Source organism: Cryptomeria japonica, chromosome 3 (genome assembly GCF_030272615.1).
Source record: "Cryptomeria japonica chromosome 3, Sugi_1.0, whole genome shotgun sequence".
NCBI classification, from domain to species: Eukaryota; Viridiplantae; Streptophyta; class Pinopsida; order Cupressales; family Cupressaceae; genus Cryptomeria; species Cryptomeria japonica.
In genome coordinates, this window is record NC_081407.1 from 394,935,096 (window position 1) to 395,007,184 (window position 72,089).

General features: G+C 37.3%; 2 protein-coding genes across 4 annotated transcripts; both read right to left on the minus strand.

The window, feature by feature from the left end:
* Positions 1-13,679: 13,679 nt before the first annotated feature.
* On the minus strand, positions 13,680-54,700 carry LOC131047936 (trans-Golgi network-localized SYP41-interacting protein 1). 3 transcript variants are annotated; one of them, XM_057981749.2, is made up of 10 exons: positions 54,487-54,700; positions 54,023-54,156; positions 52,810-53,457; positions 45,989-52,639; positions 38,559-39,492; positions 37,765-38,447; positions 25,439-25,583; positions 25,235-25,316; positions 25,007-25,126; positions 13,680-13,979 (listed from the first exon to the last, which is right to left on the minus strand). In XM_057981749.2, the coding sequence occupies exons 2-9, from the start codon at positions 54,071-54,073 to the stop codon at positions 25,024-25,026; spliced, it is 9,297 nt and encodes a 3,098-aa protein (XP_057837732.2). In that variant the 5' UTR covers positions 54,074-54,156; positions 54,487-54,700; the 3' UTR covers positions 13,680-13,979; positions 25,007-25,023. The 3 variants fall into 3 exon arrangements, with proteins under 3 accessions (XP_057837732.2, XP_057837733.2, XP_057837734.2); XM_057981750.2 differs by lacking the exon at positions 54,487-54,700 and having other exon boundaries at positions 52,810-53,467; positions 54,023-54,227; XM_057981751.2 differs by lacking the exons at positions 54,023-54,156; positions 54,487-54,700 and having other exon boundaries at positions 45,989-52,650; positions 52,810-52,948.
* LOC131874636 (uncharacterized) lies at positions 28,021-31,220 on the minus strand. Its single transcript, XM_059218356.1, has 2 exons — positions 30,716-31,220; positions 28,021-30,429 (listed from the first exon to the last, which is right to left on the minus strand). Exon 2 carries the CDS (start codon positions 30,406-30,408, stop codon positions 28,090-28,092), a length of 2,319 nt encoding a protein of 772 aa, XP_059074339.1. The 5' UTR covers positions 30,409-30,429; positions 30,716-31,220; the 3' UTR covers positions 28,021-28,089.
* Positions 54,701-72,089: the final 17,389 nt, after the last annotated feature.

Genomic DNA, 72,089 nt, shown 5'->3' on the forward strand with positions numbered 1-72,089 from the left:
AAACAAGACCAACAAATTAGAAATGGGGTAAGGCAGCTCCAGTATGGGGCTCACTTAGCGGTGTCAATAGCCGACATCAAAGTTGGAGTAAAGAGGACCAAAACGGACCTATGGGGAATAGAGATAAGACACATTAAATTAAGAGCACAATCATGAGGTGTGAATTGTAAGCTTTATTATTTGTAGGTTTCTTGCCTACATCCCATGGTTCTCAACCATCAAAGAAGCCTTGTTTTTGCAAGTATAAGATCAAAAATTGATGTTTTGTTGGTGGAATCAATTATATAGCATCAAAACTTTGATGTTTAGTATTGTCAGGAATGACTCGTCTATGATTGAATTGCTCGCAATTGTTTCTAGGTATTGAAAGGACATCTTGTTTATAGAGTGTTTTCATATTTTGCCAATGCATGGCATGCATTCCCCAACATACTTTTTACAAAACTTGATTTCTTTGAGGCAACTATAATGAGCTTGTAGAAATCTAAAGTACTTTTATAAGTTTCTTTGAGTAGTGTCATTGTCAAATTTGGCCTACAATGTAAAACCTTTTTGTATTGCAAATGCATCTAAACATACACTCAACATTGAACCTAGCTCCAATATCATCAATTGTTGATACAAATGTTGCATAAACAATATGTAATCCATGTCTCCTATGCATTCAATTTTTCATCATTTGACATGGACTTAACTGTACCTATCAATTCAAAGTCTTTCCAATTATCGTTGGTATATATTTCAGTTATAAATTTCATTCTCTTAAAGCCTTTCCATGATTTTAGTGATAAAGTTTAGGAATTATTTTTAAAAGGTATCATCCAAGGTTGCATCTTAGATAATATCCTTATGTAAAGATGAACTCCTAGATTATAGAATACAAGTTGAATGATGTATAACATTGATTCATGATGGTTCCTCTATAATTAGAAATCTAACTCTGATTTATGCGATCATTTTTAGTTATCCTATGAAGAGTATGAAAAATGAATACATGAAACAAAACAAAACAAAACAAAACAAACAAAAACAAAAACAAAAAATCTCTATAGTCTATGATTCTCTTTCAAATTTTAAGCAGTAATACTCTCATAAATTCGCAAGCACAACTTACTTTAGATAAAAAGTTAGCTCATATGTTGTGCTTCAAATAGATATGGGTGAAGAGATTCAAATATAGATTGAGAGAAGGGAAGACCAATGTTTGAGTTTGAATTTTATCATAAGGGATAAACGACTCAGATCGTGTAGGAGGAAGCGATGGTCAAAGATGGAAAAGAGAGAGAGAAGTGGAGAAGAGGCTGAAAGGAATCAATGGACAAGTGGTTGGGTGGAGGAAAATGAAATTAAATAATTAAAATTATTTAATTTCATGAGAAAAGTGAAAAAAAAATTGAATTTTATTTATTTATTTGAGAGGGTAGGAAAATGAATAATCGAAAATAATTTATTCAACCATAGAGAAATGTTAGATAATTAAATAATTACTAAAATTATTAAATTATGAAAGAAGAGAAGAATATAGAAGGAAAGATTAATTAAGTACTTATAAAATATTTAATTAATAGAGGAAAATTATAAATTAATTAAATAATAAAAATTATTTAATTAATGTTAGAAGAAGGAGATAGTAGAATAATTAAATAATTAAAATTATTTAATTAATCGTGAAAAAATGATGATGCAAAAAATGAAGAACAAAAGAAGGTTAATTTTTTTATGTCTACATCATGTCCCTCTTTGAGACAGTGCATATTTCAGTATTGTTTCAAAGAAAAAGAGAAAAACTATGGAAGATCATGCCCCACCATGTCCTAGAGGAATGAGAGATAGAGGTGTGATGCCCCCTCAAGAAATTGAGTGAAAACTTTTAGATGAGGTTAATTTCTCAAAGGAATGAAGAGATTGGATAGAAGAAAAGTTAGTAAGAAAAGAAAAAGATTAGTTTGGTTATGGGCTAGGATAGACCAAGGGGATGAGAAGAATTAATAGATAGAAGAGATGGAATGGATAGATAAGATAGATAGGATAGATTTACATTTAAGCTTGCTTATCAAAAATGTTTTATTATCATCATAGAGTGTTTTGATTTTTCAAATAGATAGATTTAAACCAAGGTATACTAAGACCAAGGTAAGATCAATATACATTTTTTCTATTAAAGATAATGGATATACACCATAGAGATAGATTGTTCAAAGCCCGATTAGTAGCAAAACAAGGAGTTACAAAGATTTGTATCTAAGAAGTGACTAAATAAGACAGAGAAGGGGTAAATTAGAAACAACAAAAAGTGGTACTAAGTCTATAAAAGCATTAGGGTACTATTTGTTCCTCAGCCCATGCAGTCCACCCTAGTTACCCGTCCATCCAGATCAGCTTCCTGGGCACTTGATCAGCAAGGGGGATGGCTTTAGGAATCTCAGAAGAGGAACTTGGTAAAACAATTGCCAATGGAAGAGTTGCAGTGGGATTAGACTGCACATTTCTATCCTTTTCCAACTCCACCATGAAGTTGTTGAGAGCAGTCTCAAACTTGGTCCAAGCTTCTGACGATCTCTTCCATGTAAATCCATGGGACATCTCCCATGTGAACATTGATGCAGGACCATCACTAAGAAGCCTTTCAAACTTCTTCTTTGAAATCCTCATCACCACTGTTACCTGCATGGAAACATTCAGGGTTATGAGTCTCCTGAGAGACTCAGTAAGCAGTCTTTAAATGCCATTAAATACATCATTATTTCTAATTTTTCAAATCAACCACAGAATCTCTAAGGAGAGTACAGACCAAAAGAGATTGACATATTTTGGTAGAGGCGACACATAACCAGTTGCACACTCCCAACCGAAGACATTACCATTGATATAAACACCAAAAAGTTTCCACATCTCCCTAGCAAAAAAACAATCAAAGAAAATATGCATCACTGTCTCACGAACCCTGCAACATTTACACAGCATGGGAGAACCATCATAGCATGGAATAGGGAGTCTATGCAATAGAAGGCACCATACAAAGCACTTAATTTTGGGCTCAGCAGGACTGTTCCAAAGCAGACTTAATAGTTTGATCCAAGTGGACTCACTGTGGGAAATATTCCAGCGAGTGTTCAAGTGGTCAAAGATTTCATTGTTGTCCACCAGTTGAGAATATATGTCTTTTGCTTTAATTTTGGTAGTATGTGCCCCATTGGGCCATTTATATTGAATACATCTATGTTCATTGCAATCATGTTCTTTGGGGAGGTCGAGGGCGGAGTATGCATGGGTAAGTATAGTGTATGTCCTCCATTGAGACTAAGGAATCTTGAATTTCTCACAAATCACTGACCAAGAGATCAGATACGCATCCCTGGTGATATCACTTAAGCATTTGATGTCTCTTGTTGCCCATTTTTTTCCGAGCATCCCTAGATAAGAGCTAAGGGTTTACCCTTACGCCGAAGATTCCACCAGATTAACCGTTCCCCACAGATCTTGTCATCTTTGCTTATAATATTATTATCAGAGATCAGGTGTCTGACCTCCTCCCATGCCTTCCACAGGGTTTTGAAGACCGTTGATCCCCTAGATTTGACCGCAAAACTCTCGGCTACTAGATCATTGAATGGCAGATGTTTCCAAGCTAAGCCTTGTTTAGGTACTGATTGAGAAATGTTATGCTTGATGAGGACTTTCCAAGGCTCCTCCCCTTCTAGAGCCCTAAAGATTCATTTGGCCGCCAAAGACAACCCTTGCACTCTGAGGTCTTTAAGACCCGGCCCTCCTTTGGACTTACTCATAGTGCACCATTTCCATTTAACCACATGCACTTCTTATTCCCTTTGCCATCAAACCACAAGAAGTTCCTGACCTGTTTCTGAATATGATTCCATTGATAGTTGCTAAATAACCAGGCTGAGGCATAATAGATATTGTATGATGATAAAATCTTATGACATACTTGTATTCTGCCTGCCAACGAAAGGTAGTGCTTATCCCATTTTATGATCTTCTTGTCAATTTTTTCTTTATTCCATAGCCACATCTCCTAAGGGTTAGGACAGACAAAGAAGGGAACCCCCAAGTACTTGGTCTCGAACTCAGGGCCTCCCCATATTAGAGAATATTTACTAAACCAAGGAGGAGGATTGCTATCCCAGCTAAGCATAATTGATTTGGATAGAGAGATCTTGCTCCCGGAGGCAACGCAGAAGATATCCAATTTGTTCATTAGGGTTGATAGGTTGTTTTACTCCATTTTCAATATTATAACAGTATCATCAACAAATTGAATATTAGAGAGTTCCTCTTGATTGGGCAAGATTACCCCTAGCGCCCTACTGGAAAGTGAGTCATCCCTCAGTAGATAGTGGAGAGCATTTGCAGCTATAAAAAATAAGGCATGGGCCAAAGGACACCCCTGTCTGATGGATCTGGAGAGAGAAATCTTATCCGATCTGAAACCATTAACTTCAATATAGGCTTTGGCATTGGTCAATAGGGTCTCTATCAATCTACAAAAGTCCCCAGGAAACCCCAGCCCTTCTAGCATCATAAAAACAAAGGTCCACTCTATCCTGTCATAAGCCTTTTCGAAATCAAGGAGTAACATGGCAGGTTATTGATTGGATTCTTTGGCCCAAAACATAACTTCCCAATAGGTAAGAAGATTTTCTAGGATGTACCTCCCCTTAACGAAGCATGTTTGAGAATGTGTTACAATTTTAGGCAAGATGTCCTCCAATCTTCTGGCCAGGAGTTTAGCTAGAATCTTATACAAGACATTGAGGAGGGTGATTGGCCTCCAATTTTTTACCAAGGATTTGTCCCCCTCTTTGGGGAGGAGTTTGATAAGCCCATCGTTAATATCTTCCCCTCAAGTTCTAGCACCAAAAGCTTATTTGTATACTTTCCAAAGAACCTCACTAATCTATTCCTGATTTTTCTTGAAAAACTCAACTGTGAGAACATCTGGGCCTGGGGCCCTATCATTATTTAGAGCGGCAATAACCTTCTTAACCTCCTGCACTAAGATTTCCTTACTGAGATTATCCGCATCCTCTTTACGCACTTTATTTGTTATAATGGACTTGATTTTGTCTCTTAGTTGGGCCTTATTGGGTTCTCCATCCTCTGACTTGAATAGGGCAAAATAGAATTTCACAAAAGATTTGAGGATACCTTCAGAGTCTTCAATGAAAACACCTTCATCCCAGATGCCACCAATCCTCTCCTTAGCCTCCTTGTGCTTCAATATATTAAACAAGAATTTGGTGCCCTTGTCACCATGATCTAACCAGTTCAACCTAGCCCTGGTTTTTAGACCTTGGATTTTGTAGTTTTGCACGCTCCTAAGAGCATCTTTAGCCTGCCATAAGGCTTCTCAAGCTTTGTCACTACCCGGGTTTCCTTGGATCTCAATTTCAGCTGCAGCCAGCCTATCATGGAGAGCAGATTCTAACCTCCTAGAATCCTTGGCCTTCTTTCTTCCTACCGTCTAGAAGAGTGTTCTCCAACTTGCCACATTTTGATTCCATCTAGTCCTCTCAGATGTTAAGGACTTATTTCACTCGTTGAAAAGTTTGATGATAAAGACTTCTTGATTGACTTCCTCATCTAGCAATAGTTTAGAATTTAAGCAAAAATTAGAGCTCTTAGGGGTGGCGTCAATAGAGGGGTTGCCCAGTGAAATAGTAGCTTGCACAGAGTGGTGATCAAAGAGAGTATACATAATTACCATCACACTACTCCCAACTTTGTTCCTCTTAAATTGTATTGCCTCTATGTTGGCATAAAACCCATCCAATCTACTATAAATCCTCTTGTGGCCTTGCTAATAATTACACCATGAGTACCAGATGTCCTTGTTCTCATCTTTCTTCCCAGCGAGGGGGTCTAAAAGCTTGAGTTTGTTCATCATCCTGCACCAGTAGAAACTCTCATCCCCTTTCCATTCAAACCTACCCCCTCCAATACTATCTGAATATCTCTCAACCATATTGAAATCTCCACCAAGAACCCAGGGAATCTCCTCTAACTCTGAAATCCACTTCCAAAGCTCTGTTCTCTCTCTATAGTCATTGGAGGCATAAATGGAACCTATCCCGAACTCTATTTCCTACACCTTACGCACCACCCAAACCATCCTGTTGCAGGGAGAGGAGCCCCATCTCTATACAGCCCCACTCCATCTGTTGCTCATCAGTATGGCCACTCCTCCTCTACCCCTCAGGTGATTGGTAGTAAAAGAAATGCCATCTCTCCATATGCACTTAAGATTGATTTCGAGGGTGAACTAAACCGCCTTGATTTCCTGCAGCATTAAGACATCCACATCCTTATACAGCCTAAGGAATCTTTTAACCACATACTTTCTATCAAGGGACTCTAGTCCCCTGACATTCCATGAAACACAGTTTAGCTCCATCCAATCTAAGAGGACATGTCCATTGGTACCCTAAATGAATTTTAGCATGTAGGGTATCTCTTGTTTTTGTCAAATGGGTCAGATGTAATCCCACCTGACCCCTTAGGTCTGCCTCTTGGTCTTTTAAACTCAAAGATTTTCTCAGCGCCTAGGGAAGGTGGGGCTACCTTCTTTTTGCTAGCCTTTTTCTTTACGTGTGGTTTAGATTTGGCTACGTTTTCTCCGTAGGATTTCATAGCTTCCTCTAGAATGATCTTCTCCAAGGTTCCTAACTAAGGGACAATGGCCCAAGTTAAACTCTTGTCTTCTTCTCTCCCAAGGCTAACGGGCTCAAAGATCCCCATCTTAGCACAATTTGAAAGAATACCTGCCCCTCCCAAGTCTACCTCAACATTGTGGCTAACCCCTACCTCATCCCTAACCAATGCTTGGGAACGGGTGCTAAGAGATGAAGAGGAGGGGACATTATTCACATATGGATTCATGCCTGGGGGTGGAGAGGAGGGCAATCAGACCCTCTCTAAGGTAGCAATCCCTAAAACCCCTTTCTCAGTATCCTTTGCCTACACCATATTAGGGTTGGGAGGAGCATTAGTCAGAGTGTCATACCCTGGCTTGGCAGGAATAACTATGACTTCATAATCATTGATCTGGACCTCAATTCATTTTTTGAGTGTCCCTAAGATTCCAGAGTTTTTCTAGGACAATCTGTTGAGCATTCATAGTTTTGGGCTTGGACTGAGGATCCTTTGGATCCTTCCCTTTGGTCTCTAAGCAAGGCAGGGGGGATTTGTCTCATGAGATGTAGCTTTAACCGCGGCATGAAGGGAATCAAGCTTGGAGATAATGCTCTTCTGCGGGGAACCATCAGGAGCCCCTTTCAAATTGTCGCACTTCTTCTCTCCATTTGGGGAAGCAACTACTGTCGGAGGTGGAATTAGGGGAGTGAAATCTAGGGTTTTGGAGGGTTGAGCAAACTCATGGGAAGCATGGTTCGAATCCGAGTGAATAGTGGGCTTGGAGTAAGATAGGGCCTTGGCAGAACCTTCATTATTAGTATTGAGAGACTTTCTTTTTAGCAGATGGCAGTTTCTGCGAATATGCCCTTCCTTTTTATAGAGAAAACATACATTGATTTCGCCCAGAAGTTCTATAGGGCACACAAATACTTCTTCTTCCAATTCGAATTTAATTTCATTAGAAATATCAATGTCTGGTTTAATGGAAATCGGAAGTTTGGCAGCCATATGTGGGAGCAGAGTGGAGGAATTACCCATTCTAACAGTGTTGCCAATTGATTCGAGGGCTTTGGGAAACCATTTCCACATGATGGGGGAATATTTCTGACCGAGACCCATCTAGGGCATGAAAGGGCGAGGATTTCCTTGTGAATAGCTTTGGGTTCCCACCCAATAGCCTTGAAACACCCTTTGCCTATAGTCTAGAATTCTTTTTTGAGAACTTCCTTTTGGCTTTTAGAATCTCTGAAGAAAATAATGAATAGACCTCTTTGAACCATGCGACAGAATTGAAACTGAAACCCTAATTTATTAACCCAAACAGATTGTAACCAATTATTCATGAAGCTTCTAGAGGGGAGTTTGGAAGGATTGACTACAACCAAGAATATGGCAACATCCCTAAGCATGTTACACTCCTCAGACAATACTGTGTTCATTTTTTTATTAGGCATAATGATAAGAGAGGCATTGGAAGATGTCTTACCTCCTCTGGTTCCTCCTGGGTCCTCTCCATTTGCGGAAGACAACACGGCTTCAAAACAGGCTCCTTTAGGGACAATTTTATCTCCCACAACCGCTTGCAAGAACGAACCGCCTCTCTTCTCGTCCACCGCTGATGAGGAAATGTGGGTGGCCGAATGATTCCCATCACCCATAAACTTGAAACAAAAAACCACATGTGATAGAATTCACAATAACTGCGAACACAAGACAACCTTTGAAGGTCGTCTCCGCCCAGGTTGAGGCTCGTGCAAAGTTCAGCCTTCAAACATACTTTCTCAAGTTGCAGACGACTCTCTCCAATTTCCAATCCTACTAAACTCTTGTGATCAATATATATTTGCACAAACATTACTCCATATATATGGCACAAGATATACCCTAGGAAAACCCTCAAGAGGGGAAAGCCCAGCCTCCAAAACTATCCATACTCCATGTATTATGAAGCAATGCAACATTACAATACATCTTCAAAGTCCTCGATGAGCACTTCTAAAACATAATCTCTCTACAAGTACCCCGTATGGACAAGCATGTAACCTCACATCTCATTCCATGCTTCAAACCCTCACAATTGTTAAAAATGAGATGATCTCAACCCCTTAGCCAAAATGGCCAACTAATGAACCTTAGACATCTACCCTTATGTTTGCTTTTAAAAACAAGCTCACACAAAACCACCAAGTGGTATTACATAAAACCATGTGATTAATACCATGAGATTGCAAAACTATTGACTCCACTTTTAATAGTGGTTACTAAGTTTTCACATTATTAATAGTTACCTAATATTAAATTAAATATGGTATCTCGTTGTCAACCCCACATTAAATATATTTCCCAATGTTGCATACAACATAGCGGCCCCAAGAATGATAATTCCTAGTGATGCATGTCCATATAAGTCCCCCCAGGTGTCCCACACATATAGTAATAAATAAAATATTATTTATTATGCAAGTTGTAGAACACCTAACTCAACATATTTCAGGGAAAAATATATATAGTATGATCACTATCACAATTCAAATTATTGTGATTATGGGCTTCATTTTGTAAATATGATTATGAACATGTTAGGGTATGAGAGGAAAAAATTATTTGATACATGCACTAAGATGTTGAGATGAAGGCATTTGGATCTTTAGGTGTTTTAAGCACAACTAGCATGATTGGTTTTGTCATAAAGACCACACGATCATCAAAATATATGGTTCTAAGGTAAAACCCCATGTTCTCATGTTCTAAGTGTCCAATGGGGTGGATTTATTTGAAACTATGTGGTAACAAAAAGACATAGACAAGATCTATCTAAGGTAGCATAAATGGGATCAATTTTCTCACAAATATTGGAATTTTAATATTGTAGTCTCTAGAGAAGTTATAAAAATGTTGGATTCAAAGTTACTAGTGTACATGACATGATTGGAGAAGCAAATAATATATGATCCTAAGCACTTCATTGGCAAACCAAAATGGAGGTAGGTAAGTTAGGTTATGAACATCAATATGATGAACCTTAGGATTTAATTAATATTTTCTTAATCGAGGAAGAAATTGAGTTTAAAATAAATAAATGGGGGTGTGTCCTCATTGTTATAAAATAAAGTATGCCCACTGACAACAATTACAAAAGTGCATGTATTGATGTCAATGACATAATAACAATGATAAGGATGATGCTATAATTGTTTATATTTTTAAAGTAGTGCCTCCTATGGCTGCATAAGAACTTATCCCAATGGAAGGTGTCATCAAAATACAAGAGTATCGTTGTGCTTCACAACTCACACCCTACCTACCCAATTGAAAAGGTGTGGACCCCCCTCTTTTTGCTCTTGCCTTGGTTTGTTTTGTCCCCCTCTATTGTTTTACATTTTTTTAATTCTTCTCCCTTGTCTTCATTTCTTGTCAGTTTTGGGCTTTGAGCTTCAAAAATGATTTAGGGGTTGTTCTTCCCTGATCCCCAAAACTCATCATTTTCCTTGTCTTTGTTTTGTCCTTTGAGCTTCATAACCTGAGGTTCCAAGTTGGAACCACAATTCTCTGTTCCCTGGTGCCAGGCCTGGAATTTGACGGCCACCCCTACCTGTCATATGATTTTTTTATGACGGTTTGACCATTTCAATGCCTTTCATTTAACGTTTTAAGGAAAATATTAATTGTCAAAAAAAATTAATTTATGAAGATATTTTGAAAAATGCATGCACTTAATTTTTTATATAAACAATTTTTTTGATAAATATATATAAAAAAAAAAGTACATAATTGTATGAGCTACAAAGTCTATACCTTGCTACATTGAAGCTACATAAAATGTAGATGCACTTAAATGAAAATCCTTGTGTAAAATCAAGATGCCCGTGTTTCTTGGAAAGAAATTAAGATCCTTGTGTAAAAACTTTAAAAAAATGGAAAGCCTTGTGTAAAATGGAGATGCACATGTTTTTTTGGAAAATGTGAAAATCTTTGTCCTTTTATTTTATTCATTTCAAATATGGATATCTTATATAGATTAAAAAAAAAATGAAAAATGAAAAAACAATGATAAATTAGTGAGTTTCTAAATTCATACAAAAAAATCTTGTTTACAATTATATTATATTTTGAAAAGATTCTAAACTAATATATATTTATTATAAACATTATACAGTTATTTATATTACATTTCAACATTAAATGATAATCCTTTAATAATTACTAAATTACTTATAATAAATATCAAAAACAAGTTTCTAAATTCATATAAGAAAATAGAAACTATTTTAAAATTCATATTAAAATATTATAAAATTAGAAACAACTATATAAATTCATATCTAAATATTTTGAATAAATTTGTATTTTTATAGTAAAAATTCTAAAATAATATATATCAGATAAATTATAATATTATATATATATATATATATATATATATATATATAATTGTTTACGGTTTATTAATAATTTGAAGTGTCATCTACACGGTTTTAGAAAAAAATAGTATGTCAATGCATACAGTCTAATAATTTTTTAAGTTGTCATATACGATACAAAAGTGAAAAAAACGGCCATTTAGACCATCAAATTCCAGGCCTGCCTGGTGCTTTGTTCCCTTTAGGGATCATGGATTGAGGATGAGGGGATCAGAGAACACATAGTGAAATGCGATCCCTAAAACCCCAACCCCCAACCCCTGAGAGGATCTATTGTCTTTGTACCTATGCCCAAGCAACATTTATTACAATTGACACCCAATCACATCACATACTTTTACCTAAAAAAAGGAAAATTTGAGAGCTCATTTTCTCACTTCCCATCTGACATTCCTTGATCCCTTTGAGAACCTGAGCACAAGAGATCTCCATAGAAAGATTCAACCAATTTGTGGCCACTTTCACTCATCGAACTTTGGGGTTTTAAAGCATTTGGGTTAAGGCATGTTGTTCTTGCTTTTTTATTTTCCTTTTTGTTTTGGTCTTATGTTCAAGATGAACTTGAGGGCTTCTATGACATGTGCATATCTTTTATGTTGCTCTCTATTGTATCCCCTAGGGGTTCTATATTCATCCTTCCATAGGGTGCTAACTTAGGGTTTTACGATTATTGGTTTTTATTTCACCCAAAACAAAAGTTAGGTTTTTCATTTTAGCCCCCTAATTTGTTTTATGATTTGTTGAAAATAGTCAAAAAAAATGGATAACAAACTCAAAATGGAACCCAATGAATGTTGATAGGATCAAGGGTCAACCTCTCAAATTGGGACCACTTGCATCTAGGCAATCTCTATCGAGATGTGAACCACCAAAAAAAATCTCTTCAATGAATTTTGACATGCCTTAACTGCCTTTGTCTAATGGAATCAATGTGGCAAGGCTTTGAAAACTGACAATCACCAAGTCCTTCAAAGAAGAGGTAATTGAGGAAATAGGTTTTACAATTGAAAGTCACCCCAAAACCTCGATCCCCAATCCCTAATAGCCATGGCTTATTGCACATCAAGGCATTGGGGGTACAAGGTGTCATAAAGGAATTGGGGATGTCTCATCCCCAATCCCTAATACCCCAACCCTCTCACTTAGGATAGTTCTTCGCATGTCAAGTGTCAATGTTGATGCCCACATCCAAGCAATGTTCGGGGATCGTCTATTATCAATCCCCAACACATTACTTGGTATTCATTTCCAAAAGGGAATCAAGGACACACTTCCAATCATAACCACCAACTTTCACAATTGCAGACAAACACATCCAATCACAGATACGAACTCTTGAATTATTTACAAAATGTATTCTTCCTTGTTATACTTGTGTGGAGGATCTTCAGTGGCTACTTCGAAAAGACATTCTTCATTATTGTCCACTATCAATGCCCTATACTAAGCTTGCCATCTAGGAGATCCTTGGCACATTGAATACCCATATACATAAACCCCTAATTAACTCTTAGATGTTGTTTTGTTTCTTATGAACTAGGGATGCCAAAGCTATGGGCTTGTCAACAATTTGATTTGTAGGACAACCATATCCATGTCTTGGAAAGAAATTAGGCAATGCTTTGTAAAGAGCGCTCAAATCATCAATGCCTTTATATTGACCACCATATTTCATGAAACAATATTGATATCCAAAGATGAATTAGATATAGTAAATTCATCTAGTGTAATACTCTAGTAATTGTGCACAACTAATGGATTAGCTTAATGAAGACTTGTAATTAAAATTTGATAATGAGGATAGTGAACACAACAAATAATCGCATATCTGCAACACAAGCAAAACAGCCAATCAAATATCTAATTCTCTAAAGCAATAAACAATGCCTTTATAGGTCGTTTGTGATGTAAGCGTATCGTAAGGCATGGTTTACTCCCAAACTTAGTCATGACACAAAATTTACGGAGGAAACAAATTAAACTGATATATAAAGTAAATGGAAAAAGAAATCCTCGTGCAATTTCATATGGAAGATCTCATGAGCCAAATTAATATTCTAACCTTAAAATTTCCTATTTACATCCACCACAACCCTCCCTAGTGAAAACTGTGATAACTACAAATGCAATGAAGGGTCATTAGAAGAACATGTTTTTGGTATATATTGAATGTAATCTTTAATGGTGTGGTCTTAGTCTTGGTTGGTTAGCATGCTCTTTGAGACATCAAAAAATGTATTTCATTACTTCAACCACAACATATAAAGCAGCTTATTACTCAGATGCTTGCGTATATGTGAATCAGGGGAAACAGAAAAATATGATAGCATTTAGCTTCCCCCATCCCTAGGATCAAACCTTCACTTCCTATTTTTTGCGTGCCTATAAGTAATCCATAAACATTGCTTTGTTGTCTCCGTACCAGTATTTTGCTTTACGTACAAACCTCTTTATACAAGTGTCCATTGCCATATTTAATATTTACTTAACTGTTTGAACAGAAAATAGGTTCAAGTTGCAACTTGAAAAGAAGGGATTCGTTGTGCATTATAATTAGATTAGCCATTTTTAAACTATGCTAAATTAAAAGTGCCGCGAAAACAGAAGTTAGAATAATTGGAATCATTGATTGAAGTTTTACAAGCCATTACAAAGAATTTCAGATGGTCTTTGCAACATAATTCCTTATTAGATACAACCAAGGCCGACTGGGATTAATGGACCAAAAATAACATATATAGCTGCCTTGGAGGCCAAATAATTTCATGCTTTACTGTTATACGAGCTTTAAAGAATCACCAGTGTACAAAAGAATGCCCACACCTAATTGACAATAAGATGCCAAGCCAAAAATGAAAAGAGATTTGTGATGCCTTATAGTGATTGAATCAAATACCTGTCAAAATCCTGCAGATTAAGAACATTTATAATTTTTAGCATGAGAAAATTAGGTTTCATGTCACACAAAACCCAAATGAGAAAAAAATTCCATAAGGCATTTCCATTAAACGTAATGATCAGTCTTACCATGCATAAACAAAATTATGTAGTCCATAACTATCCCTCTACTAAATCTTACAAATAAAAAATACTGCTGTTAGTGAAGTTACAGCTAGGATCCCACTATATATTTATGATGTCTCTTTCAAATTGCTTTCCCTAGTTACCAAGTCTGAAAATACAAAACTTATCTGCCAGATGTTTCCACAAAAAATTTTAAAACAAGATATCAGCATTATCAGCCTTTCATTTAAAAAAACATAACCTGTATCTACTGTCTTAAAATAATAAGCCTTGTCTACCAACTCCAAGCCATTTAGATGTAGTCATTTGTTATCTTATCATTCAGCAATCCCTTACATACATTTAATCTCCCTCTGTGCCGCATTATTGTTGATCAATTGAATTAAGAAAATGAGCTCTTGTAATTTTTGAGTAATTCTTTTATTACATCCTTGCCACACCATAATCACAAGGATCTAAAAATATTGCTTCTATATATTATTTTCACCATCAGCAGATCCAATGCCTGGTTACACCTTACATCCTCCACTTAGTAACGAAACATTCATTTTGATTGTAAACAGCAGAATTATTTCTATGAATGATCTAATTCTCTCTTAAGTTAATTGATTTCCTACTACCAGCTAGTTCCAATTTGTGGGCATAAGAAACAAAAATAAAGACTTGCCCTGTGCCTCTTCATAGCAATCAAATGTCAACATGTATATACCATATTTAGATACTTGAATAGTCTCGTGTAAATTTGATTAGCAAAAATAAATAAACGAAGTATGGATGTAGCAGTTACTCCACCTGCCACCACATTAAGGCACTAACAACCTTTTATAACATGGAAGTTCTAAACAAAGATGAAAAAATCGCCATTAAATTGTCTGACTCACAATTTATCACGTGTCAAAAATGGCAATGATTAAATCGCCAAAAAACTCGTCGCTGATTTTTGAGAAAAAATCACGAGGCAATGGCTGAAAATCATGGTTAAAAAAAGCTATTTCATTCTTAAAGTGAAACCCTAAAAATTTATTGCGATACAAATTTCTTTTGACCTCCGAAAGAAAGTGGTTTTACACGCATGGGAGAAAAGGAACGAGAACATCGACAAGAGGGAGTAAGGGCACACGAACGCTAGAGAAAGGAAAAGTAAAACTTTTGCTATGCCTAAAATATCTGTGAATATAGATGAGTATACAAAATAGAAATGAGTAAACAAATATAAATGAATAAAAACCTGTGAAGATATAATGTTAAAAGTTTTGGCAAACCTCTGTTCAAAAAATATTGAAGCCTCCATGCACGGCTGTAGACAATCTTTTATTGTGGAATCCACTAGTTTAATAAAGCACCGGTATTAACTTTGCAAATAGGCTAAGAAGTTCGACAGGACGATACTACACATTCCCTCAGAAGTTATTATAGTACCTTTATTCAATGCGTACCTCCGGGTCTTCTGCTTTTCCACTAATATTTACTTTTTACTTTTACTTTTTACTTTTTCCACTTGTTTTTTGGTATATGATATGTATTTAACTCAAACTATGATTTATATATGATGGAAACCAGTAATATTTGTTGAAATGGTTAGCTAGTTCGGATCATATTTTAATGTTGCCTTGTAACAATTAAAATATTATCTTATTGTAATAAGGTTAAGCGATTTATGTCTATAGGGCTGGGCCCAAATGTAACGTGTGGTTAAGCAATTCATGTCTAATATGGCTGGGCCCAAAAGGAAACGTGTCACAACTTGCAAGTTATAAAGGCCCCAATTTGGGCGCCAAAAGTGCAAATTGAAATATGTAAAATAATGGGAATTGGTTAAAGCCAACTTGCAAGACTTGAACGTGAATCTTGTATATAAACAAGATTCATTCTACACAATGTATCATCTTCATTTTTAAGCACTGCTAGCCTTATGTGAATCATCCTTCCAAGACCAGCGAACTATATTCTTGAGGCAGCGATTCATTCCTAGGAACCAGTGAACTATCTCAGTGGCAGCGAATCACATTCAAAGATCAGCGAATTCACTCCTATGCTCTGCCAATGATCTGCATGACAGCAAATAGCAAATCTTGATATTGCAGATAAGTCTATCAAGCCTATTCCTTGTGCCCTAGTTTGGAATCTTCATTTTGTTGTTCTTATTTATATGTTGCTTCAAGTGTTGAAGCAAAGTTGTATACTGATATTGTCTAATATAAACTGAGATCTTGTTGCTGGGTTTTTCACCTCCAAGAGGGAGGTTTTCCCAGGGTACTTGTGTCTTGTGTTGTGTGCTTTTATTACTATTTCTGCTTATTCTCAGTCTGTTTATAGTTTAAGTAACTAGATTAACACCTGAATGACTAAAACAACAATATTTTATTATGTTCTATAGGTTTAGTGTATATGTGTGTGTTTTAAGAATATTTTAAGAAGTTCTATATTTTCAAATGTTCAATAAATTTTGCAGAGTCCAGAGAGTTATTGTCTGGTAAGAGTTTTTCATCTTTGGTTCTAAGTATTTTGTAACCACCAATACCAATGCTAGACCAAAAGAATCAAGAAAGTGCAGATCAGGTGGAGCAGCCAAAAGAATCAAGCACTTAAGGTTTAGAAATAAATTAAGATTAATGGCTTCAAAAACTAAAATTAAACTAATTTCTCAATCCCACTTCTTTTATGTTTCAGTTTCCAATGTGCGTTCATTTCAAAATCATGAATAGGTCACAGAATCATTGATGGGTTTATGTTTAGTCCTGCAAGAACATTGACGGAAATCAAATACATGAGTGGTAACAGATTTAAATAAGTCCAATAGTATTTATAGTGTTGTTTATAACTAGGTAAGAGGGTTCGGATTGCCTTAAGGCAACATCCGAACCCACATAGGACTAGGTCCTATCCTAAAAGGTAAAGCGTCCCCCCACATAGGAATGGGTCCTATCCTAAAAGGTAACGTGCCCCCCCAAGACAAGACCGGCCCCATATCTCCACGACACACCAAAATATGTACCACGCAACAAATCAAATTGGCGCCAAAATGATTAAGGCCGACTTGGAGTATATGGGTTAAAAGCTCATATAAATAAAGTTAAAATGCAAACTCAATTCATTCACTTTCACTCTCATGCAATCAGCAAAATAGCTCTGCAATTGAAGGTGCGAAATATAGGAGAGGATTGGGCGAACTTGTTCAAGAAGATAGAAGGCATTTGGTATTCCTTGGTGAAGCCTTGATGTATTTAGAAGGGCAAATCTGATATGATAAAAGGGTTCAGATCTGAAGAGTCAAGCTAAGTATTGTATTGATGCAATTAAGATTGAATACATAATCTGACCTGTGGGTCTTTAGTGTTGGGTTTTTCCTCCTTGGAGGTTTTCCCAGGGTATTTGTGTTGTTCTCTTGCTCTCTTGTTTTCATTCTTGCATCTACTTAATTATGGTTTACTTAATGTTAGCAAACAATTAAATTTTAGAAATCTGATTACTGAACTAGGTCACAAATTTAACATGGTATCAGAGCCAAGTTGTAATCAGATCTAGCATCCTGTAGCCTAGATCTTGCACCTTCTTGCTGTCACATAATGATGACAGGTTCCAGGATTGAAGATTGAAAAAGTTTTGCGATCAAAGGTTTAGCATGGTCACATCTTGGTCCAGCATGCTTGAAGATCCGACTCTTTAGCGTCATTCAAAGCTAAGTACTTTTGAGTCATTGCATTCTTGATTGCAAGATATATTCAACTTACCCAAAGGATTGAAGTATTATCATTTGGCTGACCTAGTTCTAGGTCGTATTGATTTTATGATTGCCTTAGTTGGTAGACTTATCTAATATAGAACATTATTTAGATATCATCATGATTTGCATATTATTATTATGTTGGACTGGTTCTATTATTGACTTTTGATCTAAAAGTTCTAAGTATCCTTGTGATGAATACTTATATGCATTCTAAGTGAGTAGCTATGCTTGGTTGAGTTATATTTTTTAAATGATCTTCATTCATGACATTTCTTATTGACTTGAATTCTACTTGACATGAACAACTTATGGAGATGTGTACAATCATGAGGAGCTAATGATTGTTTGCCTTGGCATCATTGATAAGTATACCGTCTGAGGTGTAGGAATTTTATGGAGATGAACTCTTAATGAACAGATCGAGATCACTTTGACTCGATATTTTGGCCTGTGTAATTTTACTAATAGGTGTTCCTGATAGAAAAGTTTAGTTGAAAGATGATCTGCAATCATGCTCGTAGTATGCAAGGGTTAATGCTAGACGAAGAAACTTATGTCTCTTGTCTATTACACAGCCTTGTAGTTCTTATAATATAGATCTTCTTCATATGCCTTTTGACGTAAGGGATCCTTCTAATAGAGATCTGTTTGGTTTTGATCAAGTATAAAATTGTGCTTGATGGTTAACAAAGAGTATAACTAATGAGTATTTTATTAATATCATTTTGCAGAATGATGTTGTTGTTAGATCAATTTTATCAATGCTCACTTGTTTTGATTTACTTCTGATTACTTCCTCTGGACTGAACTGCAAATAGATGAACTAATGGACATTATGGCTGCATTCAGCCTTTGGTCTCTTCTATGTTCTTCCTTCTGAGTTGAGTGAACTATTACTTTCGTTTATTGTTACACCAAAATAATGACATTAAATATAATATAATAATTTAGTAATGGCTGTTGCAACGTTTTAAGGAATCCTTGTGACCTGCATTTGTTTTGAGCGTTGTTTTTTTTTTCTATTTGTACTACATTTTGATTATTTTGTTGCCTGTGTTTTGTTTGTTTTTTTAAATTTTAGGGTTTCCTTTTTTTTGTTTGGCTTGGAGACAGTGGGAGACGGATGGGATACGTTAGTGGGAAGTCTCCTCTCTATGGAGACGTTTCCAACCAAGTTTCTGGTGCAAGATACGTGTCCGAGTCTCCGGTACAAGTACCCAGGGGCTGGGTACAAGTACCCATGCAACTATGTAATTATCTAAAAAGCTAAATGACCATTAAACAAAGAACTAAATATAGGTAACTAAAATATAATTAAATGTTCTAATACCCTCCCTTAATGGTCATTCTATCTACTAACTACCCTACAGAAGACATTGCAGGTCTTTTGATCACAAACGAAAAGAACACTCTGTTGCGGTGGAGACCCTCCCTGGATCTGAAAAGTGTTAATGACCAAGTGTTAATGACCAAGAATACCAGAAACCATCCAACCTGATGTTGGGTAACCAAACTGAAACCTGAAACCATGATTTTGAGGAAAAATCGGCAAACCCTCCAAAACTAAAGATACAAATCATCATTTTTGTGGGAAAAAATATGGTAAAAAACCCTGAAAGGTCGCGCGGTAAAACCCCAAAACATCACACAATAAAACACTAATCATGCGGCAAGACACCAGACATCACATGGCATAACATCAGACATCACATGGCAAAACAGCAAACATCATGTAGTAAAACAGCAAACCTCACGTGGCAAAATAGCAAACATCACGTGGTAAAACAACACTGCCTGATTTTTGAGGAAAAAATCAAACAAAACCCACCCATGATTTTTTGTGGAGAAAAATAAGAAAACCCAAAATCAAAAAGCATAAAAGGATGACTCCTTCTCTTCAGAACGCTCTGCAACATGAGCCTGTACCTACTCCTGAGACCCTCCCAAGTTGGACTTCCGATCAATCAACCTCTTTCTGCAGAACTTTTGGATATGCCCAAGTCCACCACAATAGTGACATGTGAATCTCTACGTGAACCCCTCCTTAGAGTTGCGCTGCCCTTTCTGCTGTGTGTACTCACCTTTGCCCTTGTCCTTGGCAATAAAAGCTTGTTGCGCACTAACGTTGTTACTACCAAACTGTTGCTTCCATTTGTCTTGTTGTAGAAGCTTGGTGCAAAGATTAGGAAACTTCAGATCAACACTAGTAGATGAGATATTGAGCGTGTCAATGAAATGCTTGTAGAAGTGAGGAAGGCTTTTCAGCGTGATCACTACCATATCCTCTTCTACCATGGTTCGACCAATAGCTTCCAACTGGTCACGGATCTCCTTGATCTTCGTAAGATGTGCCTGGTTAGATGTCTTTTCATCCATCATGATAGAAAACAGCATATTCTTCAGAAAGAAAACTCGGCTCTTCCCAGACGTTTCATAAAGATCCTTCAATAGATCCCAAATCTCTTTAGCTGTTTTACCTAAAGGCACCTGAGGGAGTTGATCATTTATGACAGATAACTTGATAAGCATGACAACCTCTCGATTCTTCACATCATGTTTGTCTTGATCATCATCGCTGAACAATCAGATCAAGGCAACGATGTTCAAAAATTGAGAGCATCCTCTGCTTCCAGTATTAAAGTTTTGTCCGTGGAACTTCTGACTGCTTTCCAACATGACATTCGTCAATGAGGCCATCCCTCTTATTTTCTTATGCACAAAAAACGAGGTCAAACTGTAAATTAAAAAAATCAGATTTTTCTGTTAAAAAATGTAGCAGATGCTGGTACATTCCGAATAATCTGGAAATTAGATGTTAACTCCTAGAACGGAACCCAAGGCACTGCATCTGGAAGACCCACAAAATAAACGCTGAAAACCAGACGATTTTTACAGAAAAAAAAAAAGAACTTAGGCGCAAATCTGAAGCTGCAAGTTTGTTGCTATGAAAACCTAGAAAAATAAAAGTCGCGCGTTTTTACCATGCAGACCCGAAAAAAAACCCATGTCGCGCCAAAAAACCGAAGCCCCAGCTGTAAAAATCGCGACGCTTTCCAAACGTGCTGCTGCGAAAATAAAAACCCCCAAAAAAACCAACTGTCGCGACAAAACCACGTGTGAAAATCGCGACCAAAAATATCAGCCGCCGGAAAAATAGCGTCATGCAGGAAAGCGCGAAAAACGCATGGGCAGAAATCGCGCCAAAACGTGAAAAAAAGGGCACCAAAAAATCGCGCGACTAACAATCGCAACGTGCAGAAAAATGGGCCGCAAAAAAATAATCGCTGATGTAGAAAAACCCACGATCGATGCCCAATCCACGAAACTCGCAAGCCGTCAGAAAAAACCACTGAAAATCACGGGTAATCGTCGCGCAGGATGTAGAGATGGCGGAAAAAAACATGCGTGAAAATCGCACAAAATCTGTAGTCCCTTGAAAACCCTAGGCGGGCCAAAAAACAAACTCGACCCTGCAAAATCGCGTGCCCTAAAATATTTTGTGCACCAAAAGTTCCAGACCTGCGAAAAACAGCAACAAGAAACCCTCGGCCTGCCAAAAAGAATTTCAACCAAAATCAAAAAATTGAAAAATCCTCTGCTCACCAATCAGATTTCAGATTTTTTTCGTTAAAAAAAAATCATTTAATAAATTTCTGGAATAAATTCCAAGTAGAAGGGCACACAAAATTTCTTGAGGTTCGTTACCCGCCCTGATACCATGAAAAATTTATTGCTCAAATAAACAGATAATCTTAACAACAATATACAAGTCATTTAAAGTGAACTACTAAAAAGCTAAACGCTAAATAAAGCTTAAAAGCTAATTAGCTAAAAAGCTAAATAAAGCTTTAAAAGCTAATTAACTAAAAAGCTAAATGGCCATTAAACAAGGAACTAAATATAGGTGACTATAATATAATTAAATATTCTAATTAGATAACCAGAAGGTGCTTCTGCACAGAGTGCAAATCGATATAAAATGACTATAGATCTAGCAAATAAAGATAGATGTCCAGCACATTGTTCAGCACATGAATGTCCTCCATCGTAGCATGCTCTTGCAACCCAGCCTGGGCCAAAAAAGAGCACACTACCACTAGAACAGAAAAGAGAGGCTCAGTAACACCTAACACATCTTTATTGCTCAAATTCCACCCAAAAAGAAGATTTGTTGCACACCCTAGCCAAATCCCAACAACATCGAGTACTAGGATACATTTGAATAAATTAAGGGATCCAAGCACCAAACAATCAAAGACCACCTTCAAATGCTGGTCTGAAACAGCCCACTGATGAAGGGATCCCAAGGTTTTCAAAGGGGCAATAAAGCACAGAACATCAAGCATTACTTTCAGACATGCAACCACAAGGTAGGAAGATGACAGCTGGCTATAAAAGAAAATCCCATGCAACTCACCTTTCATCAAATCCACTACCATGCAAAAAATGTTGCATAAGCCAAACCTTCACCACTTAAAATTCATTATAATAATCAGACATGGGAAGCAAGCCGATAATGAATGATGAAAGTGTAAAGTCAAATATTATATACTTTGCGATCTTCACATTACATTTCTACACTCATTTTGGTGTTGATTTCTTAGATTTGTTTACATCACATTTAACTCGTTTCCTCAACCCAATAACCATGTCTAGTAAGATGAATAGGTGACTAGCCATCATCTTTTGTCACAAACCCACTCCTAAAAGCTGGAATCCTCATTCCTCGAGCACAGAAACGCCCCCAAGTACTTGTGTCCAAACACTAGCACCCTCTAGGTGCTGCTGTCTGTTGTGACCGTTTCACAACATCACCCCATCAAAATGGGGACCCCCTCTTCGCTTCCAGCTTTAATGTCCTATAGCATTTAATCTCTTGCAATTTGAGTAACAAGGGTTAATGTGTGGCTATCGCTCCAATTGATCAAAACCTAAGGTGGTGAAAGGTTGAATGGAAGGTGTCAAGTGGTATTGATTTGAGCAGGATAGGTAAGGAGGTTTGAGAGGTAAGTCTCTTGGATTAAAATTTCACTGAGTATAGAAAAACTTCTTTGTCATCCATGAGGTCTGATTGCACTTCCTTTGAGAGGCAAGACACATGGGTGAAAATTTGACTAAGAATAAGAAAATTTCCTTTGCCCCTCAAGAAGTCCAAACTGACTTCCTTTGCCCTCCAAGAAGTCCAAACTGACTTCCCTTGCCCCTCAAGAAGTTCGAACCTACTTCCTTTGTCATTCAAGAAGTCTGAAATCGCCTTTGCTCTTAATGGATCACGACTTACTGCCTTTGCTAAGCAATGACTTTGATATTTTTTTCAATCACCGATCTGGCCTAGAAGACAGTTTTCTGACATCTTAAGAGGTTTGATTTGGATACAAGTTCTTTTGACGGTTTGATTTGGATACAAGTTCTTTTGAAGATGAATTGATCAGCTTGAGCAAATGGAGTAAGAACCTTGAGCATTTCTTGTGCTTTACCACAAATACAACTTTTCCTTTGCTCATTTGACGTGGATGATTAAAACCAAAGATCAAATTTGATGGGAACAAGTTGGAGATAGCGATTCAAATTGACTTCTATTGCACATGGAAAAGTCCGAACCTTCTTCCTTTGCAACTGGAAAAGTCCGAAATTCCTTTGGATGATCATAGGTAAGGGTGATTGTTAGCGCTAAGGGTCTATTTTTAAATTTGCAAGGGAAATGTTCAGTTACACAACCATGTTGGCTTCTTAGAGAGGCAATCAAATTCTACCAAGAGTGCAATCAAGTCAGCCTACATGAAAAGATGCACCCTTTCCTCTAGACACCTATAAAGAGGCATTCAAGTCATGTCACTTGATCATCATAAGCAAAGCGAATTACATCATAAGTAGCAGAGCAGCAAATTGGATCAGAAATAAAGCAAATTCATCCATATACTTTCAGCACATAGCAAATTTTCTGAGTTTTCTGAGTCAATCATCTTTGTTAGTTGCATCTATATAGGGTCAAAATTGACAAAATCAGAGGTATGTTTGATGTGCTGATTGGTAAAAATTTGGGCAGGTCTGATTCATGTTAAATTTTTTATCATTTACTGAAATTAGACCTTCCTTAGCATCGTAAATTTAGGATGACTTGCAGATAGCATTCTGAAAGTGTAGAGTTAATGACATTTAAATAATTCTTTTCAGATTTGCTTGAGTTTGGGAGATGTCTTATTCATTGATATAGTCATTCGTTGGTGTTCCTGATGCCTCATAAGCATTGAATCAATAAACTAGGTGCTCTTCATAATCCTAACTTAAATAATTCTTTTAGGTGAAGAATGGCAGCACCAAAGGCTAGTGGAGCAGGCACACGTCAAGCCCTACTACAGTTTACCGCCCAGTGTCATTGTTGGTGCATACAACCAATTAAAACAAACCTTATCTCGTAATCCTTAAACACAGGTTGTCAGCAAATAATGTTAGTTCCTACTAGGATGATAGTATTTTGCATGGAGAAGCCAAGATATTTCAAAATTCAAACATTCAAGCATGACAAAATAAATGGCTTCAAAAACCTAGAACTATTACCAATTTCCCTCTAATTTGTATTTTTTTTTATGTTTCAGTTTCGAAATTTGTTAAAAAATCTTGTGTGGGCCATAGAAACCATCATGGGATTTATGCTGGATACTGCAAGAACATTGATGGAAACCATATCCATTTTAGCAATGGATTTGAGAAGTCCAATAGCATCATTTTTTCGGACAATTTTCCAACAATCACAGCCACAATTCCCCAGGTATATACCATGTTGCATCCTTCTTTATACCAGATTTCCATAGGTAAGGATTTTACTTTATAGTACATCTATCTGTAACATTTTGTATCCTTTTTTATTTCCTTCCAGAGCATTACAAGTTGACAAATCTGTTTCTAGCTTGCCTCATTAATGGGAACCAAGCAGCAACCTAAATCTAAAAAGAATACATTGAACTAAGACATATCATAATACCAGGTATCTTTCGTGCCCAACACAGGAATTCCTGCATAGGAAGGCTAACACAAAATATGCCAAGATGAAAAGCATGAGAATACATGAAAAATTAAATAATTGAGAGGACTGAACCAAGAAGGCTAGTAGTAATATGTGTCAATATCACACATCTCAAAAGCATATAGACAATTCCATTAATGTGAAAGGGCAAAAGCTCACCAAAACAAAGTTTGTTGTTACAGCACTGCTGCCATCATCCAAAGATGTAAGACAATCCAGTAAACTATGAGGCCTAATCTTGCTGAAGGCTGCCTCATAAGTACTCGCCCACCTGACACCCTGATCCAAATGTAATTTTTATAATTTCAGATTAGATGTACATCTTGAATATCAAAAAGCAATCATATTGCTGAAAGATGCAAGGAAGACATGTTGCAGAATATGTACCAAATCCCATCTATCCGATCTGCTATGGGTCTTGTAACCTTTGGAATAAGCCTCGATGATACAAGTGACTTGAAAACATGGCCTTCAGTATGGTCAAAAACAAATATGTCAGCTTGTTAGTCACTGCCTTATGGAACTTATCCTTCACCTGTCAACTGCATAAAAACATACCAACCAAGAAATACTAATTCAACCGCAACTCACCCTTTTCATCATCTTCAAATTCTGAAATTGACTGGCCAGATTCAACATCTATATTAAGTGCAAGTTGATCATTAGAAGACTTCCGTAAATTCCGAACATGAGGCACAATCGTGGCCAAAGGAATAGAGCGCTTGCTTATCTGTGCCTGAAATGACAATGATATCAGTTCTACAATTATTTTGGAAGAACAGAAATAAGTAATCCCAAACGAATACAGATAAATTTATCTGGTCAAGAAAATGGTGATTTAAAGAAAGGATATTCAATTAAATTTTCAAAAACAAAAATTCTAGAAGAGAAAGGAAACTCAATGTGCAATGGGACTGGAGCTATAAGAACTTGCACTTCCCACAGCAATCCATTATAGAAAGTCAGAAAAATTGCACCAACAGGTAGTAGTCAATCACAAAGGAGTTCCAAAAGCATACTGTTGTCCATCGCAGCTTTTATCATTTATAATGCCCTATGAGCCATTGAATAACAGTATATACTATCTCAAAACTATGACCAGTATGATTTGGAAAAGACCAGACTCAACAAAATATTTTGAAAATAAACTTAGATTAGGAACGTGGTCACTCTGAATATGTAGGTACATGACACAGAAAAACAGAAGAGGTGCACTGAAGTGGTCAGCCATTTCTTAGAATGCTAACAACCATTATATACTCCTCATGAGCGAAATCCAATCAGACAAAATATCTATTAAAGTAGTAAATGAGATTAACCTCCCCATGTCTAAGAGCATAGAACATTGCCAAGCCAATATTTTCTAGAATGTATCTAATATGGAAGATAAAAAGGAACATACAATTTGCAACCAAAATATTGTCCATAAATATTAAACATGAAAAAAGCCATATTCATTTCCAGAAGTGGCTTCTATAGATACCCAGGTAAGATCTACATCTTCACCTAGCCTAACAGCATCTCATGTAAGTAAATGATTATTTATAGGATAATCATGATCAATGGGTGCCAATAGACGAACTAGCAGAGGATGAAAGGATACGGGTGTGAGTAAACATCAAAAGTTTCCCAATGAGATGACCATGTTAATGTGATATCCTTTGGGTGGTAATGTCAATGTTAAATATTTCTCACATCTGCCACATTGATGAAAACCAGTAAGGTTTGTGTAAATTGAATTAGTGTCCCTTGAAATGTTGACCTGTGTCATCCTTGAAAACAGAAAAAGTCAAGCATGAAATCCCTATGTTGGCTAGGTTGGTAAAAGCCACTCAATTTAATTGTTTACAAGCAATTTTGGGGATACCCAAATATCCCATATATATCATTGATGCTGTGACACAATGTGCAGATGGAAATCAATATGGGTGTAAATTTTATCAAGGGATTTTTCACCTGGATGACTACTGCAACTCTGTTCTTTAGAAAGACAATGTAAACCAGTTCTTCAAGAAAACCACTCCTTGAGAGATGCGAGAACTTGAAGCTTTTAGGAAAGATTTAGGCTTATAGCTAAACATCAATGTTCTCTTTCTACAGATGCAAAAGCACAGATGCTTTGCTTTCGCTTCATTTGCACTAAGTGGAACTCCAAAGGTGCCATCTACATAACTCTCAAATGTGCTTTATGTCATAATGTGATTTATGTCATATAAGATCTGTAGTTTCCAATTAAGAGACAGAAATAAAGTTAAAAGAGAAAAGGTCACAAGTACTTACATTCTAATTAAGCCTGCAAAAATCTCTGCTTCTATGAAGTGGTGGGGTTGAAAAACTCTATGAAAGAAAAAAGTTTAAGAAGCAAGATCTTAATACGTCACACCTGGTGCTATGCAACTTTAGAGCTGAGACCATTTAGTAAGTCATTCCCCTCAAAGGGTACAAACTTTCCAGGAGGCAAAATTGAGTGCCCCATCAAGTCTATCCTCTATCTTCAACCCTGCCATTATCTTAATCTGAAAAACGAACAGCAACCAAAAGTAAAAGCTTTACTGAAATCTGAATGTTAGTATAACCTTAGCTCTGATACCATGTAATTTTGTGCCCTAGATTAGTAATCAGATTTATGTCTTTTAATTATGCCCTAGTTTGTTAATCAGATTTGTGACATTTTAGTAAATCACAGTGTTCCACGGGCGTTCGGGACGGGGGGACGGGGGGACGAGGGGGACGCGTCTCGGGGACGGGGGGACCAAGGGCCTAAATTTGGGGACGGCGGGGGGGACGGCGGGGGGACGGCGGCGGGGGGGGTGGCGGGGTGGTGGTGCTCATATATATACATATAGTACTTGAAAAACTAGTTTTGAAAAGATGTATAACAGTATAACAGTATAAGAATTAGATTTCAAATGAAACTATAGGAAATACCAAGATTACTTAGATTAGTGATACGTAACTAATTGCTAATTGCTAAAACTAAAAGTAAATAAAATTTGACAAATGAAATTGTCAAATTGGAGATTTCTCATTTCTATCATATGAATATCGAAAAAGGAAAACGAAAAATATGAATATCTGATGCCATTGCAAAGTCTATAATAATAAAGATGATTACATGATTCATCATTACAATGAGTAGCCAAATACAAATACGTGTAGCAACAGCATTACAAAAGAGACGAGTCAAATACAAAATGACAAAACTGAAAAGTGAAAACTCAAACTATAGCTAATGGAGGCCTCTAATCATCTGCAAACTCCTCCTCACTGGAACTGCTGGACTCCTGAGGATCAAGGTCCCTCAAGCTCACACCAACTAGCCCTGCATCTGAAGTGGTAGGATCATCCTCATCAATCTGTGAAGGCTCCTCTGGCTCTACATCCCATCGTGCCGCTGGACTCTCCTTGTACATAAGTGTCTTGCGGTCAATGAGACGCAAAGCACTATGTACAGCCACAAGCTTCTCTGCTCTCTTAGAGGTAAGTCTGTTCCTCTTAAGAGAGTGGATGAAGCTATATGTAGACCAGTTCCTCTCAGCAGCTGAAGAACTGGAAACCTGGGATAGCAGACGGATGGCTAGAGTGGTGGTCAAAGATTTCGGGCCATGACATTTCCACCACAAAAGTGGGTCCTCCTGTGCCATAATGTCTATATCCATCTTTGCTGCATCTGAATAACCTCTAAGAGTGGCAAATCTTCCCCACTCAGTGCGTATTGTGCCGGCATCTCTGGAATCAAACATCTTCTCTATGCACCTAAAGAAACCTGCCTTCACCTCATCATCCTCAATCGGTGTCGTTCTACCCGGTCTAGCCTTGTACCACTTAGGATTCAAGGCAAAGGCAGCCATATGCAAAGGAGTGTTCAACTTGTCCCATCTACTCTGAATGATAGGCCGGATTTGCTCATTGTAGAATGCTAGAGAGGGGTCCTTCACTCGCACAGCAGCCCTCATCTGGCCAAGCATAGAGTCAATGCACTCATACACCTCTCCAAGGTTAGGTGCATCCCCATCCCCATATCTGATCACCTGGAATACTGGAGAAATGATGGAGACAATGTATTTCGTATCAGTCCAAAACACATCACTCTTCACTATCTCCTTCACCCTTCTCCCCTGCTCTGTCTTGGCCTCAGCCCACCTATTCCACTCATTAGTCATAACCATGAGTTGCAATGCCTCTTGCAACTCAATCATTCTCTCCAAGAGAATGAAATAGGATGCATATCTAGTCTCAACTGGTTTCAAGAACTCCTTCTTCGCGAAGGTCCTGAATAGTGCATGTGAAATGTGGTGGTTGCAGATAAACATCTGCACATCTCTCGCATCGGTGACCACTCCTCTAATCCAGTCAATCTTCCCCATGTCCTTGAGTGCATTGTTCATGGCATGCACACAACATGGGGTCCACCAAATGTGTCTATAGGCTGCCTCAACGAGTCTCCCTGCTGCTCTACACACATATGCTGCATCTGTCACTACTTGGACCACATTTTGTGGCCCAACCTCCTCAATAGCCTCCCTGAGGACCTGAAACTGGAAATCAGCATCTTTACGATGCCCTGTACAATCAACTGCTCTAAGGAAGTATGGGCCCTCTGCACATGTGACCATGATGTTGATGAGTGGACGATGGCTAATGTTCGTCCACCCATCCATAACTATGCTGCACCCCAATGCCACCCAACATGCCTTCATCTTCTCCATCAAAATATTGATCTTGGAATAGCTTTTATCCAAGATCGAGGTCCTCATTTTCGTCTCCCCTGGTGGCACATAAGATGGTCCTCCCTTGGCCACCATATCTATCATCTTCCTATAATAAGGAGACCGTGAAACATGAAATGGAATGCCATTGGCAAAGAAGAAATTGCCAATGGATTCATCTATCTCATCTCTCAGCTGCACATTATACATATCAGCAATGGGGTTGCTCTGTGGTGTATGCAACTTACGTTTCCCAATCCTGGCAACAGTAGAAGTGGAAGTAGATGGAGATCCAAACATCATTCCTCCCGCCTGCGAAGCATGATAAGTATGTGGCACTGGCACATTCCGGCTGTCGTGAAGTGATGCCCTAGCAGACAAAGTAGTAGGCATTGAAATATTTGTGTCATCTGGAACCCCCCAAAGCCTGTTAAACTCAATTTTGTACTGTATATTTTTGGGTTCCTCCAAAAACTTACAATGTTTCACGCCTTTTCCTCTCCAAAATAGAAAGTGTGCATTCACCCTGCTAATGCTACCGAACCATTCTCTGTCACAAATATTGCACTTCCACTTCCTTGTTCCCCCACTTGAATGTGATGCAGTGCCTTGTACTGATATTTGTGAAGCAAACTGTTTTAGAGGAGACTTAGGATCAAAATGACCCCTAGCATATGGTGCCAACAACTCTGAAGGGCAACCTGTACTAGCTGCTGCACTTGCCATAGAACTAGATTGGGCTCCAGGATCAGCCCCATGGTCACCCCCCTCATTTTCAGGTTCATATTCTGAATCATTCTCACTATGAGAATGGATTTCCATGTTATCTTGACTCGTGCCTTGGGAGCTCATTGTGAAATTTTCAAATTGACACTGCATTTCACAAAATAAAAATAAAAATAAAAATAAAATCAGCCTTGTTTAACAATATATTTTTAAATTTTTAAATTTTTTTTCCTATTCATCTCAAAATGAGATTTGATGTTGAATCTTGAGGGCAAAATGATGAATCATTTTGCCCTCAAGATTCAACATCAAACCTCATTTTGAGTCTTAAGATGAATAGGGAAAAAAAATTAAAAAAACCAAAAATGACATAGAACAATGAAAATCAGAAAGTAAAACAAAAAAAAAACAAGAAGAAGTTGAAAAACCCTACCTTGTGCTTGAAAAATCTCTCCAAAATGTAGAAGAATCTTCTTCTTCCTCTTCTTCTTGCTTCTTCTAGCTCCTATCACACTTGTAGTCACTTTTCTCACCCCTTCAATCAATCTTCTTCAAGCTGTTCCTCCTCTTCAAGCTGCTGGAAAAAAAATCAGTTTTGCATAATGAGAGTGAAATCCAAACTAAACATGTTTTTGTGTTGTTTTGGGGGGTGGGGTGGGGCCCACGTCCAATTAGGGTTACCCCTTAACCCCCCCCAAAAAGCACATGTCATAAAAATTAAAAAAAAAAATGAAAACTGCGCTTTTTATCCCGTGCGAACGCGGGAGACGCCTGGGCGTCCCCCAGGAGACGCCCAGACGTCTCCGCGTCGGGGACGTCTCCCCGTCCCGGCGGAGTTTGGGTGGCGGTGGCGGGACGGCGGGGGACGTCGCGTCCCCGTCCCCGCGTCCCCGAGACGTCTCTGACGGGGGGACGCGCCCAAAAATGGGGGGGACGCGTCCCCGTGGTTCACTGGGTCACTAAATCATAATTCAGTAAACTCACAAATGAAGTAAACAAGAGACAAACACAAATACCCTGGGAAAACCTCCAAGGAGGAAAAACCCAGCATTAAAGACCCACAGGTCAGATTATATATTCTCCTCTAAAATCACAAGTACAATACTTAGCTTCTCTGTCAGATCTGATCCTTTTGTATAGCAGATCTGCTCTTTCTAAGTTCTCCAAGTTTGTACAACACCACCTATGTCCTCTTGAACAAATTCGCACAAGTCTGGATGAATTCGCTTTCTCCCTTATGAATTCGCACCTAGTTAGCAGAGCTGTTTTCGCATTTGCTTGCAGAATGAATTGGTGTTTATTGACTTGCAAATGTCTCTTATTTATACACATCTTTACTCCTTAATTGCAAGTCGGCCTCCTTGAGTTTTGGCGCCAATATATTAGGTGGCGTGTATTTAGCATAGCGTGGTTATTGGGCTGGGCATATATTAGGGTCACATTACCCTAGGATAGGGCCCGGACCTAAAGGGGTTCGGATGTTGCCTTAAGGCAATCCGAACCCATACATAACTCTAGTTACAAACAACACACTGAACTAAGTCGGTATAATTTTTTTAAGCATTCAATTTATGTTTTCTTTCCTATACTGCTAATCTGAGGACTAAAATCAACATATTTGTGTGGTGGAGAGACGTTATTTTATTATTTGAACTGTCACCTGATATTTTCCACTTCTAGGACTGACAGTTCAATAGTTTATTAATTATTTTTTATTACTAAAGATGCTATTGTACAGGAGGCTGCATTAACAGCAAGCCCAGAAATATGTTGCAATAACTAAATTGCCCCAATCTGCTATAATTGTAGAGGGCAACATTTGGATATATTAAACTTTCACTTAAACGTCTCACAGCCAGCTTAGGATGACAATTATAATATCAAGTTAAAGAAGAATTACAGTTAGCAAATATTTTTTATCCTGAGAATAATAAATACATGAAATTTTACAGTCTAAAGACATTCGTATCTAAAATTTAGTTTTAATTTGACTAAATTTTAGATATTAATGTCCACTAGCTAACAGAACTATAATTTATTCTGGCATTAATGTGCTTTATTATTGTTATGATCGGAGAAACAAAAATCGCCCAAAATCGTCTGGACTCGACGAGTCCCGAGCCGAGTGAGTCTCGGCGAGTCCAGGGGGCTCGAACTCGAACTTTGGCGAGTCTGGGATCCAGACTCGCCTGGACTCGGACTTGCCCAAACTCAACCAAACTTGGCCGAGTCTGGGGTCCAAACTCGCCTGGACTCGAACTGATTTTTTTTATTTTTCTCATTTCAGATAATTGGTGGAACTTTTTTGGCCCAAAAACACCAAATATTCAAAAGTTGGCCATTCGCATTTTGAGCCAACCATGCAGCGCATCTGGTTGTGAGTGCAATTGGAGCATATTTGAGCACATACACTCCAAGAGGCGCAATAGATTATCTGTGGAGAAGTTGAACGATCTTGTCTTTGTTCACTACAACCTCTGCCTCAAACAGAAACGGAGTGCACAGAATGACATCTCCCCTATCATTCTAGAGGAGGTTGATCCTGAAGCCGAGTGGACCACTGAGGCTACAAAACCTATCTTTAGTGATGATGACATTGATTAGGTCGACCAGGCAGATAGAGAGGTTGAGGCTGTAGCCATGGCAGAGGAGGAGCATAAAGCACGAGCAAAGACAGCAGAGCCAGAGGCAAACACAAATATTCATATACCTGATGTTGGTGAGGGTGGCATGGTGTCACAGGCAAAGGCTATGGTTGCCGAATCATTCAAGACCTACCTTAGACGCCTTCGTAGGAGGGATGCAAGCTCCTCTGAGCTATAGGCTTGTAGTTGTTTTTACTTTTGATATTTGTATGGAACATTTGATCATATGATGACATGGATTTTTTATTCCATGAGTTTTGTAATATTGTATACATTTTACAATATTTATATATCTATGTTTGTAATTTCCTTCAGCTACAATTTGCGTTTATGCTTATGTGATTGATGTATACTTGTGTAAGTAATCGAATTAGCTTCTATTTGATGATGTTATTGTGTCTTTAAGGTGTATTTAATAAAGGGTGCATGAAACAAGTTTTAAATCTTTAAAAATCTCTAAATTTCTTGAGTTTTTCACTTTGCTAAGTCCAGTCGAGTCTGAGCCGAGTTTTTTTTGCCTAGTCCAATCGAGTCTGAGCCGAGTTTTTTTTGCCAAGTCCGAGCCCCGAGTCGAGTTGGCCTCAACGAGTCTGAGTCTCGTTTCTATGGTTAAGATATGCAAATTTTAAATTTCTCTATATTTAAAAAAATTCCCCCTATTTTTTTAAAAGTCGTCCCCTGCCATCCCCTAAAAAATGGCCCAAAAGTACCGCCAAACTAGAAACATGTTCCGCCATTCCCTGCTGCACCCATCCGCGAAACTCAATGGAACATAGGACTCAAGCAAACATCTTTGTACTTTCTTTAGATATCCTATCCAACAGTATTTGGCCCTTTATCCTCAAGAGGCCATCATCCTTTGATGCAACTCATCCAGGAGACTGACAACTCTAAATAGCCTTTTGATGTTACTACTTTTATAGATGCAAAGAAACCTATGACATAGTGTCTCTCATAGCTTCTACCTCAATATGTTCCTCCTCGACATTGTAGTCTACAAGGACTCAAGCAACCATCTCTCTACTTTCTTTAGATATCCTAACCAACAACATTGGCCCTTTATCTTCAAGAGCCCATCACCTTTTGATGCAAATCCTTACATGAGATCTCTCAGGATTCTCAAGCCCCAAGGTTGATGACCTCCTGCCAACACATCTAGGAGATTGAAAGCTCTAAATAGCCTTCAGATACTACTAATTCTTTTTAAATGCAAATAAACCTGTAAGATTGTGTCTCTCATAGCTTCTTCCTCGATATGTTCCTCCTCAGCATTGTGGTCATGTTTCTTCCCAACAATGCCATTTAGCTTCTCATAAACATAGATTTACTCCTCTCCTACCACCCTATAACCACAACGGCAGATGCAGATTACAAGCTTTTTCACTAATACAAGGGTTACTTCAACATTGGATGTTAGGTGTGATCCTAGGGGGAGTACCCTACTTGATCCTCCCAGCCCTTAGCACTCCCCAATGAGCATTATCATATTTTGTATCTATCCCTTCACAATGAAGGATAATGCCACCAATAACTTCACCATTTATAGTCCAAAGTCCAAACAATGATACTTGATGACCTCCAGTTTTCCTCAACATTTGATCTTTAGGATTCTTGTTCCCCTTCTAGGCTACATGTATTCCTGACCACTTTTGTGGGTGGTTCCTTGTTTAGTATTTCTTTGCTTTTATTATTCCCCTTTGTGGGCCTTTCTAAGTTTGTCTTCCTAGAACTTTCTACTATAAATATCTATACTCTTGAGCCCATTAACCTATGTTTGGTCATCTATGGACATTAATATAATTTCTTTCTTTGTAATCTCCAACGCATTTGTTTAAGTTTCAAGCCAATGCTTAGCCTTCATACTCAATCCAACTCCAAAAAAAAAATTCAACGAGGTCATTTTCTAGCCACTACTAACTCTATATCATTGTTTAGAAGTCCTTGACTACATCTACAAGCATTTGTTGAAATAGTAGCTAGCTCGGATACCTATCTATTGTATTTTAATGTTGCCAATGGCAATTAAAATACACATGTATTATCTATTATGTAAATCGAACTTAGGGCTAGGCCCAAATACATGTAACTTGTAATTATATCTTGCTTGGGCAAGACCTATATATAATGTAACTTGTGGATAGGACAGGCCCTATAAATGTAACTTGTAATTTGGTCTGACCCTAATTGGGCGATGTAACTTGTGGTCCTATATTGAATGTAACTTGTAGATAGGGTAGGCCCAATATGTATTTTGAGTGATTATGTAATTGAGCTGGGCCCAAACTCATGTAGCATGTGGTAAAGGAAATCAAGCAATAACGTGTTAATAGGTCAAGACCTATTTGGACGATATACATAATATTATTATTAAATTAACAAGGCAGGCCGACTTGAGACTTGACACCACAAGTCAAGTATATAAGCAAGTCATTTGCATAGCATAATGAATCAATTCACATACAAGGCGAATCATTCTTAAGGCTGTCAACACATGTAATCTGCTCTCGAACATTTGGCGATCTCTCTCTCTCTCTCTCTCTCTCTCTCTCTCAAACATGCTCCTCATCCATTGTGCGAAGCTAATGAAGACTTGCCGTGAGCGAATTTGATGCTGATGATAAGGGCTCCAATATCCATTATCATATAAAGAGGAATTCAGATCTGTTATCTTGCTGGTTGAACAGCAATCTGAGATAAGCACACTTGCCTTGTAATTGCCTACATTTGAGATAATACACATTGTACTTTGTGGCTGGGTTTTTCACCTCCAAGAGGGAGGTTTTCCCAGGGTATTGGTGTGTCTAGTTTTATGTTTTTTTTATTGTTGTTATTGTTCTGTTATAACCTGATTATTTAAGATTAACATCTGATTGCTTAATTAACAGCATTGGCATTACAAGTGTAATCGAAATACTTATTGTTACTTCACTTGTAACAATATCCAAGATGTGAGAACGTGGGGGAAACGTCCCCCACTGCACAGCCAACGCCATTGTGATGCCGCTGAGATTATGGGACATCCCAAGGACTCCCATGAGTCCCTTGACCGTCCAAAGGATGCCTAGGAGTCTCTCATGGCCTCCAATTAGAAACTCCAACTTAAAACAAAAAAGGTGATAAAATTGTGAAAACAACATTTGTAATGAAGGTTTGTAAGGTTTTGGACCCCATGAAGGGTGTTGCACCTCCACCCCGCTAGTTGCTCTACTCGAAGACCTCTGCAAGGGGTGCTACCCCTTGACTTTGTTGGGGGATTCACTTCAAAACCCACGTAAGGGACACTAGCCCTTGACCCCAATGGGAGCTCTGCACATAGACACCGCAAGGGCCAACTAACCCTTGACCCCAATGAGGGCTCTACCCCCACAAGGGCTGCTGCCCCTTGACCCTGTCGGGCCTGTCGGGGGCTCTACACCAAATCCCCAAAACTAAAGTTTCATTTGCATTCTTATACTTATTCTTGGTTTGCTCCCAAAGTTCCAAAAATCTACCCACCATTGTTAATGTTCAAATTTGAATGCAATCATTTTCATGTTTTTAATGTTTAATAGTTTAAACTTTATATAGACAGCATTTCTGTTTTAAGCATAATTAAGTCCTTGTTAACAGAGTTTCTTCAGGACTTATTATTATTAATTGGTGATGTTGCCCATAAATAGAACCACAAAGTAATATGTCTTGTCCAATCTCCAGCACTATGTGGTCTAGTAAATATTCTATTGCACTCATATGTTAAACATCAATTTCTTATATAAAATGTTAAGAGGGTGATGCAATAACCAAGACCACTGAGAAGTAAATTGAGGGTGGGTCCATCAAGCATGACGGTGAAAAGGTTGACCACATGTTCCATACCATTCCAACCAAAAACATTGCAATCCACTACATTGGCCCAATCTTCAATGGTTACTTTCCTGGTATCAATGTTACATAAGTCTACTAAGAAATGTGTGTTGACTTCAACATCTTTTATCATACTGTTGTTAACATCAAAGTTAAACTATTAAAATTACAAATACTGGTGCCCCCTATTATTTCATGGCAAAACTTCACAAGCAAGACAAGATGGAATGTACACCTCGGAAATTGAATTCAATATCAAACAGCAAAGATCTCTGTTTCCTTCGACATGTGATACCCTTGTGGAAAGCAACACTTTTATTTGTTCAAAACTGAAGTATTGTCTTCAACCAGCCATATTCAGTTGTATCTTTCATATGCTCAGAGTAACTTAGAACAGATTATGATCCTTTGTTCAATTAATGGTCAAGTTTCAGAACCATGGCAAAATGATGCAAACACACAGCAAGGTGAAGAATCACAAGTTGACTTAGCACTCTACAAAAACCATCAAAGACAATATGGGGCCCTTCACTTAGTAAATGACCCACACCTTATCTTTTTAGGCTGAATCAAAGTGGCATGAATTGAATCAGCAAAGACACAGCAAGATGAAGAATCAAGATCTACCATGGCATCTACAAAAATTTAGCAAACTGAAAACGAAACATATAGTATATTTTTAATTTGACAAAACACAAATTAGATGGGTATTTTCAAACACTCGCCAGGTTTAAGGAAATGTTTTTACCACATCCTGGATTTTTCCCACGTTCTTTAACTAGTCTGGATTTGGCCCACAGAGAGTTTGATTGGCATGTAATTGCCAGTCTAAAACTAGTCATGTTTTGATCAAGAGCATATTCCCACTCAAAAAGCTTTGTCTTGTGGATCAGTAAAAGCTAAAAGGCTATTAAGACCAGACCCTGGCTGCTGAGAAAAGAAGAGAAAGAATGGATAACAATACCAAAAAACAAGGGCAAATTTAGAATATTACCATTTCTTCGATTTCTGACACTTCTGGACCAGCAATAGCTCCCAACCCAGAATTTCTTTCTCTTTCTATCCTTTCAACTTCAATTTGCTTATTATGAATGTCAGTCTCAAGTAGATCTACTTTACTTGATAACTCATTCATTCTATTGTGTGCATCCTGTAGCAAAGCATCTTTGTTTTTTGACTCTCTGGACAAACGATCTAAGTCAGTCATAATAGCAGCAATCCAATTTTCTAATGCAACCATTAGTGCATGTGTTCTGCTTGCTTGTCTCTCTTCAATGAGCCCATCATACAATCTACATTTTGCCCCCAACCTTTCCAACCATGGTTCAAGCTCTTGTAACTTGGCCTCTTTTCTTTTCATATTTTCCTGTGAAGATAATACATCATCTGTGCATCTTGTAACTTCTTGCCTTAATCGTGAAATCTCAGCATCGCGGCTTTCTAACTGTAACTGCAAACTTTCAACCTCTGCAAGCAGCCCTTCTGAAATCTTACGCAAGTCTTCTAGTCTGTTGACTGTAGCAGAAAGCTTGGCAACAGCCTTGCCACGGGAAGACTCCAGACTCTCCAACGAAGCTTGTTTTTTCTGGATGGCGTTCTCCAGTTCCTTTACTTTACTTGATAAACTCTCCATTTGCACATCTGCTTCATCAAGTGCTTGCATAAGGACTTCTACTTCTGCATTTTGGACACCAGAAAGCATATCAGCAGTGCATTCCAAATACAAATACTTACAAGATTGATAAAAAACCCTCTTAAACAGACAAAAGCAAATAAAGAAAGATTCACCTTGGCTCTTTGTCAGTGCATCATTATGCAGGGATCTAATTTCCTCTTGCATTTTCTCAATACAAGTCTCCTGTACCCTATATTCCTCTACACTAAGCTCCAAAGCATGGCAATTATTCTGTAAAGTTTCAACATTTTTCTCCAACTGACGAATTCTTTCTTTGTTCATATCCCTTTCACATGCAAGACTATTTGCAACAGATTCTATATTCTTTAATTGAATTTGTAGCTCCCCACAAGCCCTTGACTTCTCAGCTTCCCTTTCTTCTGCTTCTTGCTGCAACTGCTGTATATAAGCGCTTAATTCATTCAACTGGCATTTGAATTTCTCAGTTTGAATATTCACACAGTTCTTGGCAGCCAACATCAATTTTTCAGCTATCTCCACACTATCTGTATCTGTAAAACCAACTTGATTTATGGCTTGTGTAGTCTTAGAAAATCCCGATTCCGATCTGTTGTTGCTAAAGGGTGCACTTGACCACCCTTCAGAATTTGTACTATCTTCTACATCCTTGATCTCAACTATCACATTTTGGAATTCTGCCATCACATTATTCAAAGCATCAATAAGGATGCCAATATTCTTGTTCAATGTAACGATCTCATGATCCTTTTCTTTAGTAAGATCCTCAAGACTGTTAACATTCATATTCAAGGTTTTAACTGATTCTGCAAGAGTTACAACTTCCTGCACTGCAAACTGCATCATTTGTAACATGCCTGTAGCTTTCTCATTAAAAGTGGCTGACTGCCCTTCAAATCTCTTTTTGAAAATCTCAACACAATCAATACACCCTTCCAGTTCATGCCCCAGAAAACTTAACTGATCATTAGTCGTCTGTTTCTCACTTGTGCCAAGATGTTCTCTCACCTGGCGTGCATGCTCATCAGGATACAAACCTAAAGTAGACCCACTTGACAAAAACTTCCCCTGTATCCACAACAATTTAAAAACAACATAAATACCAATACTGGAAGATCAATAAACCGGTGTTTGAATATAATTTACTGCTACAGCTTCATATTTTCTTACAAACCCTTGTTTGATCTATTTTTAACAAGGCAGTTATGAAAAAATACATCCACATATAGAGGAAGTGCTTAGACATAGAAATTTAATCTTGGTTTATGATATTTGATACACACACAGATTATTTGACTAAGTGAATCGAATCACCTGCTTGCCTATTTAGATAAATATTCATATATAAATTTAATCTATCAAATCATATTTCCATATGCCTATATTATTTAGACAAGTCATTACATTAAATGCATGATATCGTGTATTAAGCTTGCATGCATAAATTAGCCAAACAGCACTCATCATTAAGAACATCAATTTTTCCAGTCCATGAAATTCTGATTATTATTTTTCTGGATTCAATTGTGTAGATTTTTGTATGCCAGAAATATCCACACAAAAATCTACACAGTTGAATCCAGAAAAATAATAATCAGCACTCATTATGATAAACATTTAAAATCGTGAAAGTTCAGTCTATTAAAATTTACAATAACTGTCCCTGTTTTCCTCATAAGACACATACATGTTCCATTATTATTTATAAACCAAATGTTACCATTTTAGGCTTTTACATTTAAATGGATTAATGTCTAATAGTCCATCATTTCTGTTTAAGGGCAGGATGTTGAGTATCAAATATTGGCAGATATATTCATATTCCCATACACAACAATCTTACAAATAAGAAAAGCAATGTTGCCAACTAAAACTACATATGGAGGGTGAAATTAAGTAGATAACCAGCAAATCATTGGATATTTGATTTCAAATATGACACAAAGAACACCATACTGCAAGAAAAACAATTTCACAGAATTTCAATCATAAAAGTGGAATATAGGAAATATCAATTAGTGTAGAAAGATATTAAATTGGAAAGGATTTTGATAATACAAAAAAACTATTGGATGAAGAAACCTCGTAAATTGAGTGCTGCCACTGCAATAACTTTCTATAAATTAACCCAAATTAATTGGAAAATCAATTATGGAAAATTGAGAATGTTAGCCTCAAGGAGAAATCCATCATAAGGCTTTATGAAGCTCAATTTTGATGAAACTTCTAGGGGAAATCTAGGGCAACCGGGTGCCAGTGCCTAGTTCAAGATCCGAGTTTCCAATCCTGGTACTGGTTGGGTTCAGGTTTGCCAATTTGGTTCACAGATTCAGCCCTAAATAAATTTAGGGGTTAGGTTCATTTGGGTTCGTCAGTATGAAAACATAGAAAGTAATAAATATATACAAATTTAAAACATAAAATCAAGAAGATTAGACAAATATACATATTTTTAATATATAATACTATTTATAAGCCTTATACAATACTGATAGAATTCATATATATTATAACAATATAATAATATAATAACAACGGAAGTTAATATTAATATATATTATTAATTTTAATAATCAATTAACATACATAACTATTAAATGTTTATTATTAACAATAATTACTGCTAGTATTAGTAACTTGTTTAGCTTATTCACAATACCTAATCTTTAACCATATACATTCCTATCAAATACCCATAGTTTTTCTAGCTAGGCACCTAGGGTATTCCGTGGCTATATGTTCAACTATGATATACCTATTTTTTATAAACACTTCAATATTTCTAGACCTGCAAAATAGAAAGACAAAAAAGGTGAGAGACGAACAAACACAAACAAGAAAAAGAGATTTTTCAAATATTTTAAAAGCGATTCACAAAGGAAAAGTGGCAGATTCATTGCAGCAGCAGCATAAAACATCAAGAAATTTGTGATAGGTTCAACTAGGCTCATCCCTGACAAAACAATTGTGCTCTTCCAAATACCCTACACGGACCTTGCTACAAACTGAACCCAGATCCATATCCAAGCTAGATTAGACCCAAACCTACAGAGCGGTAACATAGTCTAGTCAAAGGAGCTACCAACAACTAGGTAATAAATAATAGCTTATCAAAGGCATGCAAATTGAGTGAAATATTTGAGGAAAGGAATTTATCCACTATTTCAAGAAATGCAACAAGGCAGTGTAAATACCTCAATTAAATGCACAAATAATAAATCTAAAAATACTCCTGCAAAAAATATTTTCATATTTGTTTTTGTAAGATTTGGCTATGAAGGTAGCCACCCAAGATCTAGAGGCCAAATGGAAAGCACAATAACAAGAGAGAAACAATGAGATAAGAATAAACTGTATTCCTATCAATGACGCAAAAGAATCAATCAGCTGGATTGAATTGGAATGAATGAATAGAATTGTACATAGGAGACCCCTTGGTTAAATAGGCGAAGGCGAGAACATAGGAGTGCATAAGATTATGACGAGTCTCATAATCTCATGATATGAGACAAAAGTGATAACCTAATAACCTATCATCCCACCTAAGGTGGAAAAGTGATAGTGTGATAACACCACTAAAGGTCGATACACCAACCTAAGGTGGAAAAGTGAAAGCACAAAAGATGGATGTGATAATGTGATAAAAGCACTAAAAGTGGAGACACCACATAAAGTGGAATGTGATAACATGGTAACACCACCTAAAGTGGAGATGCTCCCAAAAGCTCCTGTGTGGTCCCTAAGTAAGCTTAAGTGATGTGTAATTAGGACCTAGGTGAAGAATAACCAAGGTAAAATACCTTAATTACACCAACAGTTTTATATTGTTTAAAATATTTGTTTTATATTGTTTTCCAAGAGGACAATACCATAGCCCCAAAACCTCTATCCCCAATGGCATTTTGAGTAAGACAACACAAGGGATATCCCCTAGCCACCCCTAGAAATTGGCAAATGTTCAAAACAATTCAGAAACATGTCTCTTGAACATCACAATGATAGCCAAACTTTCTTGACAGCTCATCAACATTTATAATGTTTTTTTAATCCTTCCTAACTTAGAACTAGCAATTGCACCTTGGTGTGCAATGGGTACACCGAAGAGGTGTGCAAGGTCAATTAGGGAAATTTTGGCATTTTTTTGCATACATTTATGTAGTATTATAGGTTAGTTGGTAGCCCAAGAACCAAGAACAACTATAGGGGGCAAGAGTGAAAGAGAGAGGGGTAAGGAGATAGAGATAGAGAGGAAGATAGGGACAGAGATGGAGATGGAAGATATATTTATATATGGAGAGGGAGAGAGAGGGAAATAATGACAGAGGGAGAGAAAGAAAGATAAAGTTAGAGATAGGAAGTGATATTTACAGAGAGGGAGTGATTAGGAGTAGAGAGAGATAAGGAGATAATAAGATGGAGATAGAGGAAGATATAGAGAGATAGAGATAGAGAGTCAAAAAGTTATAATGTAGAGGTATAGGGAGAGAGAGAGAGAGAGAGAGAGAGAGAGAGAGATGTGTAGGGATAGAGATGGAGAGAAGATAATATAGGTAGAGGTGAAGATAGAATGAGAGAGAAAGATGATAGAGATGGAGAGAAGAATATATAGGTAGAGATGAAGATAGAATGAGAGAGAGATGAAAAAAATAGAAAGAGAGATAGAGATAGAAAGATAGATAAGGATATATGGAGGAAGGGAGGGAGGAAAATTTGGGGGGGGGGGAGAGAGAGAGGGAGAGAGAGGTATACATCTATATAGTAGGAGAGAGAGTGAATAAGAGAGAGAAACATAGAGATAATGAGATAAACATAATGAGGGGGAGGGGGCAGAGAGAGGGAGCTAGAGAGGGAGGGGGTAAGAGTGAGGGAAAGAATGTGATAGAGACAAGTAATAGAGAGAGAGGTGTTATGAGAGAGGGAGATAATTAGAGAAGGGGAATGATAGAGCAATAGAAACAGAGATAAAGATAGGGAGGAGAAACAAGGAGTGTGTATGTGTGTGTGTGTGTGTGTGTGTGTGTGTGTGAGAGAGAGAGAGAGAGAGAGAGAGAGAGAGGAAGCGATATAATGAGGGAGCAAGAGTGAGATAAATGAGGTGATAGAGACAAGTAATAGAGAGAGGGGAAGAGGGAGAGGGTGTGAGATAGAGATAGAGATAGGAAGTGTGTGTGGGAGTGAGAGAGAGGAGAGAAAGAGAGGAGAGAAATAAAGAGATATAGATAGAAGGAGAGATTGAGAGAGAGAGAGAGAGAGAGAGAGATGAAACATCATTTGATAAATGGAATATTGATTGACCCAATGTACTACACAAATTTATGTAAAAGATAGACCAAGATTTTCTCTAATTAATATATTATAGTTATTTATTTATGTAATATACTTATATAATACAGTTATTGACAATATATTATTATGATATATAATATATATCATTTATAACTTTTTTTTATAATTATTAACATATTAATTTTATAATAAGTATATTATAGATAATATTAGTTTATAATATAATCGTTAATAATATAGAACTATAATTATATTATTGATCATATATAATATACATATTATTAAATTATATATATTAATATTATAGTTAGTAATTATAAAACCATAATAGATTGTATATTACTATATAATAAGATATAATAATATTTATACATTAATATTGTACAGGGAGAGGGAGGGGGATAGGTAGATGTGGAGAGAGGGAGAGAAGTAGGTAGAGGGGGAGAGAGGGTGAGATAGAGAAAAGGGTGAGAGAAAAGTTGATGAGATACAAACAGAGTAAATAAGAGAGATAGAGTTAATGAGATATTGATGGAGAGGGAGAGGGAGAGATGCAAAGCTAGAGATAGAGAGGGCAAGAGTGAGAGATAAAGATGGTGATAGAGATAAGTAATAGAGAGAAAGATAAAGATAGAGATAGAGAGGGGGGAGAGATAAAAAGATTAAAATGGTGATACATGCTTTAAATGATGCTTTAAAAGACTTTAAAAAAATAGATTGGGTGAAGAAAGCAACGGATAAATCAAGAGACATACACTTGTTTGTATGTAACCATCACACTTCACTTGCATTATTCCAAATTTATTCAAAAAAAGAATCCCTCAAACCTGTTGAGACTAGTTATGCTAACTATTTTATTTTACTAGAGAGGATGCTGGAGGTACAAGATGCTCCAAGTTTACTACATATTGAGGGCAGGAAAGGAATGCACCCTGATTTCCAGTGGGCGATCTATGAAAAACTAGTGTCTACACCACTCAGCCATGCTTAACAGAAGCTGCTAGCAGTCCGAAGACGGTGGACAGGTCTGAACTACTCTCAACCAGTCAATACTACAATCAGCACATGCATACAGCTACGATCTATCTCACCAGCAGATACATATTGTTTGCAGACCGATAGGGACAGTATGGAAATCTTTATGAGATTCACTAAATGACTGCTAATGCTATAAATTCCAATCTGCAACTTCGTCTTGTGCACTTTTTTGGTTTCAATCCAAATCTACAGATCAATTGAAGGATCTTTAGTATAAAACACATTCATTAACAGCGGTTCATATGTTGGGAATCCCCTGTCACTAAATGACTGCTAATGCTTTAAATTCCAATCTGCAACTTCGTCTTGTGCACTTTTTTGGTTTCAATCCAAATCTACAGATCAATTGAAGGATCTTTAGTATAAAACACATTCATTAACAGCGGTTCATATGTTGGGAATCCCCTGTCACTAAATGACTGCTAATGCTATAAATTCCAATCTGCAACTTCGTCTTGTGCACTTTTTTGGTTTCAATCCAAATCTACAGATCAATTGAAGGATCTTTAGTATAAAACACATTCATTAACAGCGGTTCATATGTTGGGAATCCCCTGTGCTTTCATCACATTTGATTGAGCAAATCAAAAACTTTAGATCCAAGGAGAGAAGACATAACAATTATATTTCCACTCACATTTCCAAAATTTATATTTGGGAATATTATTGACAAATTTCTTTTCCAGTATTTACAAATGCAGTTTGGCTTTATCTACACATATGACATAGAGCCATGCTAATTTGGCAATTCTCAAAGATCATAAACTAGAATGGGAAAATGTTGGCACAAAACAGGTTACATTTATAATCCAAATCTAAAGATTGAATAAAATTAATAACAAACAATGCATGCATTAAACACAAGAAAAAATATCAATCAATTAAATCATTAAGTAAACAGATGTACAGCAAGCTTCAGCTCAGCAGGCAGAAAGGCACAAACAGATAAACTATTACCTGCATCAAACATCCCAGCCTCTTAAAATACCTCTGGAGGCAAGATTGAGACCAAAACATGGTGCAAAGTCAAGCACTCATGGAAAAAAAATAAAATAAAACATAAGAAGCACAAGTAAAAATAGAATTAAGGCACATGTAATTCTTAATAAGGCCAAGAAGAAAACAATCCAAACTCAAACTCTCAAAGACCACAAAGAATTTCTCAATGGCTATACAGCTACATGAAGCATTCAATTAGATCAATCATTACAGACAAATGAAGCAAGTAATAAGACATTACCTCCTCATGCAGTTTTATTAACCGGCTAGTCATCTTTGAACCTTTTGAACTTGCAAGCTGACTCAAGATCTTTTGCAAGGTATCCTCCAAATTTTTCAAAAGTTCCAGCTTCTTGAAAAAATCATTAGCCATAAGCTGCAGTAAATAATCATGTTCTTTCCTCAAATGTTCAAGTTCGGTACCTAAATTTAATAGGGCCGAATTCTGATTATTAGCTCTGCCTAATTCCTCATTCATGTCTTCTGCATGAACAGCTAGAGCATGCTCAAGATGGAGTACGGCATCATTCTTTGCAGATTCAGCAGCATTCTTTTCTATCTTCAACATGGAGACTTCACTTTGTGCTTTTGTTAATTCATCCTCTAGACTCTCCATTCTTTCGTTGACTTCATCCAACTCTGCAGCCAGTAATTCTGCTGCTTTTCTCAACCTCTGAACTTCTTGTTCAGAAGACTCTGTCTTAAGTTCTAATTCTTGAGATTTCTTAATGAGCGATTCGATCTCCTTCACTGGGTCACTAAATTCAGTTTCATGACTGGCATCTAACACAGTCATTATTCTTTGCAGCATTACTTTGCTTTCATGCAAAGATTCTTCTAATTCCGTGCTATAGTTCCTCAAAGAAATTGCTTCGGATTCCAGTATCTTGAAATTGTCAAGTTTACTTGAGAGATCTCTAATTTGGAATTCACGCACCTGAAGCTCGCTTTTTAAGTGTTCAAGTTCTGCTAATTTTTCATCCATGGTCTGCTTCAAGCTGTCACGTTGTTGAACTACACCCTTGCCCTTTTTCACTGCAATACTCAGTTTATCCTTGGTAGATGTCAGTTTCTGTTCTGACTGCTCAAGCTGTATTTGCAGTGCATCTCTTTGGTTCTTCAAAGCCTCTGTTTCTCCTGAAAATACTCTGCATTTTTCTAGGAGATTATCTCGCTCGCTCTTATATGATGCCACTGTTGATGTAGCTTCTTCTAGCTTCCTACCCATTTGCAATACTTCTTGTTCTTTTTCATCTAATGCCTCCTGAAGACTCAAGACCTCTGCTGCATTGGATGCCAGAACATCTGTGTGTGAAGGCTCCTCCTGATTAGTTTCCTTATGCGTCTCTGCTAATTCAGAGAAAGTCTTGAACTTGTGTATGAGATTCATCAGACATCCTTCCAAGTGTCCACTGCTGGAACTGCGAGGAAGATTAATAATATCTTCATGCTGCAATGCTTCTTCAATCATATCTATTAATCTGTTCAGCATAGCTTCTGTGTCAGCTTTGGCAGCTTTCAAATTAGATTCTTGCTCAGCAACCATAGCCTGTAACTCAGCAAGATCATTGTATAACGTTTCTTTTTCAGATGTATCCTTAGCCACTTGCTCCATCAGACATTCATGTTTGCATGTAAGCTCCTCAAAGGTTTTCAAAAGAAGTTCTTTCTCCTGTTTTACTGTTGAAAGGTGCGTCTCAAGATTAAATGCATTCCTCTGTGATTCATCAAGCTCAATGGAAAGCGAATCAGCAGCACTTTGAACATTTCCAATCTGAAGTTGGGCATTAGCTACATCCTGTTGAACCTGATTCAAAGCTCTGCCAAGCCACTCAATTCGATCCTCTGGTTCCATTGATCTTACTGGAAGGGGCATCTGGGCATTGTCCAACACCTCCTCCCACCTCTGAATAAGTTGATTCCTTTCCAATAGAGATTGCTCCAACATATCAGACTGCTCAGCCAGATTTAAGTACTTGTGCTGGAGTTCTTCATGTCTCCTCCTCAAGTCTTCAATCACTTCATTTCGACTTGAGTTGAAAGTGTCTAATTGTGAATTTGGTGACTGAAAACTCATGTCACCTCTATCATCCCTTTCAGACATTTCCTGATCCAAATTTTTAAGTAGAGGAGCACTTTCAATAGAACATGATCTTACCAGCCACTCTATTTTTTCGGTGATTTCCTTGTAGTGAAATTCCTCTGGCAAATTCAGTTCCTCCAGAATTTCTTCTATTTTTTGAAGAACAGAATCCTTCTGTAAAAATGATTCCCGAAGAGCAGTTGCTGAATTTCGGATATATGCTAATTCTGATTCTAACGCCTCAACACGTTCACCGGCCTCTCCATATGATTTAAGCTTTGTCTCAGCCTCCTGCAATGCAGCATTTTTAAACTGCAATTCTTGCCAACACCTTTCCAATTCATCTGACTTCCCAGCCAAAGATTGTTTAAGTGCATCACGTTGCTGAACCAAGCCCTTACCTTTAGATACAGCCATGCTAAGCTTCTCTCTCACAGATGATAATTTTTGCTCTGTCTGCTCAAGCTCCAGTAGTCGCTTATTCCTATCCAAGCTCACTGACTTAAGATCCTCTTCTGTTTTATGGAGTAACTCTTTCAGAGTTTTTATCTCTTCTTCATGTTGAGATTTTGCTGACTCAATTTCATTAATTCTCTCCTGTAGCCGAGTCAGTTCCATCTCCTTGCAACTGAAAGCTTCTTTAATTGCAACATCCAAAGGCATTTTTATTATATCCCTCAAAGCACTATCAGATTGTGGGACCAACTCTGCTAGGCATCTCTTGAATAGATTTTGTTGTTCAACAGAAGTCTTATACTTTTCAATAAGCAAAAACAGATGAGATTCCAGATGATAAATTTGTTGCATGTTTGGATCAGTTACTATGACTTCATCTTGAATGAGCTCATCAACAACAGAAATAAACTTTTCTGATATTGAATTCAAATGCCCATTCAATTGGTTGTGCACCTCTGAAATAGTTTTCAATGCTTCTTCCTCTTCTGTCAATGCTCTTTTAACAGCAACCAACTCACAAGATAATGCATCTTTTTCTGCAGAGAGGTGAGATATCTGAGAGACCATATGCACACATCTCTCTTCAATTGCTGCACACTTAACACAGTTCTCATTTTCAATACACTTTTTAGACAACTCTAAACACCTGGCCTCGAGTTCTTCAATATGTTGGTTCTTAACTGATAAAGCAGACTCAAGCTCACTAGCTGTTCTTTCAAACTGTAATCTTTCTTCCAGCTTTTCATGCAACTGTCCAACTAATTTATCCAACTTATCGGCCATGAGATCAAATGCGAGGGCAGAATGTGCATCCTCTTCAGCTTCTATGGTATCGATTTGTTGCAGATGACCAGTCATCTGTTTATTTTCCATAGTCAACTTTTCTTGTGGTTCAATCAGCTTCCCAAGTCTCTTGTGAATATTAAGGAGTTCTCTAACAAGTGACTCTCTTTCTAGTTGAATAGTTTCAAATTTCTGGGTGAGGTTTTCAAATGATCTTTGCATCTGCAAACTCTCCTGACGACTGGAATCAAGTTCTGCCTCCAGATTTCTCAATTCGTTGATTTTTTCTATGGTGGCATTTACAATGGTAGTAAGGCGGAAATCAACACTTGGGGGATCTGATTCATCACAAGTGGAGTTCATTGAGGCAACTTGGATGGATTGTTCTAGATTTTGTGCAGCAAAAAGCATTGCAAACACATAGGAACTTCTTTCTGCCTCTAACAGAGAAGTCTGCTCAACAAAACCTTTTTGCATAGTTTCCAACTGGTTCTGGAATGCCACTGACTCCTCATTGGCATGTTTTTGCAGATCATTTAGTTGAATATTCAAATTCTCAATTTGAGAAGCATCTAACAATGCGTGTTCCATGAGCTGTGCATTCTTCTCTGTCAAAGTTGCCAGAACCTCATCCTGCTCAAGCCTTTTTTCCTTCATCACATTGACATCAACCTCTAGCTGCCGCAAACAAGCTTCCAAATATCCTTTATGTTGCTGTTCTTCCATGATCTGTTGCTGAATGCTATCTGTGTCCTTGTCAACCTGATTCAGAGTGGTTCTTAAATGTACTAAATTATCCTCTACTTCCCTAAGGTGTTGTATTACAAAACTTGCATCCTGCTTAGGCACATGATCTGCCTTTTCAGAGGATTGCTGAGAAGTATCATCAGTTTCCGTCATAGGCTCTGCTTCCAGTATCACATCATCATATTGTGACTTGGCCTCGAAAGCACGAATCAGTTTTGAAATACCAGCAGGAGCCCTGCGGCTCCCCTTGTTTAAGTTAGTTTGATCATGAATCATTTCCTGGACTAATTTCTGAAGCTTTTCTGAAGTCGATACAGCCTCAAACAGGCATGCCTTCAGAACTAATACCTTATCATCATCCTCTGAATTTTGCTTCGTGACCCATTGCTCCAAGCCCCCAATTTTATTGTCCAGTGTAGTTTTCTCCACTTTATTTAATACATCTAATTCTTTTAACTGAATCCTGCATGAGTCAAGATCTGTTGCAAGCTTTTCCTTCTCTTTCTCTACTTCCAGTAATTGATAATGTAGAGTTTCCTTAGCTTCTGCAGAAGCACGGAGCTGACTTTTCAGTATGTCAATCTCAGCATCTGACTTTTCCCTGTGTGTTTCCAAATCCAAAACCTTTTGTAAAGCCAATTCATATTGATGTTGTAAAACTGAATTATCCTGTTGCATTCGCTCCATCTCATTATTTGCATTATGTAAATCTTGCATCAAATTAGCACGTTCATCTTGCAATTGTTCTTGTAGCCTGTTTATCTCACCTGCAGATTGCACTCTGATACCTTCCAGCGACTGCAGTTGCTGCTCTAATGATCCATAAGCATTCTTCATTTGTTCCCATTCACTTGCCACTTCTCTAGTATGTTGACTTAATTGTTTTGCCATTTGCAGCAAACTTTCAAATTGTGCTTCCCATTCATGAATTCTATCCAGATCAATTAGCTGCTCATTGTCCCTTGTCAACTCCTGAGAAACATTAGTGAATAGAATATTAACAGGATCATTACCTACCTCTTCCAAATTTGTCTCTCCTTTAGGTTTTTGTATAGCTACAAGCTCTTTGTAAGCCCGAGCCAATTCTTCATAGAAAATGAATAAGTGCTTCTCTTTTCGTTTCATGTTGGATGTGAGTCGGATTTTATCTTGCTTCAACTCCTCTACTTGTTTCTCACATGCATGCAATTCAAGTAGCAGTTTTCTATTTTCTTCACCAAGATGATTTTTTTCATCTTCAAGATTTTCTTGCAGACCAGCTTTAGAGCTGACTTGCTTGAGTTCATCTTTTGTCAAACAAAGATCCCGAACTAATTCTTCTTTCTCATTATTTATTTTTGCCACATATCCACTGAACTCATCCAGTTCAGCCATCAGTCTAAATTTATCTTCAATTATTTGATGCAACTGATTTTTAAGCTGACATGTCTGTGCCCTAAGTTGCTCTGTCTGCTCTCTAGTGAAAACAACCTCATCTTTTAATATTTGTTTTTCCAGTAGCTCATTGCTTGCATGCAACTCATACCGTTCTTCAGGGTTTACCAGACATTTTTTCCCTTTATGCTCCATATCAATCAGTGCTCTCATCTCATCTATGTTCTGAGCCACTTCCTGGCAATTAATTTCAAACTCCATCCGAACATTGGCCTGTTCATTTAGTTTCAGCAAAAGCTCATCTTTTTCATCACCAGCCAACTGCAACTGGTATCTCAGACTTTCCAATTCATCAAGATATTCTTCTTTTCTCACCTTGGCCTCCTCTACAAATTTCTCTATCTCATTAATAAGGGACAGTTCATAATAATGAGTATCTTCAGTCTGTTCTGTCTCTTTAAAACTTGCTGATTCTGCCTGAATTACCATTTGGTGTACTTTTCTTAATTGAGACAAAGCAAGAAATTTTTCTGATTCCAGTGACTGTAACTTTTGCTGCAAAGTCACTAATTTAAGTTCAGTTTGACTCTCTGACACCGTCAAAGCACTCTGGGAAGCCTGAAGTTCATCCAGTGTTAGTAATCTTTCCTTTATAACATTTTCCATCTCAATATCTGCTGCCTCTATATGACCATGAAATTCTCCTCTATCTTCGTGAAGCTTCTGCTCGGCAATTTCCAGCTCATTTGAAATAAATGCCTTTCCTTCAGTTTCGGATTGAAATTGAGTCCTGAATTCTCCCAAGGCAGAAGCAATTTCTGACTTCTCCCTCTCCATGTCACCAAGTGCCTGCTTTAATTGCTTCATTTCTGTAATCAGTTTTGCATTTTCCTCAGCCAATCCTTTATTGGCACTTTGCTCTGATCTCAGAAAATATTCTTGCTCCTGGGCCGCATGCAATATTTGTGTAGTGGCTTCAAAACTTGTTTTAAGAGTGAAGTTCTCATCCCTTATGCCTGAAAGTACCTCCTCCAAATGCAATCTATCTTGCATAAGTTGCTCCTTTTCAAGCTGGCTGGATCTATTTTTCTCTGTAAGCTGAATAGTGTCTTCACGTGCTTGCATAAGAGCCTCCTTACAAGCAGCAATTTCAGACAAAAGGCCGTCATTATCAGGAAGACCTGACTTGATTTCTGGCCCAAAACTTTCTATTTTAATATTCTTTTCTTCACCAGTTGATGGATGACATGGAGAAGAAACATCAAATGCTCTTTCATATTCTAAAACCTTGTGTTTCTCACCTTCTGACAGATGCAAAAGCTTCACTTCAGGTGGTTTCTTATCACAAGCTGATGACATCACTAGAGAATCACCAGTGTCAACCTGGGTTGCTTGCAGCAAACCTTCATCTCTACTTCCTTGCTGATACACCTCTGGGGAGACAACATCCTGCACCGGCCCTACCGAGCACAAAATGAGAATATAATTATACACCCAAATTCATCACAACTTCTAACACACTTACAGTACAATAGCAAGCAAATAAGTCAAGCACAAACACATTTTCCTTAAAGAAAAAAATATGTGGAATCTATAGCTGTAAATGATACCCATCTTACATGAATGGCTAGCCTTCCTGGATGTAAGGTTTCATTGACATGACTGCTTTTCTCCTTAACGACGCTGGCATCTTGGTCTTCTCCAAAAGTGCCTTCCACTGAGGATTTACAATATGTACCCTGAAGAACATCAGAAGTGGAATTCCCCATTTCATCATTAAATTTTATTTCCACAGGTTTATAAGGGTTTTGTTCAAGTTCAGTATAACCAGCAGGTGCACTTTCTGCATTTAAAATGGGGGCCCCATCAGACATGTGGCTATGATGCCCAACTGCCTCCATGCTTGAATTTCCCTGTCCGTCGTCAATTTGGAGCTTTTCTTTCTGAACTCCTTCAGCTGAACAAACCACATCAGTTGATTCAACGATTGAAAAAACCTCACCCATGGAAAGCCCATCTCTATCCGACCCCATGCTATCCTCATCCCTTGACTCTTCTACCCCGCCCGAAGCTGGTTCCAGTGTATTGGAATTCTCGCTACATTGATCTTGTATTGAAGGAACACTAGCCACCAGATCCAAATCAGGCTTCTGTCCAGGATCTGCATCATTTTGCACATGTGTTGAATGCTCCATGTGAGCTATAGATCTATCGGACGTTTTGGAACGGCCTCCTTTAGATTGTTTCTTGTCCCTGAATTCCTGAAGCTGCAACTACCTAAATACTTCAGAACCCAAATATGTAAATAACAGAAATGAAAAACCAATTTACAGAAAGATCAAAGGGGCATCTACACATGATAAAGACAATGAACAACAAAAACTCAAAAAGAAAGCATCTTGCTGTATATCAAAGGTTCCAGCAAATTGAAAAAGGAATTTGATGAACTCCGAAATGAATTAGATCTTGAAGCAGAAACATTAATTAATGGACGAAAACACAAACCATCAATGTATTAGAAATATCATGTTTTGAGAATCGTCTGCATTTTATTATTGATTGATGTTATATAGTGGTTAATCTTGCTAATTTCAATTCCACCAGTTCGATCTTGCGATAACTGCTAATGGAACGCTCGAGCTCGTGAGAGATGAACCACTACTCGAGAAAGATGAGTCATGAAGATTGGCTCGATATTTTAAAAACATCAGTTGACTCCCCACAAATGATATTGCATTACTATAGAACGCAAAAACCCCAAAAGCGTATAAAAGAACTGCACTAGAGGATTGTGTCAGTATTTACAAATCGTACAAGGGAAAAAAAACATACCCTTCTTCTACCAGCAGCTAGCAGATTATCTTTGGTTTTGTTCTTATCCATAGCTTCGGTATGCTGCTTCAGCCGCCCACCTCATAGATGAAACAAGGCGCCAGATCATTGAACGGTTACGTTTAACAGGTCTTCTGCTCACACACCCACCAATTAATCAATCTCGAGAGCTCATCTTATATCAGTTGTACAATCAATGTCGACACTGGACGCTCAGATCACAAAGAAAATTTAGTATATGCACCATAAAATTAAATCTTGCAATGTTTTTGATAGGGGATTTCAAAATTAAATTGTGGGTGAAATTTTCCCTAAGACCTTGACCTTGGGAAATTCATACAGAAGGGCAAGATTAACAGGAATCACACACAAAACCATTATGGGTGGATTAAAAAAACAGTCGATCGATCGGATCTTAAGAAACAAAATTATGTGATGTGAGAGGTCATGAGACCAATACTCACCTGATACAACAGAGCCGTTTAATTAACCTGCAACGGCCTTCAGATCGGTCTGCGTTTATCTACCCCTTCCGCCTTGTTCGATTTCCTTTACAGTGTACTTTGATTAACTTAGTATTTTTATTCTTTTCTAGGTGGGATTTTAATTTTAAAGGGGAGAATGGGTGGGGTCGCTGGAGTTCGATCTCGGGTTGGAAATATACGTTAGGGAAGTTGGAATAAACAATAATCAAAGCAATGAAAGACGTGAAAATTCAAAGAGAAAAGAAGGGTTTTTTAAATGAAGCAAATGATTAAGACGATGATAAACCAATTTCTTGTTTTATCTTTGACACATGCAAAAGCTATTGACTCGCTATTATTGATATAGTTAAAAAAATTACTTTGTATATATTTCTATTTCTAATTAGCTTTTATAGAGTTTATTTTGGCTATATTTATATTATTTTTTCAATTTAATATAGAGGAGAAGATCTAATAGTTGTTTCAACATTTTTTTATTTAATGTTTAACATTTTTAACAATTTAATATCAATAGTTGTAACTTTAAAATTGTTAGTGTTGATGACGACTATCCATAATTGAATGAAACAAAATGCTACTCTTAATACCTTTATTAACCTATCAACAACCAAGTTGTTGCATGTACGGACTTATCAGTTACTCACATCCACCAACACTACTTTTTTCAACATGTCCACTACTCCACCAGTTCATCTCATAAGACATGCGAATGGTTGTCAAATTTTCTCAAAATTAGAAATGATTACCATTTTTTTTTTTTGCCACTATACAAAACTTCCCAACTTAACTAGCTTATATATTTAATAATATATATAAAATAAGTCAGGAGATATCCTTCGCAAGGTGCCGATTACACTTTAATTTTATAAATTCAATAATGTATATAGAATAAACTGAGAAATATCCTTCTCAAAGTGCCTATTGCACTTTAGGGTGATCAATTAATTAAAAAATAGGCACCTCAAGAAGGATATCTTTCAACTTGGTCTACATGTTTTATTGAATGTATAAGCTAGTAGAAGTTGCAGTGCAAATTGGAAGACATTAAATAAATTAATATGGCATTATATAGTATTATATTCTTAATATAAAAATATTATAATATATATATATATATATATATATATATATATATATATATATATATATATATATATATATATCATAACGAAATGTCCTTTGAAAAAGTATTAAGTTTCCTCTCTATTTCGTTGGTTAACTTCCCCTCTTCCATAATGTCGTGTAGCAATTCGGGTTGTTGCTCTATACCACTTAAAATGGCTCTTTCATATTGTGAGATTTGTATGAGTGGTATATATATATATATATATATATATATATATATATATATATATATATAAACCCTAATTGAATTCAAACCCTAGCACTAACCATAATTGAAACTTAATCCTAATTTTATTGTATTCCTAACCCATATCTACTTGTATTTCTAATCCCAACCCTAATTATAATTCTAACCCTGACCATAATTATAACCCTATTTGTAATCCTATTTCTATTAGTAAACCAAACCCTAATGGAACCATAACTCAAGAATTACTCTTGTAACCTTAATTAAATTGTAAACCTAAGTGAACCATAGCCCTAACCCTTTCGCTAACTTTAATTGAACCATAACCTTAATTAAACTCTTTCCCTAATTGAAACCTAACCCATAGTATAACCTTACATCTAACTTTAATTCAACTTATCAACCTAACCCTATCTCTAATTGGAACCCTGACCATAACATGAACTCTAATTCTAACCCTAACCATAATTATAACCTTATGATTATAGTTGGGGTTAGCCTTAGTCTTAGTGTTAGGATTTTGGTTATGGTTACAGTTAGGGTTAGGGTTGGGTTAGAGATGAGGTTAAGGTTAAGGTTAAGGTTAGGGTTGGAGTAGGGGTTAGTGTTAGGATTAAGGTTGGGGTTGGGGTTAGGATTAGGGTTAGGATTAGGGTTAACATTAGGGTTATAGTTGGATCACGTGCATAATTCAACCAATTTTGTCAAAACTCCTCATAATTGAGCACTTTGTCAAAAACCAATCAAGCAATGTGGTGTATCAAGTGTATCTCCAATTGGCATGATTAGACTTCAGGCACAAAATTCACATTCCTTTTCATCTTGTTTTGTTTATCCCCAGTCCAACTAGTTTATGAATGTACACTCTCTAAATATGCACACAATTCAAACCCTAATTAGCCATATGTAAACCATAATCGTAACTCTAACTTTAATTAATCCCTGACACAAATAGAACAATAATTGAATCCTAACCCTAACCCTTGGTGAATAATAACCCTAATTAAACTATAATCCTGACCCTAATTAAACCATTATCATAATTGAATCATAACCTACAACACATTAAATTCTCTCTAGATTTATTAGAATCCTAGCCCTAGCCCTAATTAAACCCCAAGCTTAATCCCAACCCTAATTAAACCCTAACCCTTACCATAATTAAACTTGATATCTAACTAAATTGTAGATCTAACCCTAATTAAGCCTTAATTGAATCATAACCCTAATTACACCCTAACCCTAAATTAACACTAACAGTAATCATATCCCTTATCAATAATCCTAATTGAATTTAACACTTATAACCCTGATAATAATTGTATCCCTAATACTAATTCAACCCTAACCCTAATTGAATTAAGGGTAAGATTAGGGTAAGAATTATATTTAGAGTTAAGATTAATATTATGGTTAGAATTAGGATTAGGATTAGCATTAGTGTTAGGTTTGGCATTAGGGTTAGAGATAGAAATAGGCTGAGAGTCAGAATTAGAGTTAAGATTGGGATTAAGTTTAGGATTAAGAATAGGGTTAGGATTGGGATTAGGGTAGCCCAATTACTAGATGGAAATATGATTATGATTAGAGTTAGGGTTAGGGTTAGAATTAGAGTTAGGGTTATGATTAAATCTAGGGATAAGATTATAGGGTAAGGATTAGGGTTAGGGTTAAGGTTAGAAAAAATTAAGGTTAGGGTTAGAGTTAGGGCTAGGGTTATAATTAGAGGCAGGGTTGGGGATAAGATTAGGATTAGGGTTAAAATTAAGGATATTTTAATGATACAAAGAATATGGGTCAAGGTTAGGATTAGGGTTAGAATTAGACTCAGGATAAGGGATAAGGTTAGGCTTTCAGTTAGTATTAGGATTAGGGTTAGAGATAGAATAAGGGTTAGATTTACACTTTCAATAAAAGATACAATTAGGCTTAGGAGTAGGGTTAGGATTACAATTGGGATTAGGGTTAAGTTTAGTACACTAGGGTTACAATTAGGGTTAAATATAAAAATACTTGGTTAGTCTCGTGGTTATGATTGGAGAGAGAATTAGAGTTGGGTTTTAATTTTTTATTTTCTATAATAATATAATCATATTTGAATCCCAAAACTAAGCCTAATCCTGAGTTATAATTGAATAACTTTAACCCTTTCCTTAATTGGACTATAACCATAATTCACCCTAACCCTACCTTAGCCCTGTATGTAACTAAACCCTAACCCTATTTATATCATAGCTCTAATTAAACCCTAACTTTAATTTTACTATAACCTAATACTAAGTTGTATCATAACCCTAACCCTTACCCTATTTAAACCCTAACACTAACCTTAATACTAATTGATTTCTAACTTCAATCCAACATTAACCTAAATCCTAACTAAGCCATAACCCTAGCCCTAACTCAAAGATTTATTCTAGAACCCCAACTCTAATCCTAACTTAACCTTAACCCTAGTTGAATCGTAATCCTAATTAAACCTTAACCCTAATCCTAAGCCTATTTAAACCATATCCTTAATCGAATTGCAACCCTAATTAAACCCTAACCCTAACTCAACCCTAAATCCCAACTCTAACACTGACACTATTTGAGCATTAAACCTAACCTAACCTTAACCATAATCTTAATTGAATCCTAACCTGATCTAACCTTAATCAAAGTCCTAATTGAACCCTAACCCTAAGCATACTTGAACTCTAACTAAATAATGACAAATATTTTGGCACAACATGTATATTTTTCCAATTGGAAATTGATCTTTACCTCACATTTTTCTATTTGAATCCTAAAAGTAAATGAACCCTAACTCTAATTGAATAGTAACTCTTGTGTGAATTGAACCCTAGCCCTAACTATAATTGGATTAAGGTTTAATTAGAGTTAAAACTAAATCCTAACCCTAACCATTATATAATTCTATTTGAAACCTAAAATTAAGCCTCACCCCAACCTCTATTGGATAACTCCAACCATAATCTTTTAACCCAGAACCGTAACTAAACCTAACCCTAACCTATATTTTAAAATACAAATGCAAGATATGCTTGGAGATATCAATTTAAAGATAATTGTTAAATTGCATTAAGCTTATTAAACAATATATTAAACACGAAATAATAAAACATTTTTATACATTATCTATTTTCTATTTCAGGTGTTCATACTTTCTTCACGCATATATTCTTTTTGCATGTATTTCATGTTGAGTTGTTTTCTCATGCATATGTACTTTTACATCCATGAGAGAGGATTTTTCATATGCGGTTTATATTTTCATTCATCCATGTTTTTTCTTCCATGCATTGCTTTTTGTGTGCAAGTATATGGATTAATTGCATAATTCTAGAAGAAAATGCATGCCCTTAAAATATATAACTACATTTAAGATTCAAAGATGAAAAACTAGGCATGTTATTTCCATGCATGCATTGCTTTTTAGTGTATAAGTTATTTTTCATGCATGTATACGTTTGGATTAATGATTTTTTTTTTATGATTTATGTTTTCATTCATTCATTTTTGCATTCAATATAAGATTGAAAGGAGTTTTTCCATGTAGTCTTCCACATTTATTTTATGACAATAGCGATGAGAAAATTTAACTACTGTAAGACTAATAAAATAAGCTACCACAAGACATACAAATCCTACATAATGACCAAATTACTAATGAAACAAATAAAACAGGTAAACTAAAACAGTAAACCTTCATGTGTGTCCCATTGTATCCTATCAACTTTTGATCTTGTTGGTGCAATTTCTCTCATAATGCATCGGTATTTGCTTCAAGATGACAAAGAGCTAAACAAATTATGTGGTATTGATATGTAATGAAGTGAAACTACAATGCAACTATGGTAAGGATAATGATGATAATGCAATGGAATATAATGTTACTATGATGTGAAAATCTACTAAAATGATATTATGCTAAGCTAAAGGCACACTTTTGAAATGCTCTATTTGGTAGAATACTATAATTCTTGAATGCTTGAATGCATCAATGGTGACTAACCTCAAATGTTGGAAAAAGGCTTCCTTTTATAGATTTTCCATGGGTAAAATTCAAGGTGGAAAAGATCAATGACTGAGAGTGAATCTTGAGAGAATGAATGGTCAAGAAGAATTGGTTGGGATGTGAGAGATAAAGGGGGAAGATGTTCCTGCTACACTGACAAGGTGGAAAGATATCACACATGGCAACATGCTCACCTTGACCAAGGATTAAGAGTCCAAAGATATAGGATAGTTGGAGAGAATATGGGTTTCCCAAAACATGAAGGAGTAAAAAATCTACGGAGGTTGGAGAAGATTTAGGCTTCCTAGGACAAGTGGACAATGAGTCACTTTGACCAGATTGATGTGGACAAAACCACCCTCTAGGATGTAGGGATGTCAGAGAGAATATAGGAAATAAGAGGACACATAAGTCTCATCATCCTATTGACTAGGGATGATGTTGAAGATAATTGAAGAATTAAATTTTAAAAATATTTAATTTGTTTAGCCACGTGGTGATGAGATGGCATGATGAAGTGGAAGATGAGATGGAGGAAATGACGTGGAATTAAAATTGAAGAGTTGGGTTAGATGATTAATTAAATAACAAAATTATTTAATCAAGACAAACTTTTTTTTTCAATTAAAGACAATGGAACAAGTACATCAAAGTATCAACCAGGAGTGCAACAACTTAGCACAGTATTAGAGTATATCAGCGAGCTAGTCACAACAAAAGGAGGATCCTATACATGAGATATGGATCGAACTCTACGCATGATAATTACAAATATGCAAGAAGATAAACCATCACGACAAAAATGTGTATTAGGAGGGCATGTAGACATCAAATATCAAGAGAAAAGGAACTCTCCATCCGAATCCCTAGCATCCCCAAGTGGCTGGACCCATGCAAACCATCCTTGGCAACCATCTTGCCAACATTCCAGCAAGCCATTCATGATTTTTTGCCTATGTGGGAGGCCAGCATGAAGCCCAAGGAGATCTGCCTCAGCCTGTAAGACGTCAATGTGATGTTGTCTCTGTTCCAGGTGATGCATGAAGCTCAGTAGCGCCTTCTCGAACTGAATATTTTTCCCTTTTGCATTATCCCCCGTGAAGCCATGTGATAGCTCCTTAATCTGAACAGTGGTGGAACCTTCATTGATCCATTTGTCAAATTTTTCTTCATCAAGGCGGAGGACAACAGTGACCTGCAAGAAAACCAAGTGCATAGTGAGTCTCCTAAGAGACTCAGTGAGGTTTCTAGAAGAACCACCAAAAATTTCATCATTCCTAAACTTCCATATCAGCCATAGGATTTCAATAGATAGACTAGACCAAAAAAGTTTAGCTACATTTTTGCATCCATCAATGAAAACAAAACAGGCATAAACAAGAGGAATTCCATTGCTGCCTGTTTTAATCCCAAACAATTTCTAGATCTCTTTGGCAAACAGACAGTCACAAAACACATGTTGAATAGTTTCAGGTAGTCGGCACACTTTACACACAAGGTAATTACCCGCATAGTCTTTCAAGGGCAGTCTATTAAGGGCTAATTTCCAGGCAAAGAACTTCTTTTTTGGTTCAGCAGGGCCAGTCCACAGTTTCTCCAAAAGTTTGATCCACGTTTTACAATCCCAGCCAAGGTGCCAAGAGGAATTCAGATGGGTAAGAATACAATCAGACTCCACAAGGAAGTTATAAACCAGCTTAGCCTTAGTGCAGTGAATAGGAGAGTTGTCAGCCCAGCAGAAGGGAAGGGGAGAGGAAGCGGCTAGGGGAGAGGGCGCATTTGTGAGGAGGGGCAGTAGGGCATCCTTGATTATTTTGTAGGTGCGAAGGTGGGAGGGGGGTAGGTTGAAAGAAGAGGACAAATCTTCCCAAGAGATGAGAGTACCTTCCTTAACAATATCATTAAAACATATGATCCCTCTGTTATGTCATTTGAGAGAGGAGCGACCCTGAAGAACAACCAATTGCTTGTTATTATGTGTTAGGTTCCACCAAATCGACCTATCCCCATATAGGATCCCTTTAGTATTTCTGTAATCATTGTTCCCGAGAAACTGAGTTGTGATACCCCAAGCTTTCCAGATTGATTTAAACATAGCAGACTCGGCAGGAGCGACTTCAAATTGCCCAGCAAGAATGTCCCCAATGGGGAGGTTTTTCCACTTTTTTGCATGCTTGGGGATAGCATTAGCAATATTGTTCCTGATGAGCAATTTCCATGGTTTATTTCCTGAAAGGGATCTAGTGATCCATTTAGTTGCCAGAGCTACTCCATGTAGCCTTAAGTATTTTAGGCCCATCCCTCCTCTCAGTTTGTTCATTGTACACCAATCCCATTTCACCTCATGTCTCTTCAAATTCCCTCTACCATCTGACCATGGGAAGTTTCTTATATGTTTCCGAATATGATTATACTGATAATTGCAAAATAGCCAACAAGAGGAGAAATAAATATTGTATGCTGAGAGGATTTTTTGACAGATTTGGAATCTTCTTGCAAGAGACAGATAATTGTTATTCCATTTGGCCGTTTTTTTGTCTATCTTTCCTCTTATCCATTCCCACATTTCTTTCAGGTTAGGTTCAACTGAGAAAGGAACTCCAAGGTATCTGACCATAGTGTTGAGTCCTTCCCATTTTAGGTTGTATTTAGGAAGCCAACTTGGATGAATTCTTTCCCATCCTAACAGATAGGACTTGTGGAGGGCAACTTTGCTCTCTGAGGCCTGGCAAAAGATCTCAATATTGTTAATAAGGGCAGCGAGGTTTCCCTCATCAAGCTTTATCAGAATGGCTGTGTCATCTACAAATTGGACATTCAACAACTCCTCATTCTTTGGAATAGAGATACCTTGCACCCTGGGTGAGCAAGTCTGATCTTGGAGGATATAGAACAGAGCATCAGCAGCAATAACATATAATGCAGGGGCCAGAGGATACCCCTGCCTAATGGATCTAGATAAGGTGATGCTATTAGATCTCAGTCCATTGACCTCTACCATAGCATTAGCATCAACAAGTAATGTATTGACCATATTACATAATAGAGGGGGGAAACCAAGACTGATGAGCATCTGACTAATAAAACCCCACTCAATCCTGTCATAAGCCTTTTCAAAGTCAATGAGTAGCATTCCATATTGTTACCCCGATTCCTTGGCCCAGTGTAGAGCCTCCCAGCATGTAATGATATTGTCAAGAATATATCTGCCCTTGATGAATCCTGTTTGGGTGGGGTTAATGATCTTGGGGAGAATGGTCTCCAACCTAACTGCCACCACTTTGGCCAGGACCTTATATGACACATTTAGTAGGGTGATAGGCCGCCAATTCTTAATCAGATATTTATCTCCATCTTTAGGCATAAGCTTAATGAGTCCTTGATTAATTTATTTCCTAGGGGTGCCCTTTGCAATGGCCTCCTTATATAGTTTGAGGGGTCCTCATTGATCCATTTAATGTTTCTTTTATAGAATTCAGCTGTAAGGCCATCAGGTCCTGGGGATTTGTCATTTCCCAAGGAGGCAATGGCCTATTCAATCTCCCCCTTAGAGATAGGTGTAGGCACCTAAAATTGTCCAGTCTAATTAAATAAATATTTTATTTATTTAATTATCTAAGCCTAATTCTTCTATTAATTAAATAAATCCTTATTTATTTAATTAATTCATTTATCCTCTTCTAGCCTTATTTCTCATTTAAATAAATACATTTATTTATTTAAATTATCCTTTTCCTAAATTAAATAAATATTCTTCTTTATTTAATTATCCTACTTCTTCTATTAATTAAATAAATCTTTATTTATTTAATTAATTCATTAGCCTTTTCTACCCATGACACATGTCATTCATCTCTTAATTCATACACTACCTACCCCTTTCATTATTTTATTATTTCTTTTACCTACCCTCTAATCATAGCCGACCTCCTTTTACACCTCTCAATCTTATCCCTCCATTTCATATAGTGTCTTCTATATAAGGAGATGCTTCCTTCATTATCAAACCCTAACCATTCATGCTAATCATCTTTTATGCAATTGACTACACTACGATCCTACTTGCAACCACATTCCGTTCTTTGTTGAGCTCTTGTGCATATAAAATCTGAGAGCAAATATATCAGGCAAGATCAATGGAGATAGGAAGAATGGAGATAGGAAGAATGGAGATCAAAACCCTATTGGACATGTGATGGTATAATCTTTGTGATTTCATGTGATTTGCATTGTCTTAGGTAATCTTCATATGTTATGGTGGATCTTTGTTGATTGTTAGGCTAGGGTTTTGTGGTTGAATTCATTTAGCCTTTCAATATTGTTTTAAACATTCAAAACCAAACAACAAAACATTGTGTCCTTTGTGTTTTCAAGTGTATGCAAAACATTTTTACATCAAACAACACACTTTTCTTGGAGAGTCTAAACACTTGCAAACATTGAGTCCTCATCAACATTGTGTCCTCTTGTCACGAAAAACAGTCAAACATTCAAACTTGGTCACAACAAACAACTTCACAAATTGGAAAAATTTTACAGTCCAGCAAACAAGAGCAATCAGTTTCGGAATTCTTGAGCTTCCTAGGTTGTTTCTCCGGGTTTTCATCTAGCATTCAACTTGTCTTTGGGTCTCACAAAATCCATCATTGCTTTACACCTTACATTACATTCACATTTGTCTAAACTTGAGTCAAAAGGTCACTTGCTTGTCCTCACTATTATTTGTCAACACACTACATACAACAACACTTTGCTAAGTGGTCCCTCATCAAGGTTTCTTACCTTTGGGTCTCATTTGGTTTTACTTAGAGTCAAGGTCAACTTACCTCATCAAGAGAAACTATCCTCTCTTTGGAAGTCACACCTACTCTACTACATACATACTTGGCCTTACACTTTGGACATTGCAAGTACACTTCAGACTCATTTACATTCCATTCAACTCTTGGTCTTCCATACTCTTTCCATTTTTCATCTAGTCTCTCACATCTTGGTCAATACCTAGTTCATGGTTGAAACCCGTCTTCAAAAATCTAGGAGAGAAACTAAAGAGGCTCAAGAGTCCGCAAACATGAGTTCTTATGAGTATGACAATGATATCTTTTTCAATTCTGATCATACTACATTACCTGACATGGATGTCTATAGAAACATTCCAAATGTTGAGAACATGGACACTATAAACAACAATGCTACACACAATGACAATGTGGACAACTTTTCAGTACATTCAGCAGATGTGGAAGAATCCATTATGAATCCCCATTTCAATCGATTGGTTGAGGAAATAATGAGGAGGGATAGACAATACTTCTTACAAATGATGGCACAAAGTGGAGCCAAGATACCTCATGATTTTGACATGTCTCAAATAATGGAACATAGACCTTTGCAACAACCTCACTCCAATATGGATCAAAGGAGACCTAATAGTGGAGGAAATAGAGGACCACATATGGTACCTAAATCACCATCAGCTTTGCTTCAAAAACCAGAGGTCCCACATACACATGGTCAAACATATGATACTTACCTTCGTAGACCATTATGGAAGTCTTATGCAGACAAATATGCTCAATCATATACTGATGCTAAGGATCAACCACCAAAACAATTGGATGTTCAAAGGCATGCTCAAAATTTGGACACAAGGAAACCTCGTGTCAAATTTGGGGGCAACACAATGGAACATGACATGCCTGTAGAATATGGTATACATGCGCAAAATAGATATGGGGTTCCTCAACATGAATCTATACCAAGTGGTCCATATACACAGCATCATTACAGACCTCCTCCATATGAACATGTGTATGATCAATATCATCCATATATGCAACATGCTCCTCCTCCAATTGGTGCCTCAAGCATGGGGTATGGTCCAAGAAGTCGATCTCCACCTAAGAGCAATTTGGAGCAACAAATCAGGGACTTACAAAAGAAAATGGAGGACATAAATACACCGAATCCAACATACACAATGAGAGACATATGTCCTTATCCATTTGACAAGAGCATTCCAATGCCTCCTTTTCCTACACACTTTGTGACGCCTAAATTTGATAAGTATAGAGGAAAAGGGGATCCTAAGGCACACATAAGACAATTTTTCACAGCTTGCATTGAGGTAGCAACAAAAGAGACATATTTGATGAGATTATTCCCACAAAGCTTAGGTGATCAAGCTATGGAATGGTTCTCCCAACTTCCACCTGGAATTAAGTCATGGGGTGACTTAGCAGAGGCATTTATTCAACATTTCTCCTACAACATAGAGACAGACATATCAGTCACTACTTTGTGCAATACTAAGCAAAAAGAGGGAGAATCTTTTGCATTATTTTTACAAAGATGGAGAAATCTAGCCAGCAGATGCTCTTGTGAAATTTCACAAAAACAAATGGTAGAAATGTTCACCCAAAATGTTAACAAAGAGATTGGTTATGACTTAAGGAAAGCTTGTTTGTCCACCTTCAAGGACGTCATTGAAAAAGGCTTAGCGACAGAAAAGGTCCTAATTGAACAAGGAGTCATTAAAATATTCAAGGAAAACAAAGATGACTTTAAAGGAAAAGACAAGCCAAGATTTTAGAATAAAAACAAGAACACAGTCAATGATGGTGTTGTTGATGCCAACATAGTGCGACCCAAATTCATTTTTTTTGGATCAAGTTCTACAAACAATCAAGTGAATACTCAAACAACTTCTAGATCACGAAAGAAGTATACCCCATTGGGAGAACCACTTGAGTCAGTTTTCAAGAAGTTAGTGGCAAACAAGGTGATCACAATTCCAGATTTCCCGCCATATGAACCAAAGGTCAAACCAAATTGGTGGAATGATGATGAGTATTGTGAATTTCATAAGAGCAAGGCTCATAAGACAGGAAATTGTCATCGATTGAAGAACATCATACAAGATCTCATTGATAGAGGTGATATTGAGATTGAGGGACATTCATCCAATCAAGAACATGAGATGTTTAAGGAACCATTCCCAAAACATGACAAGGGAAAAGCTAAAGCCACAGATGACCAAACCAACTATACCAGAGCATCCTATAACTATGATTCAACTATCAATCACATATCGATGGACAATTACGTCTCTACTATTATCATCAAGGGCAAAGCGTCCGAGAATTCTACCCAGAGACCCAAGATTGTCCTAAACGGTATTGGATCTTCTTCTGAACCTACCTCTGAATGTCATGTTACAACCCGTCGAGGTGAAATCACTTTGCAAGGTGCTCCAGCGAAGACCACCACTTCTTCATCAACTAAGCCTAAGTACGACCTTGTAGAACAGTTAGGGAAGACACCCACGCTCATCTCCATCCTTGAGCTCTTAGGCATATCCCCCGCACATAAAGCAATTCTTGACAAAATCTTGAAAGACACCGTCGTTCCTACTGATCTGAATGTGGACCAGTTTCAAGCCATGGTGGGATACCTTTCCATTCCACACTCCCTTACATTCATAGAAGCCGATGATGCATCCGTAAGTCAGCCACATAATGCACCTTTACACATTGAAGCCTTCATACACAAACATAGAATCAAATGAGTCCTGATAGATGGAGGAGAAGGTCTAAACATTTGTACATTGAGCACTATTAAACAATTGAGATATTCTGACAAAGCTGTGAATTCTACAAACAAAATTACTATCAAAGCATATGATGATGAAGAGCGTTCATCCAAGGGTACAGTCACCTTGCCTCTCAGAGTTGGGCCAGTTACAAAGGATGTGGTTTGTCAAGTCCTAGACCTAGATCTCACATACAATATATTGCTAGGACGTCCATGGATTCATGAGATGGGAGCAGTCCCATCAACATATCATCGATGTATCAAGTTCCCACATAATGGAGTTGAAGTGACTATCAAAGGTGACTCAAATCCATTCATATATTGCAACAATCTGCAACCTCGATCAGAAATAACAATCCCAGTCAATCGACAAGTTGTTCCTTCTTCAGCATATGTGGATCCAGAATCCTTGAAAGCTTCTATGTCAAAACAAATAGAGCTAAAAGAAAAATTCAAGATTAAAGACATGGGATGTGGTGAGTATATCTTTCATGTTGATCAACTCCCACTGTATCCTAAGCCATTCAGTCGACAAGAACAATCTACAAGCAATATGCAAGACCAAGGAATTGGGTGTGAACCACCTAGTGTTGTGGCTACTAAGTCTGAATGCAAATCTCCTATAGCGGTGCAAGCAACTCTTGATATCAATAGTCCTAAGAGTGGTTCCAACAAAGAATCTATTAAGCATATCGCCAACCCTCTTGATAACTCACATAGCCTTACCATGCCATCCACTCATTCCATTTCCACTCCACTTCCAGACTTGGATCAACAAGAATTACAAAAGCCCTTACTCATTGGGGATCAAAAATCAAGCTTTGAAAAGAAAAATCTAAAAGTCAATAATAAAGAAAAGTCCTTTAGTCCAAATCAAAATCAAAAGCTACTGGACTCTGCAAAAATCAAAGTCAAGGATAAAAATCCTATAAACCAAAAAGAACAAGAGTTGATCTCCCCTAATATCAAAATAACTGGGGGCAAAAGTTCTAAAATTTCAAGTCAAAAAGCATACTTGTTGATCCTAAGTCTCCATCATGCTATCCTACTTTCACTTCTTTTCACAATCATAAGCCTTCATAACTCTTCCACTTGTTCCACACATCCATCCCCTTCTAGCGATACATCATGGACCTTTAATGGAGCTTCCTCGCAGGACTTTGTTATCAGGGATGCCCAAACTTCTTCAGGTGACATGCATATGGGCCTGTGTAGTTCACACACTAGTAATTCTATCTCAATTCCTTTATCAAGGAAGACAGACACTCAAGCTACACATCATTCAGTCAAGAAACAATGCAACTACAATCACAAAGTCAAGCCTCGCACATTTGAGGTAGGTGACTTGGTTCTCAGAGAAAATCCTAAAAATCAACAAGACAGAGAGAAGAAGGGCAAGTTCGAACCAAATTGGTTTGGTCCTTACGTCATTACAGCAGCATATGGATCTAGGGCATATCAGCTCTCAACTACAGAAGGTGAACCTTTGGAGGATCCTATCAATAGCATGCACCTTCGTAGGTTCTACACATAGCTCTTCGGAATATCCTAATTCAAAAATACAAAAAAAAAAATTTAAAAAAAAAAATTTATATACAAAAAAATAAAAAATTTAAAAAATACAAAAAAAAAATCATAAAACAAAAAAAATCGTTACTTGGTGAAAACCTGGCAAACAGGCGCCTTGTGACACAAAAAACATTGAAAAATCGAAAAAAGTAAAGAGAAATAATTTCGTCCAACGGTGAAAACCACTTCGGTGGCGCCCTGGGCAAGTACCATGGTGAAAACTGGGTCACCAGCGCCATGCGTAGAGACATTGCTCCTCCCTCCTTCAGGATTCACTTTCATCCTTTCACTTTGTACACACTCACGACCAATTCATCCATAATAAACTTACCCATTCCCATCATGGCTTGTTATTGATCTACCCAAGCTTGGTTAGCCATTCATAATAAACCTCCCTTTTCATCCCTTTCCATCCATAATAAATCAGAGCCTATCTGTGGCTAAGGCAAATCCTACGTCTAGTGATGGGTGTGGAACTGAGAACATCACATGTTTCGAGGAGTACAGTTTCTTCCAGCTTCCTTCAGTCTATCCGCGCACAATCCGCAATAAAGCAACATTTGCGTCACAGATCCGCAATAAAGTTTCGTCTTCTCCGCAATAAAGTATCAATTTCGTGGATTCAGTCAGTTTGAGATGAGACATAGCAGCAACAATGGGCTTCAACAAATCAAATCTTTCAATAGACTCAGACAACATTATGGTTCAGTGCTATCTATCCTTTCTGTGAAAGTAAACATTGTGACCACAATCAAATAAGACTTATACAAGTGACAAGAGACACTAAACTTGAGGACTACAGTGGGTGTTGGTGTCGAGTCTTGGTTTTCTTTTGATTTTATCTTTCTGGTGACATGTCTTTTAGCTTTTCTGGGATGTCTTTGACTAGAGATTCTATCTCCAGAATGTCTTTGACTAGAAAGGCGAGGATGGGGTATCGTCACCTATTTGTATTTTCTGTCTGTGGATTGTCTCTTAGTAATGCTATGACTTGTCCAAGGATATGAGGACACTGTGAGTCTAGTGTGAACTGGGGCATTCCTTGTTTGTGACTGTCTTATCTCCATGCAAACAGGTACAATGACTTTCTGGGTCAAACATATGCCTCGATTGTCATAACCTACTTGCCATAATAAAGCTCAATGATGATAACGCACAAGAAGCTCTTTCACTTTCATATCTTCTGTCTTCCATCCCCCTTTCTTGATTGACTTCCATCGTCCTTCTCGAGTCCGTGTAGCCTGCTATCACATGACTGAGTATAATGACACACCAAAAACATTTGCATTTCATGCAGCTACACCTACATTACCACATATAAGCATTTCATACATACATATAGATATCACAACTGCATCACATCCTGCACACAACACATGTTAGCACAATTTACATTTGCATTATCATATTCATCTGCATTACTTACATTCACATTTGCATCATGCATACACATATAAAACATAAACAAACAAAAAAAATAAAATTGCATTGCATCATATACATATTTGCATCCATATCATAAGCATCACATAAGAACATCTCATCACATAGGTACACATGCATATAGCTGCCGCAAAGATGAATCATCTCATATATATATATAAAGTGTCATGATACAATGATGTCAAAATCATATGGCTACAATCACCCGCAGGTGTCTACATTATTATACAAAATGGTACAAAACTGATACAAAGGAACTCACTGATCACTCCTGCCAACACTATTGGTAATGCTAATCCTATCCATGTCATGGTATCTCATGCCACGTGTCCCACCCTCATCTCCAGTCTTGGATCCTAGAACACTTGTCTAAGGGCATCGCTGTCTCCGTCTCGATCGTACGGAATCAACTCCCCATCAATCAGTATCCGCATAATCCTATATACATCCTCTAGGGTGACTGTCATCTCACCCATTGGCAAATGAAACGTGCACGTTTCAGAGTGCCATCTCTCAGCCAGCGTAGTCAGCAAACCCATGTTTGCCCGAAACTCAGGCACATACAGCACATGTCTCAAACCCATCTCCTCGATGGCAGCTCTGTCCTCGAGCGACAACTCAGGTCGCAACCTCTGCGTCGACGGGAATCTCTCTCGTGACTCTAGCATCGACAAATACTCCTGCAGTCAAACAACTCAATCATGTCAGTTATAGTGGCATTCACTGTTTATCACAAAATGCTACTCGCTATCTAAATGCATATGGCTATCTACCCTAGTGACACTCATTGTTCATCACAAAGTGCTGCTCATATTCTAGTACTCCCTATTCATCACAAAGTACTATGTGTGTGACACTCCCTGTTCATCACAAAGTGTTACTCACATTTGCACTCCCTGTTCATCATAAAGTGCTGCTCATATTTCAGTACTCCTTGTTCATCACAAAGTACTTTATCTTGGTACTCACTGTTCATCACAAAGTGCCTTGATCTATCCTAGTCTTCCTAGAGGACCTGCTTGAGTGTATCCTCTCAGCAGCTTATCCAATCGACAGCGTATGTTCATCACAAAACTGTCGATTTGACCTAGAAGATGCAAATTCATACTTTTCAAACGCAAATGCACTTACATGACATAAACACGCTTTCAGACTGCACAGACGCGCTTGAAAAACACAGATGCACCTGCTTGACACAGACGTGCCTATGCTTTGCACAGACGCGCCTAAACATTTTTTGACATTTTTTGGACCCTAACCTAGAGCGCATTTATTACCCTATCTACCATGCATTAATGACAAAATTAAATGCGTCAATGTACAAGGAGGTTTTGTGGTACTCACCGGCTCTCCTGCCTCTGCTGGCCTCTGAAATTGGCGAACGCGGTCGAATCTATGAGTGAAAGCCATCGCTGCTGACTGCTCCTGCTCTATTTTCGCTCTGCAATATGCTCTTGTGAATGTGTAGATGACAATGAGGATGTATTTTCCCCCGTGGTCTATCCTATAGCCTACCCTAGCCCTCGCCTTCATTTTTCGAGTCAGTCTTCGTCATCCCGTGACTTTGTCACTTTATCCGGTCAATCCATTCTAGCCTTTCTTTCTTATCGAAAGATTGTCTGCAATCTTTTCAGACATTTTCAT

Excerpts from the sequence above, each read along its gene's own strand:
- LOC131047936 (XM_057981749.2), bottom strand. The coding sequence starts at position 54,073 with ATGGATAAGAACAAAACCAAAGATAATCTGCTAGCTGCTGGTAGAAGA. Across the intron at positions 52,640-52,809 it reads CAGGAAGGCTAGCCATTCAT|GATGTTGTCTCCCCAGAGGT; the intron begins GTAAGATGGGTA and ends GGGCCGGTGCAG. Across the intron at positions 25,584-37,764 it reads TGTCAGAAATCGAAGAAATG|GCACAGATAAGCAAGCGCTC; the intron begins GTAATATTCTAA and ends TTGTCATTTCAG.
- LOC131874636 (XM_059218356.1), bottom strand. The coding sequence starts at position 30,408 with ATGAGCTCCCAAGGCACGAGTCAAGATAACATGGAAATCCATTCTCAT.